Source organism: Ciconia boyciana, chromosome 2 (genome assembly GCF_034638445.1).
Source record: "Ciconia boyciana chromosome 2, ASM3463844v1, whole genome shotgun sequence".
NCBI classification, from domain to species: Eukaryota; Metazoa; Chordata; class Aves; order Ciconiiformes; family Ciconiidae; genus Ciconia; species Ciconia boyciana.
The window spans coordinates 44027137-44099225 of NC_132935.1; the positions used below are offsets into that span (position 1 = coordinate 44027137).

Below are 72089 nucleotides of genomic sequence, written 5' to 3' on the forward strand. Positions count from 1 at the left end.
TAGGTCCCCACATAAAATCGTACACCTCTGTGTATGTGTGTGCGTGTATATAAACATGTACTCTAAATACGTATATACAATTAAATACGTACAGCCATGCATACACACGACTAATAACGCATACCACAGCCCTATTCAGCCGCGCAGCTGCCCGAGCGCGCGCTCTAACGGCCGCCGGGGGGGAGGGGGCGCCCGCGAGCCCCGCCCACCGCGCGGCTCGCGGCTCTCGGCGTGGGGGCGGGGCGCGCTGGGGGTGAGTTGTCCCTCGGCGGCCGCCGTCGCGGTCAGGTGAGCGGCGTCACATGACTGCGGTCGCTGTGGGGCCGCTGCGGAGGGCGGCGGTGGGGCTTTCGGGTGCGCGGGCTCCCCGGGCCTGCTGAGGGGCGGCCGCAGCCCTAGCCCTCGCCCTCTCCCTCCACGGCCCTCACCCGCCGGCGTGCCCCTGGGGTGAGTGAGAGCTGCCCCGGGCCCTGCCCTCCACGGGGGTGGGGGGGGGGTGGGGGCGTGCTGCCGCACGGCCTCTCGCGGGGGCTCTGGTGGGGCCGGGGACGGTGCGAAGGGCTCTGCCTGGCACCGCGGCTTCCCCGACGGTTTGGGCTTCCCCGGGCCCCTCAGGAGGCGGCCGTGTCTGGGAGCCTGTGCAGGAAGTGGCAGGACAGGGGCCAAGTGTCTTTCCTCCCCTCTGTCCAGGCGCCTCTCGGCTTCTTCGGCTTATCTGTATAGCTTGCATGCTCCTGAAACCGCTGTTACCGACCCTGCCCTTCTCTGCGGCTCGGGAAGTATTTGAATGGCTCTGGCTGGGTCACGTAAGAGCTAGGAGACCTACAGTGGTCGTTGAAGGACATAGTAAATGGTGTCGTCTTTATGGGTTTCTGCTCACAGAAGCAGTTTCCAAGGGAGGACAGTTCTGCTCCATTTGTTCAGGGTAGTTCCTTTTTTTGCCTTTTTTAGAATCGTATTTGCATTCAGTCATACAAACGAAGTATATTTGTTGGGGATGGGGCAGAATGTGCCAGTTTGCTCTTGCATGCTTCTGTAAAAGGGGCCAAAAAAGTCCAGAAACAGGCTGTGTGGAGAGGCTTGATGCAGTTTAGGTTGCAAGGAATTCCTGCTCTAGCTGGCTCTCAAGCCTCTGCAAACACATGTCTTGTTTTGGCATCAAAGTCAGGTGGAGATTAAACCATAAAGGAAGGACAAAGGAGAAGTGGTGAAGGTCACTGTCTATGGCAATGTAGTGTGTCCTGATGAAGAGCTTCTGTTCGTATTTATTTTTCAGTTTGCTTTCTTGACAGTGATTATTTGAATTTTCTTGTTAGTCCATGTAACATGGCTTTTAATTTATATAACTTGTTTCTTTTCTGAAGTTGTAGTTCATGTGTTTTTAATGTCTAAATACTCTTGGACAAATACCTGAACAAAACCAATCATAATATATGGGGAGGGGAGGGAAGTGTGCACTGAATTCTAAACCTTATCATCAGTCCTGATTTGGAAGGAAGACAGCTTCTGTTATCTATATGGCTACTTGGGCATTGCATAAAAGTAGTCTTTATTCAAATAACTTAAATTGATTGATTGAAAATTTACAAGACTGGGAGTTATTTAGTAATGGTAGATATCTTTGATTTTAGCAAACTTGTGATTAGTTACACTTTAGTGTGTTGGTGTGGCTTATTTTTGTTTGTTTCAGGGAAGTCACATTTTAGATGCTGTATAAAACTTTGATTCCTCAGAAAGTACTGACTGCGGTTTTAGGGAATGGGACACCTGAAAACAAATTTTCCTTTTTTTCCTTTAACATACTGGGCAGGTACTCTGCTCTTTAATATTTTAATAAGAGGTCTCAAATCTGACTTGCCTTTCTAGGTACATTTTAATTATCAGTTAAGATGGATATCCGAGGTGCTGTAGATGCTGCTGTCCCAACGAACATCATTGCTGCCAAAGCTGCTGAAGTTCGGGCAAACAAAGTAAACTGGCAGTCATATCTCCAGTAAGTAAAAACTTTCCACATTTTTTTTCTTCTCTTTCCTTCCCCTTTAAGTATTAGACTTTTTGGGATTTTGGGTTACATTAGAACATGAGGTTACAGTGAGGAACATTCTGTCTTAGTCCTATGAAAATAGTTGGGAAAAGTCTACATTAAATGGAAATGGTTGGGGAAAATTTTATTACAAGGAAGGGAACTCTGCTTCTGTGAACTGAATGCTGCAATAACAAATAATATAAGTTTGCACAAATGTGTGGTAAAACTGTATTTTTTTTCTCCTTATAATTCAAACACCATTCTCAATTTTATCCTTATTGGATGAGTACTGATGTCAGAAAAGTTTACAGTAAGAGTTGTCTTATATGTGGGTATGCTGTCTCTATTGCTGAAGTGCCTTATGTGTGAATACAAGTTGTACTAGGAAAACTGGACTGGTAGTCCAGAAAAATAAGCTGAACCTCAACTAAAGGAAGACTAGTGCTGGAGAGCAATTGAAACAAGTAAATCAGGGAGTAAGCTGGAACAAATACTTCAGTGTGGAGAGAGCTGTGCTGCCATTTCAGATAAGCTCAGAGTTTACTTTGGAAGGTATATAATGGCACTGGGAGCAGCAAGAGAAATATTGTCCAGAGAGCATATAGGGACAAGCTGAGGAAAATAGATTTGTGGATGAGGTAGGGAACGGGAAGAAGGAACAGACTTTTACTAGTCCTTTGTACTCTGAAGTGAAATACGAGATTCTTGCATCCCTGCATTCCTCGTGACAGGTACCTGTGAAGAATATTGGCAAAGTGTAAATTGCTATTGTCACTTAGGGGGTCCATGTATAATAGCAAATTACTTCAGTGTTTGTTGCTTTGTAACTGAAGTAGCAGAAATCTTGATGATTCTAGAGGTACAAGCCATGCTGATGAGGCTTTGTGATTATCAATATTACACCACTTTGCAAAAGATAGGTTTTTTTTTTTTCAGATATCTGTGATATGTAAATATATGCTATATTGTTGTGGTTTAGCCCCAGCTGGCAACTAAGCACCACACAGCCGCTCGCTCACTCCCCCCCGGTGGGATGGGGGAGAGAATCGGAAGAGCAAAAGTAAGAAAACTCGAGGGTTGAGATAAAAACAGTTTAATAGGTAAAGCAAAAGCCACGCACACGCAAGTGAAGCAAGGAATTCATTCACTCCTTCCCATGGGCAGGCAGGTGTTCAGCCATCTCCAGGAAAGCAGGGCTCCATCACGCGTAGTGGTTACTTGGGAAGACAAACACCATCACTCCAAATGTCCCCCCCTTCCTCCTTCTTCCCCAGCTTTATATACTGAGCATGACATCATGTGGTATGGAATAGCCCTTTGGTCAGTTTGGATCAACTATCCTGGCTGTGTCCCCTCCCAGCTTCTTCTGCACCTGGCAGAGCACGGGAAGCTGAAAAGTCCTTGACTAGTGCAGCAACAACTAAAACATCCCTGTATTATCAACACTGTTTTCAGCACAAATCCAAAACATAGCCCCATACCAGCCAGTATAAAGAAAATTAACTCTATCTCAGCTGAAACCAGGACATATATATTAAAATAAGGTCATAAAACTGTACACATGCAAGCTGAGAAATGCTAACATGGTAGAATCTTATTAATTACTACCTGCTTTGCCCTCTGCTGTGTAGCTCAGTCTTGCCTATTCCATTCATTCAGTTGGGTTATTTTTTTTCTCTTTGTGATTGTATATCTGCATGGTAAACTGGATTAAGGAACTGATCTGCTGAGGAAACTTCCTTTTTCTAGGCTATTTTTTCAGATGTATCAGTTCCTTGTTCAGTTTGCCGTGTGACATTACAGTGGCTTTGCAGGCAAAAGAGCGAGGTTGGTGTGGTAACTTGACAGTGGCAGCTACCAAGTATTTGTCAAACAACCTAAATGGCTTTTGCTGTTACTGTGTGCCCTGTTACCCATCTGATAGGAAGTGTGTCCTGGGAAAGCCTGGGCAGCTGTTTCTGTGCTGTCCTAGTGGCAAGTGAACAGCTAGTTCGCAGTTATTCAGGATGAAAGTGAGAGTACGCCGTCAATCTAAGTGAATATGGGGTAGTCTTTTTCACTGTCTCTCTAGTGGTTCAGACTATAAGGCTGGTGAGATTCATCTGTTGCTTTTGTTAGTATAGGGGATGGTTCTGTTTAGCAAGGAGTTGTATTTTGCATACATGGGTAGTATTAATTGCTTGACTGTGCTTTGTGGTCTGCCATTTATAATTTGCCTTCATTCTTGGGGTTCTCTCTCTCTGGTGCTGAATAAGGATGGGCGAGTTTTGTTTACTTATCTGTCAGCAAACTTCTGTGGAACTTCTTTTGACCAGGAGGCAGGGTTGATGGTTCTTTCTCAGATTCTAGATGTAGAATTTGATTTTGTTTTGTTCTGGAATCCATGAAAGAAGAATGTACTAGTTATTTCCTCTCTTTGATGGGTTAGCCAGGTTTTGGGGGCTAGTGCAGTGCATCTGGTGAGTGTTTGTGATCCTGTTGTGAGACTGCTCAATGCTTGGTGCCCTCTGTATGTCAATGACAGTGTGTCCTGTTTATTATCGCTCTGAAATAAATGTAATCTTTGTGTCTTATATTTACTGATAACAGCCTGGCTGTCTGGCTAAGGTAGTTTCAAGGATGAATTTAAGTACTGCCAGAGGGATTGTGGAGCATCGTGAAGATAACTGTAGTTCCTTGGCTGAGGATTTTGCTTATCATTAGTTGTTGGAAAATATCAGCAGAACTTTTGGTGCTTCTAAAAAGGAAATAAAATTATACCTGGTTTTGGACATGTCACTTTTGCAACAGGCAGGTTTGGATGTGATGGTGCTTTTGAGGCTGGTGCTTTAAGGGATTTATTGAAAAGTCAGTTAGTGCCGCTATATTGACTCATTTCTGGAACGAAGCATGTTATTAATGAGTGGAAACTCCTTGCTTCTGATGCACCTGTTAGAGGCAGGTCAGAGTGGTTTGTTCTGGTCTGTAGAGTAGAAGGAAGATGGGGTCCTGATGATTTTGAAGGACACTTCTCTTGCTTTCTTTTGAGCTCCTCTTCTGGCAGTGTGTGCATTTAGTGTGGTAAGCTTCCATATAAATATATGGAGGCATACTTCAAGTCTTCAGACTTTTTTACATTAGAGGAAAGATTTTTGTTTTCCTGAAGTTAACACATCAACTCAGGCATGACATAATTTGTGTTCCTTAAACTATAGATAGTATTTATGTAGTTGGATTCAAAGAACTGCACAAGAAATTCTGATGGAGGTGTGTTTGGTGGTTTGTGTTTTTTTTTTTTTTTTTTTAAATCTGGCTGTGACAGTTGTATGTGTATAAAGACGCTTTAAAGATTGTATCAATCACAACAGCATTGGAGTCTGGGTCACACAGGAAGGTTTCTGAAGTTCTTTTCTGCTCTCTGTTCTTCAGTGCAAAAGTAAAATGGCTCACTAATAGTTGGTCAGACTCTAGTAGCCTGACTTCTCTTGTAGAGCCAGTTCAAGCTAAAGATTAACTGGCATATTATTTATTCCATCTCTGAAGATTATAACTGTAAACTATATGTCAAACTATGCTAACAGACAACTGCTGACTTTTGATGTTTTCTGTGTATACTATTGGCACAAAAGTGAGATATTTAGATATGACAACTGTACATATTATGGTCTGCCACTGTGTTCATTGCTCACTTCAAAATTAGGCTGTGGAAAAAGAGATATATATATTTTTTTTAAATGCTAAAATTTACACTTTCCTTGTGTTGAATTCCAGCTAGGGTCTGTGTCCGAGGGAGAAGAAAGTAGCAAAACTTGGAACAGTGGAAGGTGATGTGTAGGTCTACCTATGTTCTGGAAAGTAAATGCAGTTGAGGCCATTAGTTCCATACAAACTTTCCTGCCTTTGGATCTTGAGACCTGTAGCAGTTTAGAAGTGTTGATGCCCTCTGCTAGTTGAAAGTACAGTGCATTGCTGTTGCGTACTGCGTGGTTGCTTTCAGTGTTTGCCTCAGGGTGTCAGAATGCCTTTGGAGGGTGCGTTAGCTTGCTTGAAGCAAGTTTGGTTTTGCTTTCTAAGGGTAGTAAATGAGTTCTGTGGAAAAGTGAACTTGTTTCAGAGTTTAACTTGCATCTTACTGCACTGTGTACAGCATTTGACAATACTTCATATTTAATCAGGCGAGATACCTGATGGCTAATTTGTACTTGGCATCCCATGTGTCTTCAAGTACTTTACATATATGTTTGTGAATTCTCATGTTAAAATACCTATTTTAGTTTCCTGGGGGTGGGGGAACCTTCTAAAGTGGGTTAAATATCTTGGACTTTAAAAGAAAATCTTGTCTTAAAAGAAAGAAGTTTCATAACTTGTAGTGTGTGTGATTTTTTGTTGTTTTTGTTCTTAATTTTTTTTTGTTAAATTTGGTCCAATCTTGTAGAGTACATCCAGCTTGTTTTACTGTTTTAATTTTGTAACGTTAAAACTGTTAAGCAGTTGGATCAGATTAATGTCCTTCAGGTACGTGCAAAGTACTGTAGATAACTGGATAAAAGAAATTATGCCTTGACATGATGGCTTCATATAAGCTTCATATTTGCTTCAGATGTAGTCAAAAGTTTTTGGTGTTTTTTTTTAAAATGCAACAAGACCCCCCCCCCCCCAAATTATTAAAAAAACCAAACCAAAACAAAAAAAAAAACCAAAACAAACAAAAAACCCCCTAACCTCCAGAATGACTTTTGTTAAATCATTCAAACAAAAAAAGGAACAAGAGCTGCTGGAGGAAACGTATAATATAGAAGAACAAATCACAAGTTTCTGAATCATCTTGAGAGACCAAGAGGTTTTAAAAATGGTGGCCTTACAAATTCATGCTTTCTAAATCTTACACAGCTTCAGTTTACTATCCTGTAGCTAAGGCTCTCAAAGGCAGGCCTTAGTATCTCAGGCACAGAGACTTAAAACGTGGTTACAGGAATCCTGGTCTAAACCTGATATACCCAGACAGCTGAAGCTCAGTCAGAGTGACTTTGATCTGTTGACAAAAGGCTGTGTAGACACATCCTGGAAAATAAGAAATTAAATGGCTGTTAGGAAGAGGGGTAGAAGGAAGCTTTGGCTACTTGCACTGTTTGCCTAAAGGTCCTGGGAAATTTCTGTCTCTCTTAAGAGGGGATGAGGAAAATGTGGTAATATCATCATGGTAGCTGGTACCAGCTGTCTGAGGCTGCTCTGCATTTTTCATGGTTGGTTTGTTTTTGGTGTCCTGCCGTGTCCGCCCCCCCCACCCCCCCGGGTTGCTAAGGTTTACTAAATAATCAATTATTTCAATTTTAAAATGAAATGAATGGAAATGAATGCATTTGAAATTACTAAAACTATTAGTCAGATGTATGAGATCCCTGATAATATATTAACAACTTGTTTACAAAGCTGTCAAATCCCTTGAACTGTTTTGTGTGGTTTGGAAGGTGTCTTTTTGAATGGCACTTATAAAGCAATAAAGAGTAAACCCTAACTTCTTTTACTCTCAAGGCAACATCAATCCCCACACCTTTTTTTTTTTCTTTTTTTCCCTGTGGTCTAATGTAGGATGAAAGCAAAAGCTTGAAAGCTTTTTTTTCCTTGACGTTTGTCAGACCTCTTCTAATAGCCTGGCTGTAAAGAAGCATCTCTCTTCCTGGGCTGAGGCTTTTTCAAGCATTAAAGCTAAAAATTAAGGATTTGCCTTATGTAGTCTTTGAAGTGGTTCCTAATGGCAATACTGTTATAAGCAAGCAGCTCATCTGGTTACTCTATATCAATATCATCCAGGAGTCTCTGGATGCTGTCTTGGCCAGCATTGATTGAAACATGAGAGGCTTCTAGTTATGGGTTGTTAAGTCCAGTATTTGTGGCGGATGAATTGTCCTTATCTTTCAACAATTACTCAAATCCATCCTTAATAGTCAAGAAAGAACACAAGTTGATCTAAAAGGCATGTGGTAGCAGCATGGTCATCATTGGCTAATTACTTTTTCATCTATAATTAGTTAAGCTTTAGTAGCAACTAGTTGAGGACTACCACTGGCTTTATGAATCTTCCATCTAGTAAGTCTTAACTGCCTTTCCTCAGTGCATATGAGGGTATTTCTTACAAAGCAGCTAGAATACAGAAATGGTGTGCGTGGTACTAGACTACTTACGTTCTTTGCTGGAAAAGCAAATGGGTAAAAAGATGACTCTGCGATGACGCCATCCTCAAGACATAACCATTTAAGTAAGAGGAAAGACAAGAACACATTTGTAAGTCTTATTTCTATTTCTGTATTTCAAGAATCCAGGTGAGACAATTATAAAAAAAAGTGAACATTCCCTGTAAGTTTGCAAGGATTTTAATTGAAACTCTAGTCATGGAACATCTGGAAACTGACCTGGAACATGGAAAAGATGGATTAAAAGAATCCATGCTACATAGCTTTGCAAAGTGGAAGAGGCATTTGACTCAGTGGAAATGTAAGAGGAGATGAGTCTTGGAAATAATTGAAACAGAGCAATGTCTAATACTTTCATCCCCTGTGACTTTTATGTTGATGATGATGTGCACAATTTTCTTCTTTCCTGAAACACTCCTGGTATTAACGAGTAAAGGTAGTCACCTATTAAAGTCTTGGATATTTTCAGGACTACTTGATTTAAAACTAGTTTTCTTACCTGAAGAGTACCTGACTGTACTATTTTGACAAGTTTTGTTATTTCTTGTGATGGTAAGTTTTGTATTATAACAAAAACCCAATAATATCCTGCCAGCTTTTCAGCTGAGTCAATAGCTTTCTGATAGAGCACTGATGATGGCACAAATCCCTTGAATATTAAGTTAAAGAGAAGATCAAGTAGAGATCTGTTAGCTTATAGGTGCCCACAGCAATTTACTATATCAAGCCCCCTTGGATGTTTGGATGAGCTTGCACACATATCAGTTTTTAAACTACCAGGAAAAGCTGAACTCTAATGAAAGCTAAAAATACATTAGGAACCAAGTTCTCTGTACTCCTTAAAATTCTCTTCAGTGCTTATGGCAAACTTAGAATAACAATTAATTTTATTTTTCAGCACTTATTTCAGCTTGGATTAGACTATTATTCATGTTATGTATTATAATTTTGGCATAATGTACTAGCTGTACGTATTTAAATTCTTACAATTATTTCCACTGACCATTGCATTCAGCCTCTGGAAATTTAAGAATTATTTAGAGAATGTTGTTGAGCAGAGCCGATGCATAGGGAAGGCTTTAGAGAGATTATTCTGTCATTAGTTTTAAATTCTTTGTACATGAGACCTTTTGCAGAAAGGAGCTCTTTACGTTCTACAGTGGGATATAGCACTACTGTTGAGATATCAAATTGAAGAAAATAAGGTTGGTTTGGTGGGTTGACCTTGGCTGGCTGCCAGGTGCCCACCAGGCAGCTCTATTACTCTTCCCCTGTCCTTTTGATGGAGGAGGAAATACAACAAGAAGTTCTTGGGTCGAGATAAGGACAGGGAAATCACTCACCAATTACCATTACAGGTAAAACAGACTCTACTTGGGGAAATTAAATTAATTTATTGGCAATTAAACAGAGTAGGATAATGAGAAGTAAGAACAAATCTAAACACACTTTCCCCCCACCCCTCCCTTCTTCCCAGGCTCAACTTCACTCCCGACTTCTCTACCTCCTCACCCTGAGTGGCGCAGGGGGACAGGGAATGGGGGTTGTGGTCAGTTCATAACACTTAGTTTCTGCTACTCCTTCCTTCCCATGCTCTTCCCCTGCTCCAGCATGAGGTCCTGCCCACCGGTTACAGTCCTTCACGAGCTGCACCAGCGTGGGTCCTTTCCCACGGGGTACAGTCCTTCGGAACAGACTGCTCCAGTATAGGTCCCCCCATGGGGTCACAGGTCCTGCAAGAAAAACTGCTCCAGCATGGGCTCCTCTCCATGGGGTCATAGCTTCTGCCAGGAGCCTGCTCTAGTGTGGGCGTTCCATGGGCTGCAGCTTCCTTTAGGGCATGCCTACCTGCTCCGGCATGGGATCCTCCATGGGTTACAGGGTGGATATCTGCTTAACCGTTAACTGCCTCTGTGGGCTGCAGGGGGACAGCCTGCCTCACCATGGTCTTCACCACGGGCTGCAGGGGAGTCTCTGCTCTGGCACCTGGAGCACCTCCTCCCCCTCCTTCTTCACTGACCTTGGTGTCTGCAGAGTGTTTCTCTCGCATATTCTCACTCCTCTCTCCTGGCTGCTGTTGCCCACCAGTTTTTACCCCTTCTTAAATATGTTATCATAGAGGTGCTACCACTGTCATTGAGTGGCTCAGCTTTGGCCAGCGGCAGGCCCATCCTGGAGCCGGCTGGCGCTGACTCTGTCTGACATGGGGGCTGTTTCTGCCGTCTTTCTCATAGAAGCTGCCCCTGCAGCCCCCCTGCTATCCCAGTCTTGCCATGTAAACTGTTCGTGTTGCTTATGGTTTTGTATTTTGCTTTTCAGAGGGCAGATGATTTCAGGTGAAGACTGTGAATTTATTCAAAGATTTGAACAGAAAAGAAATCCAGAAGAAAAACAGGAGTTGTTGCAAACAGAAGGCAATCAAGTAACTTTCCTTTCTTTTAATAATCTTACTTTCGGGGAGGAGGATGGAAGGAAATTTTCATACCAACTCTTATTTTATTGTTGGCTGTATACAGTTAAGATGTTATGGAAGAAGTGTAAAACTTGCTATGATGATTCTTTTTTTTTTCTAGATATAGGTTGGACTTTCTTTTAAAAACCTATTAATTATTAAATGTCATCTGACTTTGACTCTGTTGTGGGACAAGCTAGCTCTAGTCTTTCCTCATTCCAATTTACTTAATCATGCACATTTGTACTTGAGTCACTTTTTTTTGACCTTTTTTCCTTATAGTTTATTGATGAGAGCTACTGCCACTGAGACGTCTGCTTAGCTAGCTGAACAATTATGTAGTTCCAGCAGTAGAGCCCACAGACTACTAAGGTGGATTCAGTTGTTTAAACACAGGTGTCATTTTAGGCACTGTAAGATATGGGACATCTGCATTGGACAGAGCTGATGTAAGATTGATAGGTGACCCATGCCATTTGGCTTACGGAGTCTAGGCAAGATGCCCAAAGACACTTTAATGGTATTTCAAGCAGTAAAATCTCAGCCTTGAAGCCTGAGGTTCTAGCAGACAATGTCAGACATCAAGAGGATTGGGTGAGGCAGGGGGGAAGAGTAGGAGATGCAGTCAAGACGCAAAACTTTCCAGCTCTTTTTTCTACTTCAATTTTAGCCTGTTCTGTTCCCCCCCCACCCCCCCCAAATTGTATTGTGTGACTGCTATGTAATGGACCATAATTTGCATAGTGGCAAAAGCATGTGTGGTGAACATTATATGCTGCTGTATAATTGCAGTGTAGCAGTTCAGAGTTCCATTTTCCCTTCAGTTTTAGTTGAATGTGGTGAAGGGGAAGGAGGAAATGTAAAAAGTAGTGTTGTGACTGTTCCAGCCTATTATATCTGTTCCTAGAACTGTAGAGTTGAGTTGTTCAGGAGGCAGAAAACAGCTCAAATATGAACAAAGATTTGTCTACAAGGTATAGGAAGTGAACAGGTAAGAGTGACCTGTCTTCTCTCCCTCCATTCAAGTTGCTGAAACTTTCTTATACTGTGTCTAAGTTTGTTGCTGTTTTGTCAATTTACTTGATTCTTCTCCTCGCTGCCATGAAAAAAGATGCTCATGAAGACTTTTCTAATCAGTCTTTCAACAAAGCACCTTGCTGAATTTCACTAGCGAGTACTTGTTATTTAATTTGAAAGCCATAAAACTATTTGTAAAAGGTAATGGTCAATGTGACAGAAAATTTTCTTTGTAATATAATGTCAAATATATTAGTCTCTTATTGCAATTGAGTAAGATGTTGGGGTGCTCAATGCTCGTGTAAGGCTTACCTGTGAATTAATGAGGTCCTGTTTTATATTATCAAAAGGAATGAAGATAATTGCTAATATTAATTTTAATGTCTCTTATTTTTCTAGTGTGCTAAAACATTTATAAACTTGATGACTCATATCTCCAAGGAACAGACGGTTCAGTACATTCTGACTATGGTTGATGATATGCTGCAAGTAGGTCAATAGCCTGTCTTATTTTTAAGTCTTTAAATGCGTGCTTCAGTATTTCCTTAGCCTTATTCAGGTCTCTTCAGGTGTTTGTCATACTGTATTAAAAATATTCTTTTAAATTTTCAGATCTTGTCTTCAGAAGTTAAATGTTAGGACTAAAGTTGTATGGGTAACTTAGTCTTGTATATATATGTTCATATTCTGGAAATAAAACATACGTGTATGCTTGTCTGTTGGCTTTCAACCGTGTTTGATGCAAAACTTGGATGTTAAGGGATGATTTGTGGCCTCATCCCTTTCCTGTTGTGTAGATAGGATATGACTTGTAACTTGAAGTTGTTCAACTTCATGTTGTTCAACCATGGTTTAATTATAAAACAGGAATTTTTGATTCAATGAAGTATGTAGCTCTTTGTAGCTATGGGGTACAGTGACTTATAAGAGTAGGCTATTAAATTTGGTGTCAGGACTGCTGTGCTGACCTGGACAAGTCAAGAGGAGACTTTACTGAATCAGATAATCCTGCTTTTCAATTTCTTTGCTCTCTAGTAGACTAAGAGAAAGTGGTTGGAGTGATGATATAACAAGATGGGTTGAGTTGTGCAAGGTTTTCTTCTGGTATTCATGTAGAATATCTGGCTGTTTGACCGTTTCTCTTCTGCTGTTTTATGTTACATTTAATGCAAGGTTACCGTGAAATGTATCTAGTGATAACTTAATGGTTTAGGGCATTGTCCTAGGAGGCGAACCATGTGATTTCTAATTCCAGCTCTGAGGATTCAGGATCATCAACAGGCAAGTTGAAAAGTGTGAACGTCTCCACAATACATATAACATGGGAATTATGGTGTTCTTTCAGGTGCCTCTCTGCACATTAGAGCCCTGAGTGAGTGCCCTGACTGCTAGAATAATAGCTGGTGGTGGCGGCGGCAGTTTACTCATGCCCATCTGCAGCTTTGTTACTCTGATCTTCTTCCTCTTTTCTTTAGATTTACTTTTTCTAAAGTGCGACACAAATACCAAGAAACAGAGAAGACAAAAGGGAGCCTCAGTGTTGTTCCTTGATTAGAACACTGGGTTGGGAGTACCTTGTTTTGGTTTATGCATTTGATGACAAACTTTGTCTTAGTGTGTGAGAACTCTGTTTATTATGGCTACTTTTGTGAGGAATGGGTCTTGTTTTCTGTGTGGGACATGTTGGTGGCTACAGAAGTAATCATTTCATTTGCTCTTCTTTGGAACCTTTTGTGAGTGTTAGTAGGTCTTGTTTTGCTTATGTGCTTTGACATTAGTACATAGCCTATAGCTACAATATGCAATAGCAGATATCTCCTGTGCTGTGGAATTAATACCACACAGGTAAAGGCTTTCACTGTCTCACTCTCGAACATTAGTTCTAGGTGGTCACAGAAAGTAGTTTTGAGTAATCTCTTATTTGCCGTATTGGTTCTATCATATGTGTCTAGGTGAACACGTTTTCTTGACTTTTTATGGTCATGCACTGACATTTCTGTATTCAGGACCTTACCCTGCCACAGAAGTGGCATATGTGGAATTCTTAATGTTAAACATAATGACTTGAAATTGTCCAGCCTTTGTAGTGATACAGGAGAATAGAGATGTTGGTGCACAGTATATATTTGCTTTTGTTTGAAATTTGATGCCTTTTTCACTTTAGAAATTCTGCTTCAGTGTCTGAAAGGCTGCACTGGCTTTTGCCGTGCTCTGTACGACTTCATTATTCAGGGATGTCTTGCTGCGCGCAAAGAGGGCTTGTATGCAGGTGTCTGCGTGGCATCATCCCAGGGCTTCCTAACCCTCCATGCCTCTGCTAGGCAAGGCTGAAACAGGACTTCTGTTTTCTTTTGATCATGTTCAGATGGTAGAACATGCTGTCAGTGATGCCTTATGGACCCTTGGTTGCACATTTTCAAGGTGTAAGATTCTTGTCAGAAAGCAGCATATTGACCATTGACTCTGTGACTGTGAGTTTAGTGCAAGGTCTCTGCAGACTGCATGGACAGAAGAATCCACAATAGTGGATATGAAGTCTCCTGTCTTTGCCAGAGTAGTCTTAATTCAGTACATGCAAAGATTTTAAGCGAGAAATTGTTCAAGGACATGGGCTGTTGTGGTGCTACTGACTCTTCCAGTAAAATTGTTTTGAGCAAGGATGTTCACTGCAGTTTCATGAGACAAACAAATAGTATTTGAAGGCTACCTTTGATAGCTGAAACTTCTAGAAACTATTGTAGGTAACAGTATCCAGCTTTTGTCTGTGTTGGTAATGTCTGTCTGTGGTTCTTCTATTATCTTTCTGTGCTTTTCTTGTGAGGTTGTAAAAATCATATCAGCTGTGTTTTGAGCACACCAAAAGCCTACCTGGGTGTCTAGGATTGTTCCAGCAGTTCTTTCTTAGAACGATAATCAAACTTGTAAGTAGATTTCTTTTGGAGGCTGTCAGAAGTGAAATTAATGTGGTAATTGCCTTATAAGAATATCACTATTCTGCTTATTTCTGAAGGTGGAGAGCGTTAGCATATTGGAATCCCTAAGGAAACATTTCTTATTCTATTCATATGTTAAATACTTGGAACAATTTCTCTGGATTAGTGACCCCGCACAGTCTGTTACTTGTGAAATCTTTAAGAACCGGCACTGTAGTTGGTGCAGGTAGCAGCACCACCCAAGTGCGCTTTGTTATGCTTCTTCAGAAATGACAGATGCTAAATTATTCAACGGTTGATGTGAGAGCTTCAGGATTTCCATTTTATCGGTGTAGTCAGTAGCTGCCTAGGAAGGTGCAGCACTACATATTTCAGGGCCATAGGCAGTTCTCCACTCCTTCCCTCCTGTCTTTACCCCACACCTTAACAGCAAACCAGACTAGTCTTCTGATTGACAGCATGTTGAAGTTATTTCAGCTTTTCTGCTTCCAGACCTGTCTGTGTCCTTCTTAGTTATGTTGTAAACTGAACTCATTGATCTAGTTATTTCTGATCTTTTTAGCTAGACTCTGTGTAGCACAAGTGTAGATGCTAACAGCAATTTATTTGATCGAACTGCCATTTTTCATCAAACTAGCCCTCACAGAGCAGAGGCTCTCCACCAAGGCACTGTGCTCCTGGGATCTTACTTTTTTTTAATTTCATAGTTAGAACAACAAATTTTCAGAGGGTTTTTGAGTGCTTTTTGACACATGCCATATAGAACATTAATCACCGTAAGGGTTAAGACTGTCAGATAACTAGTGACACCTGACCTTCCCCAGGCAGTGATCAGGACAGCAATTTGCAGCCCGTGTGGTGCAGTAACTTTGATACTTTCAGTGAAGGGTTGGTTGCAACTCTGATGCTTAGTAAGAAGCCAGCGTTTGGATTGTGGTTACATTCAGGTCATCTTGTGCTTAATGGATTGTATTCCAACAAGCAGGCTTGCCTAGCTGATTCTTGGTCTATAGAGTTAATAATAGGGTGCTGAATTGATGGAGGAAAGCACTTCAGGTAGGGGAGTTTGAAAATTAAATTCCTTGCATAGTGGAGACCGCAATACTGTTCTCATGCGAGTTTCGCAATTACAGCATTTCAAACAGTTTTGCCTTCCTTGACAGGATTTGTATACTTCATTGTAGTAGCTTGACTTCAATGGGGAGACATCTCTTTAGAATGAAAGCTTACTGTCCATCAGACTAGAAATTATATGGAAATGCTGGGGAAAAGCAAGAATACAGGTATTTGATTTTCTGGAAGACTGTCTGTATTCTAGACCATTAGGAAATAGCAGAGCTCCTCTTTCTCATTCAGGTTGGCATGGCCTCTTCTCTGGTCTGCTTTAAGGAGAACCATAATAGCTCCTTTTCATGGTGGTTATTAGGTGAAATGCTTGAAGAAACTGTGCATGGTACCCAGGTTCAGGTACTTGTGGTCTCTTGTGGTTCAGCCTAGAAGCCCTGGAGAACAGAATTCTGGTGACTTTGTCCTCTCCTGAGGTTTCCTGAGGTAACAGCTGAACCAGTTGCAGCCTCATCTGGGAGAGAAGAGCGTGCTTCCCATTGAGAGGAATGGAGAGGCAGGACTAGCTTATATCCTGAAGTTTCACTTGTAGCGCACACAGCCAAGTTGAACAACAGGCTTTTGTGTGGAAGTAGCAATACATGGAAAACTTTGTATGGACTTTATTCAAGCATAAATGATTGGACGAAGAGTAGTATTCCTCTGGAAAATGACAGTATTTAGCTAGTCTCTCATTTCTCTCATTCTGCTTGCTTGATCAAAAGGATACATCCATTTTTACTCAAGTAGGTGTTGGAGTACTGAGATATAACTAGGGTTTCAAAGTTTGTTTCCCCCCACCCCAAATCTCTAACCTTAATGTTGGAGGGCTGAAACGAGCTGTATCCACAAGTAACTGTCAAACTGAAAAATTTCTATGGGGTGTTACAAGCCAGGACACACTCTGATAATATATGCCAACATAATGAGGAACAAATAACTGCTTTATGTTGAATGCTTTTACAAGTCTCTCATCTTTTTCCCTTTCCCAATTTTTACAGGAAAATCATCAGCGTGTTTGTATCTTCTTTGATTATGCAAAACGTGGTAAAAACACTGCATGGTCCTATTTTCTGCCAATGTTGAATCGACAAGATCTTTTCACTGTGCATATGGTAAGTTTTAAATGAACCTGTCTCTGAAGATGGTAGAGAAAAATGCTGGTTTTATTTTTCTTTAGGACATTTTGGAGTTTGAAGCTAAACTTGCCTGGACTGGAAAGTTTTCCTCTTGCAGTCTAGATGAGTCATTCTTAATACAAGCTTCACTTGACCACATAAAACCAAGGATTTTAGAATTAATTAAGCACAGTAAGACATAACTAGAAAAACAGCTTTTGTCACAGCTGCCAGTCAATGCTCCTCATGATGTACAAACATTAGAATTTAAGTTCTCATCCTGTGAAAGGGAAATATCCTTACCTCGATGAACCTTATTCTCTCATATGCTCAAATTACTACAATGCTGCTTGAAATCTGCTTAAAATGGTTTGTAAGCATACTGGGGAAGAAATAATGTCTGCTGTTGTGGTGTGTTGACCCTGGCTGCCAGGAAAGCTCACACCCAGTTGCTTGCACAGTCCCCCACAATGGGACTGGGGAGAGAATCGGGAGGGCAGAAGTGAGAAAACTCATGGGTCAAGATTAAGACAGTTTAAGAAGTGGAGGGGAAAAAAGGGAGGGGGGTGGAACCCAAAACAAATCCAACAAAAAAGTGATGCAAAACCAATCACATAACACCAGCAGACTGATGCCCAGCCAGTATATCTCTTTGGTCAGCTGTCCTGGCTGTGTCCCCTCCCAGCCTCTTGGCTCCCCCCGCCAGCCTACTCACTGGAAGTGTAGAGTGAGAAACAGAGAAGTCCTTGATGTTGTGCAAGCACTGCTCAGCAACAGCTAAAACATTGGTATGTTATCAACACTGTTTTGGTCAGCAGTCTAAACCACAGCATCATATGGGCTGCTATGAAGAAAATTAAGTCCATCCTAGCCAAGCCCAGTTCAGCCATGTGTGTTGTATGGTATGTACTGTGCTTTGAGCCACTGGGTGCTGCTGGTGTGTATAGAGTAACTTTTCTGGAATTCTTAATATTCTTCTGTCATCTGTGGTGAGAACTGGCCATTTCATCTCAGTAGTTTTTTTTCTCTGTATGTGTGTGTGGAAATACTGTTGTAATGCTGTAAATCTCCTAATGGAGACCATAGTTTCCACTAATAAAACTTGTATTATGGCTTGAAGAGGGAGAAAACTACATGGGTATGAATTGTTCTTCACTGCATATGTTTATCCTGGCATGGTATGGTAGAATCAAATCGGTGGCTTAAACTACAAAACCACATACGTGGCCTGCCTTATGCTGTGATGGCAGTAGTGGTGCAAGGAATTCCAGGCAAGTCATGCTGTTTGCCCTTAGGTGTAGCCAGTGCAACTGTGTCTGGGGCTGCTGTGACTTGAACAGTGAGCTGGCCTATTTTCAAGAAAAATGTCAGGCTTGATTATTTTTTTTTTAATCTGACTGATTTCACTGCATGGCTGTGGAATCAGGTTACTTGGTGCAGCTGAAAGAGGAGGCTGTTGGGGTTTTTTGGTTGGTGGGTTGTTCTGGGTTTTTTTTGGTGGGTTTGTTTTTTGTTTGGTTGTGGTTTTTGGGGGCAGTATTGCTGCTGAAGATCCATCTTGCCAAACTGCAGTCTGAGCAAACTCGGACAATATTGACTTTTCAAGTGTGCAGGTAAAGTGTAATTTTTAGACCCTTGCAGTGCAAACTAGTAAGTCTCCCTAGAATGGTGGCTTTCAATTGTATAGTATGGAAATTTCTATGCCCAGTATTTCTCTGCTCACAAATGTGTTATTCAGATGTTGTTTTCTTTAGGTACTGGAAAAATATACAAGTAACTTTACAAGTCACAGAGAACCTCATGTAATATGAATCCACTGTAAAACACTAAGTTTGCTCCCTTATTGTGCCTTTTAGAACTCTTTATCCATATTTTTTTTTTTAGAGTACATGAATGTTTTCAAAACAAAGTTTTAGGTTTGTGTTGTTTTCCCTTTTTTTTCCCTCCTTACTATGCACACTGGAAGACTTTTGCTGCCACATTATTGTATCTGCATAGACAGATAAAAATACTTGTTCTCTGTGTTCAGGCTCAAATTCTGCTAGGCATGAATGGTGTCTTATTCTGGGGTCAGGTAGCAGTTTTAACTCAGGAGCACGGTAAGCTAGTGATCTAATATCTCATGTTTTAAAGCTGAAGGGATTTTTCTAGGGTTATTTGGCTGCATTCAGAAGTGGATTTGACGCATTTCAGTGTAGAGATCATTGTTCCAGACTCTCACTCATAACCCCTCTAGAAATCAGTGGTGGTGGCACTGCACATCTGAATGCAGTATAGTGGAAAGGTGCCTGGAATAGTCTCCTCGCTGCATCACAGAGCTGTATGCAGGCAAACCAACCCCTGCCTCAGCAGTTTCTTGGTTAGACTGCCTCTTTATAGATAAGCTGGCTCAAATGTTTCTGCAAATAAGCTGTAGGCTGCGATGTAGAGTTACTTGAAACATAATTTGGAAAGGCTGACATAGAAATATACTCTTGTTATATGTATTCTTGGGCCATAGACATCATGAAAATTCTTAAACTGACTACATTTTTACTCCTCAACTTCATTCTTAAATTATACTTTCCCTTTTGGTTTTCTGCTCTTCTTTTTTCTGGGGTTGAAACTTCTTCCTTCTTGAAGATGGCCTGCTTCAGTTTAAGTAAGAAAACTTCAATACTTCATAATAATTTGTGTTGGCATATGCCATAATTGCTTAACGTAAGCCTGCTCATATATGTGTTAGACCTTTAAGTCTTACTGTTGATGGATATCTGACCGCAATAGTGTCCTACAGCAGTAGCCCACTGATAGCTCCCCCCTTTATGAGTTCTTTGTTGGTGCCTTGTGAACTTCATCAGAGACAGGTATCTGATAACACTGTGAAAATATACTAGTTACTAGGAAGTAGAAGCAGCAGAAAGCTGAAGAAACAAAATTACTAGGCATGAAGGGTCCCCTACATAGAAAACAGGTAGACTTCTGTAAGTGGCCACCTTTTACTTAAACTTGGTTTCCAGAACTTATCCGACTTTTCACTGAATCCTGACATTCCTGCATTTGAAAAATCTGCTTATTGCATTCTCTTTCAGGCAGCAAGAATTATTGCCAAACTGGCTGCGTGGGGGAGGGAACTTATGGAAGGCAGTGACTTAAATTACTATTTCAACTGGATTAAAACTCAGCTCAGTTCACAGGTAAAAAGCTACTTCTCTTCAAACGTTACAGTGACTTTGAAAACTTTTTTTTTTCAAGAATGTGAATATATAGATGTGGAAACAGGAGTTATTTTTTATTTTCTTTTTTTAAAAATGAAATTTTACTTTGTTACTTTAAAATCTAAATATCCTTTATTCAAACACATACTTTTTAATTGAATACTTTATATTTTCTACTCCAGTCTTTGAAATTTAAATTAAAAAAAAAATAAGGCTTTTTGCCTTTTCTGTTGGTAAATTTTTATTTTTACCTGAGAAAACATATGATGAGGGGTTTTTGTCTCCCTGTATTGTTTTGTTTCTCAGAGCTTTTTGCTAGGAAGAAAAATCACGTGGCAGCAGGAAGTGAATATCAAACTTTTTTCCAGTTTACTATAGTACAAAGCTTTTATTTTTAGTCCTGTCACTTGAAACTAAATAAATCCTGACTTATTTAGGCAGTATTTGTATGCCATTAGCTCAGTATGAACTGTTTACTGCTGACTTCTCCTTCAGAGATTAATTCTTCTCCTTTGTATTCATTTTTGGAGATTTTCCCTCCAATCCTTATCAAAACCCAGTGATTTTTCATTCTGTTGTAGCAGAAGTGGATTCTGGAGAGAAGAGAAACATTCAGTAGGTTTAGTAAGGTTATATTTTTTCATAGTTTTCCAGACTGGGCTTATTAAAAATGAGTTTTATTTTTACTCTGGAATAAGAATCTTAAAGCTGGAATTTCCTTCTGAAAGGTTCAAGAGAATGGTTTTCAAACTCTAAGATAAAGACGGATAAAAGTCTTGATTAAGTCCATGCTTAAATTTAAAAAAAAAAAAAGAGAAGAAAAATTTAAATCTTCATATACCAGGATCAGCTCCAAGCATGTTCTTGTAGACATGATGGTGTGCGTGGGAAACAATTACAATATATTATCATAATATATTGAGCAGAAAAAGTACCTAATAGACTCTTAATCTTTTCTTTTTATGACTAAAGTGATGAGAGAGTTGAAAGAAACTTGATAACAACTGTTCTGTAAGGGCGAAGGACAGCTCTGATTTTAAACTTTTTTTTTTTGCTAGAAACTGCGCAGTACAGGGGGTTCTGTGGAAACAGGAGCAGTCTCCACAAGTGATGTGAGTATATCTTTGAAATATGTCAATTTGCTATTTTGGGCAGGTGATATCCACTCCTCAGATTAAGGTGCAGAGCTGTTCTGGTGTCAGTAATAGAAAGTTCTTGGTATCAGAACTGTACAGCAACAGAGTGCCAGGTGGTGGCGCCAAGAAACAAAAGTATTTTTAAAACACGAGTTTCACAGAAAATGCTGGTAGTGGAAGTATGTATTTTACAAGTTGGTTTGCATTGTTAAAACTGTAGATGTATCTAGCATCCTCTTTGTTAAAACTTGAAAAAAATTATATGCAATTAATTTAATATTTGAACAATACTGTCTGTTTAGCCCTGAACTGTCTGACTTGTAACCTGAGACTAAGAAGCTTTTGGGTCTTGTAATGTGCAGAACTTTGTTAGCTTCAATATCTGATGTGCCTTTTCTAACATTGTCCCTCAAACCTCTGTAGCATGAAATTACAAGAATGCTTTCAAAGCTGTAAGCTTTTCATATGTGAATAGCCTGAATTCAGGGGAAGATGAATTGTCCTTTTCTCATCGGTATTTATTCCGAATTTCATGTAGCTATAATGGCTCTTGAGCTTGGAGATGAACTGCAGCAGTACAGCAAATGCAAGTGATCATCATAACTGGATTTTCTATTTTGTTGTGGCATAACAAGGCGGTTTATCATAGCTTTTGAATGTGGAGTAGGATTTGGTTTCGTCTTTTGTTCCTTTTGCAACCTGAAAAGTGTTCACAGTTTCAGAAGACTTAAATATGAACTGGGAATTTGTTTCCCTTCTAAATGTAGTCATCGCTTTAAAGCGTTAGCTTCCTGTAGAGAAAAGCCTCTTAAACCCTGGTCAGGTGGTAATTTAAAATAGAAAAGATGAAAGACTGTTATGCACAACCATGGATAGGGAGTAAAATTATGGCCTGAGCATAGAAGTTGAAGTATTTCAGTATTTCTTGTGCAGTTCCATGTGCCATACTGTTAGGTTTTGTTAGGCTGACAGCCCTCTGTCATAGAGCCTTAAAACAGTTAATAGTTCTACAGTGTGCAACACCACTTGTTACAGAGCTGTGAGCTCTTTTAACTTGCTTAGAAATCTGTATTCATTGTACTGTAGCACTGCATGGATGTACCATACTACTGCAAGGTCGCCAAGCAGCAGAACTGACAGTGCAAATACATTCTAGGATAATTAAGTTGGCTAAGTACTGTCTTGACTTCGTTAGTGTTCTGATTTCAGATCTAGCTTGTGCAGGATTTCCAAGCAGGTTCTGACTAGTTCATTTCAGAGTAAATTAGAGATGCAGTTGTAACATTTTACACAGGAAATGAGGGCTGGGATCTATTATGAAATTTCAATTACAATAGTGTTGGAAGAGAATACTTTTATGACAGACTCGTTTAAAAAGAAAACTCTAAGTTCAGTAGTACACAGGTTGGTGATGCAGATAAATTAATACATTATTTGGGGTGGGAGGGCTGTCTGTATGTTTATAGTGGTTTTATTTGCATGGTGTGTGTGAGTGAATACCTGCCGAGGAAAATGAATGTTCTGTATGGTGATTTGGGCCTAGATGTTCAGAAACAGTTTTTTACAGAAAGGTCTTAATCTCTGATGAGAGACACAGAATGAATTAATCTTTATTTTAAATTCTGTTTATTGTCTCTTCTCTCTTCTCTTCATTTGGGATTGCCTAACTTTACTCCATTAAATGTTTGAAAGGTTTGACCTTGTGTTATGTTGAGTGATCTACCACAAGACTTTCGAGACACTTAGTAAAGAAAAAGGCATATAGGAAAAAACCCCAACATTTTATTAGCAGTGTATCTGACTACTAGTGAAGATGATGCCAGAAGTTGAGCAAGAAGAGAGGAAAAAAATGCCACTCTTGTTGTACCTTGGGTTCTCTCTGTTGCTGTAGTGCGAGGGACAATGGGATGACCAAAACCAGTTTTTGAACTGCAGCCCATCTTATGTGTTACTGTACAGCAAATACATGCTTTTAGAGATGAAAAGCTGTTTAATGATTCTGTCTTTGTGACTGTTCATATAGGAGTCTGAATGAAAATAGAATTCAGTGGTGCATCTCTCACTGTTTTCCTGATGGGAAAGTTTTAGTTTTATTATTCTTGTCTTAGCACAGTATACTGTGCTAAGCTTTTAATGAAAAGAAGGAAAAATTAAAATGCAAAGCTAAACTTTGAGGATTATTTTGCATACTTGTTTTTCTAATAGTATTTTTTTGTATAAATATACATCTCATTATGATAAGCATGGTACTCACTGTGTGGCACATGCGTAGGTAAATATACAATTGTAATGACACCACTGCTGTTTTGAGTTGGAGAATGGGAGTGGGAAGAACCTGAGCTCAAGATTCCTTTTTCTACAATGACCTCTAGCAAACTTCCTCAAGCTTGTAACCAGTTTGCTGATTTATTTCCCAAAGTTTGCTCAATTAAATAACAATTGACTCTGTGGATGAAAGGGCTGTGGCAATGTAATCAAACAGAAGACAGCCTTCATTCATAGGTACTGAAAGAAAGCATGTTCAAATGGGCTATAAAAATCTGTTATGGTAATGTAAAATGGTATCACTTGCATAACACTTCTTTCCTATTCAAAACTCTTCTCCATTTATATTTTGCTTCCCACTTTTTCTTGTGAGATTTTTTTTTTAATAGGGGGATGTAAAGCATTATAAGAGTGAGCCTGTTTAAGTCGGAAGTCTCACTGAAGAAATGTGTGTTGAAGTATGCCAGTAAAGCCTGGTTTGGAAAACTGAACTTCAGCACTTATTACCTAACTCTTCTTGTAAGAAGTGATGTGCTCTTCTTTTCACCCAGAGTTCCCAGTATGTACAATGTGTTGCTGGATGTCTGCAGCTGATGCTCAGGGTCAATGAATATCGCTTTGCGTGGGTAGAAGCAGATGGAGTAAATTGGTGAGCGTTTATTTCAATTTATATAGATATACTTGCACTTACAGTAGCATGTTCCCCAGTGACCTCTTTCAGAACAGAAGTCTCTTGCAAAAGACAGCTGCTCTGTTTGAGTACAAAACCTGTTTGTTTTCAAACATTAATACAGTCAAATAGACAAATGTAACTTGCAGATATAGGTACCAATGTTGAGGCTTTAATGCTACTTTACTCTTCATGAAGAACTACTTAAATAAATATCTGAAGGGGAATAGAGCCATTTGTCTTCAGCTGAAGATGCTCTGTTTTTTATTTAATAGAAGGACTAATGAAATGAGTTTCTGCTAATCTTCCTTGCCTTTCAGTTTGGAGTTGTTCAGTCTGAAAATATTAGTGAAAGGAGAAACATGTTCTAGAGCTAAGCTAAATTTTTTTTTTCCACATACGGCTTCAAGTAGGTCATTCTTTCATCCAGATTCTCTTCATAAATAGCTCTGCATGAGGCTAGGATGTTGTCACTCATCTTATTTAAAAAATGCTTGTCTAGAAATAATTTTTCTGCCATACGTGCCTCTATTGGGGATGGTGACTATACGATTTGCACTTTGAGGAAAAAAAATACTGTTATACTCTTAAATGGAGAAAAGTCAAAGTTGCCAGTGAAGTGAAAGTTCAAAAGATGTTCATGTGTGTCAAGATGACACTACTGAAACAAACTTTTTCACCAAGGAAGCTTCTTAATGAACTGTAATGCTTTAACAATAAGCCTGTGTTTCAACAAGTTTGAATTTGTCTTAATTTTGATAGCAATGATCTTGAAAGTAGATTTTTTTTTTTAATTGGGTTAGCTTTTTTTGGAGTGGACCTGTAAATTGCTTATTAAATTTTTAAAGCTTCTGCATGATTTCTTCTTGGAGATCTTGCGATATTATTTCTTCTCTAGCAGTGCTTTGTATATCTGTGATGTGTTATATCTATAAGCTGCTTTCTGAGAACTCACTTGTTAAATAATGAGTACTTCAGCTCATTTCAGACACTCCTGTGGAGAGATACAATTACGGAAACAAGTTCAATTTGTGTAGATTTTGTTCTCTCTGTTTACTCCTTCTCTTAACTCTGAAGGAGTAGCTATGTGTTTCTCTGTTTGTCCTACAATGACAAATAATGCTCTAAACATGCCAGTCAAAGAAGAGTCTCAGTGAACCTGAAGATGGATACAGTACCACATCAGTTCACACGGGAAAAGCTGCTTTATGGCTGTAAGGCTAAGAAGGAAATGACTATATCTTTAAAAGATGGCTTTCTGAACAAGCTGCTCGTACAATGATAAATACTGGTACAGGATACTGTGAAGTGTGTGTTGTATACTCATCCTCAGCAGCTCTTTCCAATAAGTTCCTGTTAACCATTTCTTTTAATGTTTCAGGGTAGAGCAATGCAATCTGTGCAGTCATTATTTAAAAATTAAATGTATACTATGTTAATTTTTCAGTATCATGGGGGTTTTGAGCAACAAATGCGGCTTCCAGCTCCAGTATCAGATGATTTTCTGTGTGTGGCTGCTGGCATTTAGCCCTCAAATGTGTGAATATCTCCGTCGGTATAATATTGTTCCAGTGCTGTCGGATATTCTTCAGGAATCTGTCAAAGAGAAAGTAACTAGAATAATTCTTGCAGCATTTCGGGTAAGTATCTGTTGACTGCATCGCACTATGCTTCTCTCTCAAATGAGTAGGTCTCAAATGTTGCTGATGCACAGCTGTTTCTGCTAGACTGTATCAGTAAACTGGATTGAAAGCTTAATTCTCCCTTTTTTTTTTTTGGTGAACTGAGTTTTGCTACAGGTAATAGACATGCCATTACAAGTAATAGATGTCTGCTATTCAATGTCGTAAAATAAGGTTGACTAAAAAAACCTATGTTGACACAGGCACTAGCGATTTCCCTTCTTTAGTTCAAGATTCTTTTTTCTACTGGTACTAGTATAAAACACTGTAGTTACTAATACCTGATAAATTTTGCCTTACGAAGCTTTAATTAAAAAATATTATTTTAAACATGCATATGTTTGTCCAACTGGCTGACTTAGAAATTATTGTTATCTACTATACAAAAATCTTTTCTTGGTGGCTCTGTCAAGATGAGTGAGAATATCCATGTAAGAGTGATTAGTTGACTTATTGTGTCCACATTACCTGAAAATCACTGGTCCTATTTAAGCTAATTTGGAATAACTGAGCACCGAGGCTTGATATTTTCATTGTGAGAGTACCAGTTTGTGTTCATGGATGCTAATTGTGCATGTGCACATAGTTTTACGTGCATGCTTGTCAAGTGTCTGGTATGTAATACAGGAATGCTGTAACAGCTTGTAATCCTGTTCTAAAACAGGACTTGTACCTGAGTAGGAGATGTAGATCTTGGAAGCGATTTGTTTTCCTGGGTGTTGATTGTGTTCCAGTAGTAGCTGTTTCAAACAAATTAGGATGGGGAGAGGGGAATTGTTGCTTACTGACTTGCTGATCAGCAATAATGAGCTGTGTGAAGATCCTTACCCTGTGACTTAGATGGTCTCTCTAGCCAAAAGCATCTGCCACTTTGAAAAATTTCTGGGTAAGGTAGATCATAAGAATATGCTATTTATCCTGTTGAAGGAGGTCAGTGGCGTGAGGTATTCAGTAGGGGCTAGTCTTGCTATGTAGACCTCTGTAGATGTTCTAGTATTCCTTAGGGTCTTAATGTTAGGATTAAGCAGGGATGTATAGCAAGACAGCTTGGAAAAAAAAGGAAAAAAGTTGAGGGCCTCAGCAGTTTATATTCAGCTTCTTCCAATTCTGAGTTCATAAAAACTAGGAGAAATAATTGCTAGTTCTTAGAGTTAGTGTGTTTTGCAAAAATGAAGCCAAGTTATTTTAATAAATAAAGGCTAAGAAAGAATAAGATGGTTCTGTTACAGGCTTCGGGGAAATTAACTTAGCTGTTTTCTTTCTCCAACATTAAAGACTAGTGTTGGCATGAAAATTAGGTTATAAGCTGGTGCCAGGAGATAATAGATTAGACATCAGAGCTGTGAGTTCTGAAGCAAAATTAAAATAGGTAGCAGAGGCAAAATAGCCCTTTTTCTGTGTGAGAGGCCACAGTATCAGTTTACAGGGAAAAAAAAAGGTGAATTGCATAAGGGACTAGGCTTGATGATTCCCCAAATCATCCCTACTGCCTGTGCGTTACTGAATGTATGCCATGAGTCTTGACAACTTGCGTACGTCGTCTTTGCGACTCGATTTCTCCTAATTTGACCTGCTTCACCTCTTTGGCAAGTTAATTGCCTGACTTATGTAATTGTAATTTTTTTTCTATAAAGCAACAGGTATTGGGTACTTCTGTCTACATTGAATCAATTACTTTCTCTCTTTACCTATTAAAATGTTTTTTCCTCATTTTTCATTCTTCTATTGTCTTTTATGTCTGTTTCCTACCTGTAACTCATTTTGTACCTTAAGATTTTTTTTATCACTGAGTAGTTTACTGATCCATTCTATTTTGTCATGTGTTCTTGTTTGTACTTTCTTAACATATCCTTTCAATTCCACTGTACAAAGTTTGAATATCTCACTATGGTATGAGATAGGTAATAATATTTGGAGTAGCTTCCATATCTGCCTATAATTCTCTTAACTAGCAGTTCTTTGGAACTTTTATCTACCTGCTCCTTGAACTTATTGAATTTTGTCTTTTAAGATTCATTATTTATTCTCTTGCTCTCGTTAGCACTTTTAACTCTAATTTAGCATTACTTTCTGTAAATTACCTTTTACTTCTCAGTTCTCTTACTGAAATAGAAACTTTTTTGCACATCAAAGCTAATTGTATGTGGCCATTAAAAGCAGCAATGTGACTTATTTTCAGTATGCAAGCTTTAACATTTGTTTGCAGTGTTCTGCCTTGCTAACTAAATATGATGTCTGATATCTTAAAAACATTAAGTGTAATGGTTCTGTGACCTGAGTGTGATGCAGTCAAATTCTTTCTGTATGGTTTCATTGCTTATTTCTGGTAGATGTTAAGGTTTATTTATATGAACACATTCTGTTTGTTAAGGACTTTGTCTTTTATATGGAACTCATGTTTTCAGCTTTATCAAAGTGCAGGTGGCTAGCTCTGATTGAACAACATAATTTGAAGCTGATTAAATTGAGTAGAAATGTAATGAATAAATGACATTGGAACTTGACTATTACCTTCTGTGCTTGTAATTCCAGTCTTACCAACAAGCTTCTGTTTGAATAAAAATGTCTAGCTAGAATATTCTCAAATTCAAAAGAAGCTGATCTAATCCAGGTGGTAACTCTTGAGTTGGAAAGATGACTTCAGGTTGTTTTTTTGGGTTGTTTTTTTTTTAAGGCTTTCCTGCTTTATGCTACTGCTGCACAGAAAGCTAAAAATTATAATCCCAGATAAAAGTAGTTGTTTATGGCAGAGACTCTGGGATTTGGGATATAAGCCTGCCCTTTTTCTTTGAATAGTTTTTGTAGTCAGCTTGATTTGATGTGGAAAATGATCAAAGCAGGTGAATTAATACTTTCTAGTATTGAAGGTAGCATACCATCTAGGAGGAAGAAGGTCTAAGTGACCTAAACTTGAATGCAGTGGTGGTTGTGCTTTTCAGCACATACGGTTGCATTACTTCTACCTTGCAAGACAGAGCTTTTTTTTTAAGTTCCTCTTCATCTGCTGTAGTGACAGATATGAATACTCCTCCTGTGTAGTAAGGTCAGTCCTAGGCAATTTATGCTACTAAATGTAGGTGTGAAGCAGCCACTGTGTGGTAGACTCATACTTTACTACTTTGGAGAGATTATTTTGGGAAGTGTTCAATTCTGTCACTTAATAAATTAAAAAATGCCAATAAGAATTTCTTAAAAATACCACTTTGAAAAAAAGTAGTCTGTTCTTAAAACAAACAAAATAAATAAATTTTTTACTTCCCCAGAATTTGTTAGAGAAATCTACTGAGAGAGAAACTCGCCAAGAATATGCTCTTGCCATGATTCAGTGTAAAGTTTTAAAGCAGCTAGAGAATTTGGATCAGCAGAAATATGATGATGAAGACATAAGTGAAGATATCAAATTTCTACTGGACAAGCTTGGTGAGAGTGTGCAGGACCTTAGGTATGCTTTGCAGTATGAACTTTAAAAAAAATGAAATTATATGAATGTTGGTAAAACTCTTTTCTTTTTTAAGGCTAAATAATATACAGAATTATGATACGTAAATGCTAGCTGATAAGGTCAAGCGTACAGAGATCTTGATTGTATGTAAAAGTTTGCTATTCTAAGTGAGAGTTTACAGGCTGAATGGAAAATAAATCTTTGCTTTTGGATATGTGATCTTTGTAATTGATAAATTGTTAAAGGACTTCAGAGGGATCTTATAGGAGTTCCAGTCTAAGCTGAAGACTACCTGATTATACATTTTGCTGTCCAGATTAACTCATTTTTTTCCTAGTGTTTATCTAGTTCTTTCTCTCGTGCATAAATTGAACGGCATATTGTAGTTCATGTTAGTTCATGTCAAAGGTTTAATTGGATGAAAGGCAAGGATTGGGATCCTTGGTTGGGGAAGTTAAAACCTGGAAAACAGGCAAAACTGCCACTTCAATTCCCGAATGCTGTGGTTGTGTGGCTTGGGTTTTTCCTTTTTTTTTTTTTCTTTTTTCTTTCAGGAATTGTGTTTTGGGGTGGATGGAGGGGTATGTTTGAGAGCAAATTTTTCTCTTGTCTTTCATGCCTGCCTTTATTTTTAAACTGTTGAACTCTGAAACAGGGAACAGTTCTCATGCTCTGCAGAGAGCTGACTTCCGAATGTGTCATAGCAAGTTGTGCTCCAGCTTTGTCTTGCCAGGGACAGGCTTGGGCAAGCAGTTCAAACTCTGTTCATAGAAGCTTAGCCAATATTTCATTTAGGTCTATTGTGTTGCAGCTCCTTCGATGAGTACAGTTCTGAGCTCAAGTCAGGAAGACTGGAGTGGAGTCCTGTACACAAGTCTGAGAAGTTTTGGCGGGAGAATGCTGTAAGACTAAATGAGAAGAATTACGAACTACTCAAGTAAGTTTTGAAGTCTTGAATCACATAATTCTTTAATTTTTCTGTGTTTTAACTGAACCTGTATCTAATACAGGTTTTACACTTCAACCATTACCTTCTAATGTCTAAAATGAAAGCAAGTCAGAACATCTTGCTTAACTTGCATGCAAATTTGTGTTATTGACTTTTCATACTTTCATTTGAAAAACAGCTATACTAATTGATGTAATTAAAAATGTTTTTACCATACCTTAGGCTTAGTTCTGTGTTGTGTGTTCTTCATCTGAGTAATGAACTGTCTTGAATACTTGGGAGCTGAAAGTTGTGGTAGTGTTCCATGGAAAATCTGACTTGCTGCATTACGTTGCAGTCTATTTTGTCTTGGGACTGTTTGGTGTACGTAGAGTGTTAGATGAAGCGAAGCTGAAGCTCATCTTTTCTTTTGGAGTCAAGGACTTATTTGCTGGCTTCTGAAAGTATGTACTCAAAAGATGTCTAGGTTTTAAATAGTTTGTAGGAGCTCTTAGTTGTTTAACTGCATTGTCATGAACTGATAATACATGGTGTTCTTCCTGTTCAGTATTTGCTAATAAGTGGCATACCTAACAGAAATCAGGAGGTCAAGTGGAGCGTGTGAGATGTTAAGAAGGCATGGCAAGAGCAAGCTGATCCTGAGCTTTATATGCATTTCAGTCTGCCCTGAAACCTTACCAAAACAAGTCTGATAAATTCTTCCCTGAGGGCATATTACTAAATATGTAGGATTATAGACTTAAATTTTAGATGCTGCCAACTGCAACATGAAGTTGATGTTGAGGCTTAGTATTTCCTGTAGCAATTGCAATGTTTTGCTGTATTAATCTCTCCTGGTTCTGGGACTGTTAGGTAAATTTATTGTGCTTGTGCTGCCGCAAAGACAGTGATCTACAATAGTTCCTTCAAAAAAAAAACAAACCCCCAACACAAAATAACAAACCCAAATCGCCCGCCCCAACCAAACCCCCACAAAAAACCACCCCCCCCACCCCCCCCCGCAATGTGGTGGGGAGATTGTTGCACCTCAGAACTTCTCTTATGTGTTGTAGGCATTTGACAGACAATCCTTTCTTTGCTTTAAGCCACATAATTTTATTTCCCTTATCTGCCAGCTTACTTGTTTCCTAACCCTAATGTACTTAAGCTTACTGTTAAACTTACTTTTTTTTTTCCTGCCTTCTGCCATTATTGACTTCTTAAGCAAGTGATGCTGGACTTGTATTTTGTTCAACAATATTGTATGAATCTTCAGTGTCTTCTGATTAGTATTATGGTTCAAGTTTCTGCTGCTACTTCTTGTCCAAATTAGGAGTTCTTTTAAAATGAAAAGTGCTTCATCTGTCCCTTTCTGGCCTCTAGGGAGGCAGTGGCTGTGGTAATATTTTACCAGGATGTTCTTTTTTTTCCGGTTGAATTTTTAACCTACCTACCTATTTCAACTTGTTACTAACTTTCTGTGATTAGAACACATTTGTCATCACACTAAGCATAGATGAATATAATTTTCCAGTGATCTGTGTGTTTAACTTTTAAGACTTATTAGTGCCTAACCTTCATATCTGTGTCATTTTTTCCCCCCCTCCTCATTACTGGCTAGAGAACAGTGTTACTGGTAGCTGTTTTCCACTAAAACTGATTAAACTACTTAATTCAAAAAGGCAGACAATATTAAGAGTTGAAAAACTATTTTCTAATTCTTACAGCTCTGTATTTCTGTTCATGCTAACAAAATAACTAATATATTAAACTGGAGTCAATTACAAGGTATAGCTTTCATCATCTCGGTCTCTGAGTTAGGACAGAACTACTTTTTAGACCACAACAGTTGACTGACTGAGTGATGGTTTTGAGATAAAGTTGATGGTCTTGAACTGAGAGAAGTTCACAGTTGCACAGAATGAAGAACTCTGTGTACTGCTTTGTTCTCAACTGCTAGGATGCCTTTTAATTTTTAAATTACTCTGTATAAGTGTTCTGCATAAAATTCTGCCCTTTTCGTCCTTCTGTCCTGCATTGAGCAAGGCTACTGTTGTAAGGTGAGGGCAGGAATAGAGGTGGGGAAAGTCTGATAGATAGCAGGCTTGTCATACCCCCCTTGCTGTGTCATAAGTAATGTGGCCTTACTGCTTTCTCAATCCATGGTACAGGATCCTGAGTGCAGGAGCTGGGAACAGCATGCAAACATGACTGGGCTCTATTCTATAACAGAAGCAGCAGCATCTGTTGGCCTTGTGTAGGCTTTGTGTTTGTGTCCCACGCCTGTCCCAGTCTATAAATATTTATGTTTGGTTAGTACAGCTTATCTTGAACTCAAAACTGTTGGTCTTGAAGCCAATATATAAAAAAGGAGATATTTTGTAAACTTTGATTATAGGTATTTGTAGATGCAGCTCACTAAACTCACTCTAGTAAATCCTTTTAATAATTCTGTTAATTAGAGCAGGATCTCCATTGTTTTGAGTGCAACTTCAGGTTTGGAAAAAGTTCTATTCTAGCTTTGCTGTTTGGGTGACTTGTAAAACATTTTTATGGTTACAGGCTTTGTTATTTTAAGTTATCAGTGATTTAAAAAAACAATAGTGAAGAAAACCCAAAACACACAAAAAAACCCAGCCCACAACCTGGGACTTGATCGTTTCAAATCCTTTCCTAGAATCCTGACAAAACTTCTGGAGGTTTCTGATGACCCACAAGTGCTGGCTGTAGCTGCTCATGATGTGGGAGAATATGTACGACACTATCCCCGTGGGAAACGGTAAGAAAAATGCCAATGTGTTGTTACTTAAGAGACTAGCTAGAGTATATCCTTTGCCTGTGGTGCTTTTGTTTGTTTATATTAAAATATGCTACATAGGGATTGCAGGTTATGCTTAAGTTTAAATCACTGGGAAGGTGAGGAAACACAAACTAGATCAGGTGAGAAAATACAAACTAGATCTCTGACTTAATATATTTCAGTGTCTCTTAACAGTGAAGGGAACCTATGTCTAAAGAAGTCTTGAATAAGTTGTTTAGACTAAAGCAGAAGACGAGCTACCAAGAATTTAATCAACATAGCATTTTTACCCTCTATTATGACTATTGGACTATAATTATTGGACTTACAGTAGGGATGGGCTATTTCAACAATGATTAAATCTGTTTTGTGATGATTAAATCTAAATCTTAACACTACTGAGACAAGATTTGTCTCTCAAACAATTGCTATTGTAATTTCAGTTATGTTAGCACAGATCCAGTTATCACTCTTCTGTTTTAGCATGTTTTCTTTTAGCTATACAAATACACATTTTGATGAAAGTGTTAATGTTTATTGTAAACCTGAATTCCTGTCAAAATATACAGACAGACATTGCTGTATCTTCTTGCTTTGTTTTGTTTTGAAAACCTGTGAGCAAAGGCGTTTGCTGAATAATTGCATCTGTAAGGTAAAGAGCCCACTGAAGCAGAAAGAGGCCGTTGGTTTTTGCAGGAATCATGCTCATCAGTCACCCAAAGGGACATGGGACTTCATTTTTGTAGCAAAGAAGTGGTCTGTTTCTGGTTTCTGCATAGAGTTTAATGGAGAAGATGAGAATGGTCTTCTAGGCTTGTTGAGAATTTCATTAACACTTCTTGTGCAAACTGCTATCTTGACAGTAGTAGAATCACGAACAACGGACTGAAACTTCATGCCATATATATGCTAGAAAGATTTGTTCACTCTAGAAAGACTCACAGCCCTTGTAGTCTTGTAAGCAACTTGAACTGAAGATATTTTTAGGTTATTGGAACAAATTAACTGTTTTCTAGGTCTGCTAAGAAAGGTCAGAGGTATTCAGTGTGTACCACTTGTACTGAACAGTGCTGTGTATTTGCTAATTAGCTCCTGTGTCTTCCAAAAGACATTTATGACAACTGGTATTTGGAGGGGAGGCAAGATATCCTCCAGTAAGGTGGAAACTTGTACTGCTGCCTGCAGGTGGCAAAGCTGAAGGACTAATACTGGTTGTTCCTGCTTTGAGCTGCCCTTTGTCTGAAACCGTTTTATTAGGCATCTGCCATAATTTTTAAACAGGTTGCACACATCTACCCAAATGTGGCATAATGCTTGGGCTAGTAGGGCCATGCAGTTGCTGGACCAAAGCTATGAAGTCAGATGAGTGGATCAACAGGACTTGTATATCTCTGTCTGTAGTTGGGAAAATGTACTGCTGGTGGGACCACAGCTCTGCTCAGCTCCCAGGCTGGTAAACCTATTCAGAAGTACGTCAACCTTTAAGAGGAGTGGTCATCAGCAAATAAGTAGTGTCCTAGATACTCTTCTAGCCCACATTCTTACATCAAATTCTAATACTTTAGCTGCTTTCTGCTTACGGACTTGGCTTATTTAGCTTTCTGTTCTGATGGACAAGCTAAAATTCCTCAATCTCTTTCTTTTAAAGAATTTCCTTTGTAATCCAATGTATTCTTACTAAGTACGACTTCAGCAATTTTAGGACTAAAAGCTTAAAATACCTAAGGACTATGTTTCAGTTCCCACATAATAGTCCATTTCTTACCATGATGTTTTTTGATATATAGTCATTTACAGTTCCCACGCCTGGTTGGCATTTCACACTCTCATTGTATGACTCACTTTGAGAATGGATGCTATTCGTTGGTTTAGAAGAATAAGAGAATTCAAATGTCTTAAATACTTTTTGTTTCCTTTAAGTGTTTATCCTCAGCTCTTAACTGGATTGTCCTTCAGCCTTCAAAGTTCACAGAGGCGAATTAGAACCTAAAACTTCTTGAGTTTACTTGCTGCGCACAGCAGAGAACAAGAGTTACAGTTCTGGCTAACCTTTCCCTTTGTCTGACAAAAGAAAATGTTTGTTAAACTAAATACTACATTTTTGCTTGGCTGTTCCTTAATGTTGTCAGCTTAAATAATTTAAAATTGCACATTGTGGACCAAGTTGTCAAGGCAGTAGCACCGTGGCCTTCTAATGGGGCTCACCAACATGCCTTTTCTGACAATGTAACAGCAGAAATAAAGTACGGCATTGGTGTTTCCTGTCACTGAAAGTAAACGCAGGCTAAACATCAGCCTCCAGTACAACTTCCATGTGGCCCAAGGGTTACTGCTATCTAAGATCAACACTTTGAATCACCTGAATGCCATGAACATGGGTTTTACGTTTTGCATGTACAAGAGATTGACACCTAGAGCCATTCCCTTCTTTAGCTCGTGATTCAGAAACAGCTTAATTGTATTCCCTTTTTCACCTTGGTCTGCTTTTAGATATGTAGTGCAGATTTTATATTAATATTTTGTGCTATAACAGTCTAAACCGTTCTCATTTGTCTTCATCTTCAGTTTCCTCCTTCTCCCTTTAAATGGGTCATGTTAAAATCTGGCTCTTCAGCATCCAGAAACTTGTTTGAATTGCCACTGTTTTGGCTTAGTGCATAGTTGTTATGGGGAACAGTCCCCGCAGAAGATGCGCGTGTACCATAACTGGCCCACTGGGCTCTATTACTGCTGTAAAGCAAGCAGAAGTTGAGGAGAGGGAAAACAGAACTAAAAGTAGTGTTTTGAGCAGGTTTGGAACTTGAAGGAACGGGATTCACTGTGAATCTTCCTCACAGTTGCTTACCTTTTGGTCTAGAACACATGGCTGGGAAGGGATTTGTACCAGTAGGCAGTGTTATGCTAGAACGGTAACGCTGTTCTTTGACTCTTCATATTCTCAGCCATAATTTGTGATGCACTGTCATCTGAAATACTCTATTTCCGTTTGTGATTATAGGATTTTAACTTCTCATTTTGTTTCTTGTGTGCTCCTAGCATAAGGAAGCTTTTGAGTTTAATGCCTTTTTTACCTTTTTTCAGTTCCTGAAAATTCAGTGTCAGTCCTGTAATGAGGAAAAAATTCCTGTTTGTGTTTCATAATCTTGTCTTTGTGTGCAGTGGTTTTATATTTAACTCATGATTAAAAATGTGAGGCAGCCTAAGGCAGGCATAAAGGTTTTTTTGAATCTGTACATTACTAACAACTTCAATTCTTGGTGAGGATTTTCCAGCTTGAAACAATTGCACTTTTCTGAATGCATTCCTGTTGTATGAAACATCCTTATACTGTTGGGAAATAATATTCCTTGTGGTCTCCAGGATGGTTTTGACAGAGTTATAAAATGAAATGGAAAATTCTCTTTTTCATTGCCACACTATGTCTTTATACTGTTCTGCAGTTTACAAAAACGTGTTGTGTTGTGCAGCAGGAATGCATTAATTTGGCCATGGAAAGAACAGTAATAAACGTGGACAGCTAATGCAAGCTTAGAATGGCAGGATAGCATCAGGTTAGAAGTAATGAAAACAATAGCCTCTTCACAGGGTATAATGTTTAACTGTTCAATGACCTGTAAGAGAACGGATGTAAAAAAACCATACACAAGTCAGTGAGTAATCTGTTTATATATTCCTTGCAAATTCTTTCCAGACTTTCTTTGTTATGACAGACCAAAATGCTGCATGTAGAGAGTCATCTGGATGGTGATACTTTTTCAGGTTTTAAGTGTGTTGCTTTCCAGTTTTTTTGAAGAAATCATATATTCATGACGTGATACAAGGTTTCATCAGTGTTTCGTGTGGGATTTGGTATAGCTATTAAAAAGCTATGGCTGACTACTGTGGCGAAGTTCATAGTGAAAGATGCAGCTCAAACGTACCATTTTTCTGGAAACGGTAACTTAGCAGCCAGTTCTGCATCTTGTGCAAGAATAGCTGTGGTTCTAGTACAGTTTGAATGGCAAAAAGCACTATGAGGAGTACCAAGTGGCTGGTTTAATAGGTGTTGGTGTGATTACAAGCATTTTTTTCTGGATTAGGCAGTGCTGGACTGGATTTGGGCTTCATTTTTTGCAAGAATAGAGTGACCTGGTTATCATCAATTTATGGAGGGGAGGGCACTACCTGCTCCTAAATAATAATCGATAGTGCTGTACCCTGCCAACCCTCTCGAGCCAATATTGAGTTCTTTAGCAAGCTGGGTAAAGTAAATAACCCTCTCTGAAAAGGGTTCCTTCCTTGATTGTTTATTTCAAAATTTATGGAAGTAGGTAGTGGGTAGCAAACAGAGGAGTCCAGTACAAACACTTTCTGATGTTGTGAATTCTTAAAAAAATAAAAAAAATCAGTAGGTAGTATGACAGATCTGCATTTGTAACATGTCAAATAAGAGGTATATGTTAGGAAATAAATACTTTTAATAAAATAAATATTATGGGACTTATCCTCTTAATGCCTTGAACAGGAAGTGGTTGGATAGGATAGCTATGCAGAAGCTGAAGTAATGTCAAAAAAACTTCTCCCCTCCTCTCTTTCAGAGTGATTGAACAACTTGGTGGTAAACAGCTGGTAATGAACCACATGCATCATGAAGACCAACAAGTTCGTTATAATGCACTACTGGCTGTGCAGAAGCTGATGGTTCACAACTGGTATGTGAAGATTATTTAACATACTACTAACAGTAAGAAATATTGGGCTGTGGAGAGAGGATTCAAGACAGTACATTTCTTTAAGGGGGGAATAACACTTTAATGTGGTAAGACTGCAGTTCTTAAATGATAGAGCAATATGATGCCGATGTGTAAGATCTTAGCTAGTTTTTCTGTACATTTTTGTTGCAGTTGAATTGAGTAGCTTGACCTTGCATGATTGAATGTCACGAGTAATTCACTCAAACAATATATTTTAACTTATTTGAACTGCTTAATATTTAATATGAGCTGTAATTTAGGCTTGCAAAACTACCGTCTTCAAAACGGTAAGGATGTGTTGTAGGTATTTTAGCAACCTTACTTAATCTCAGCTGAAGGAATCAGTAGCTCGATGTAGTTGTAAGAGTTGATGCTTCAAGTACTTAATTGGCAGTTGCTTTGCAAAGTGCATGCCTGACTATTCTTTTGCATTGCTGTTCTTTGCTCTAGTCCTTTCCCCCACTCTACCCTGTTATTCTTCTGTTGCCATTTTAAGGGGTGCAAGTACAATTTTTCTTGAGCTCCTGGAGCAGCAGAAGCTTATGGGCTGGTTGGTTAGATGAAGTTGAAGATCACTCACTGGTATCTCTTTCATCAATTGCTGAGAATAGCATTTGAAGTGAGGTTTTTCTTTCATTGTTTGTTGACTAGTTCTCTCACTAGTTCTCTAGTGAGCTGTAAAAATTTTTTTTACAGCTCACTTTATTACAGTGAGCTGTAATAAAGCTCCAAAAACCCTGAAGTCCTGGCGTGTTCTGCCACTGAACTTGCTGGTGGGTGATGCTGCCTTTCTAACAGAGTACAGGACCTTTTATAGTGAAGTATTGAAGGGCTGAAGTTCTGAAAAACTTCAGTGTTCACATAACAACTTTGTATAACTTGCCTAACTAATTAGGTATGCTAAGCATAAAGCATGGAGAGTTAAAAATACTAATTAGGAATTCTTAATCTGATTATTAATAATGATTTCACCAAAGCTCATATTTCCAATTTGGCATTGCCTTAGAGAAAGATAAAATGCAACTACATCTGAGTACACTGGAACATAGATGTTGAGATACAAACAACTAATTTAATTTTGAATTAACCTTTTATTTCTGAAAAGCTTGGTGCTTGGAAGTACCTATAACTTCCGTTTTTTCACTTCTTACACAATGTGATCTTTTTAAAAGGCTGAGTAGTGATGATGCTAACAGCGTGAAAGTGGTAGGGGAACAAGGTTCATCAAGCACGTTCTGACAGGTTAAGTCACCTACTTGCTGTAGAAGACAGCCTAGCAAGGCTGACAAAGCTCCTATCCCCTCTCCCTGCAGTGTATCTTCTGTAAAACAAAACTAGTTTCTCCCCTTTTCTGAAGAGTATGGGTTTTAACTCTCGTGTATGTTACTCATTTTATCCTGCTTCCTCCCTCTCATACTGTGGGAACCTTCTATAGCAGAGAAACACACCTTTAAATAGCCTTCTATGACAAATCCAGAGTTAACATTCTCCACCTGTAAGGAGTACTTTGGTAAATAACATTGAATTTCTGAGTGTGTGGAGATGGAGAATAACTGTGTGGTCATGTGCAACCTAATTTTGGAGCAGTATTGTGTATTGCACTCCACCCTGCTTCTCAGTTTGGTGATACACTTCTTTTCTCACTATGCTGTTCTGATGTATTTGAAGCATTCTGAGTATTATAAACCAGCTATAGCTAAATAGAGATTACAATGTGGAAGGCTTAGCTAGTGAATTTACCTTCTACAGGGGGGACAGGTCTTATTTCACATGTGTTCTGATGTCTTGAAAATCTGGTAATGAAAATATAAAACTCTGGTCTTTCTCCAGCACAAACCTCACTGGTAGTAAAAGTTTTCCTGGATGCCTAACCTGGCTTTTTCTCATTTTCAGCTTAAGCATACTAATTTTAAAAATATCACATGCGGTCTTCTAGATTTGTCTTTTTTTAATGGCATGAACACTTCTGTGCCTGCTTTTCACAATTTGTGAACCTTTAGACTTAAGACTGAGAGAGAGATTGCAATTACATCTAGTTTCAGATCTTCAGAGGTGTCAATAAGAAGGATCTGTTTAAGTTAGTGCTATTTTCAGATTCATATTGTCATCTCTATAGGGAATATGTTCTTGTTTTAATTCGTATTGGAACAAGCCTCTGGGACACATTGTCCTTGGTTCATATTTGCCAAAGTAGTGTTCCACCTGGAATGGACATCAGATAGCTTGAGCTAAGGAAATGACACATCGTTTGTATGTGGGAAGCTAGATCTGTCTTTGTATAGATCTGGCTTTTGATGTGTGTCAGGAGCTCCTCTGTTTCATAGCTTGTGTGGGGAGAAGAGAGAGCAGAGTCCCCTGACTGCTGCACAGTGCGGTTCAAGTGCCTGCTTATTTAGATTTGCTTTGCCATAAGATGGATTACTCAACAACTTCAAGGTTTTGCTTACCTTGCTCTTTAGAGCTGGGGAAACAATAATTGTTTTCCCCCTTGCTTCCATGTGTGTTGGAATTCCAGTTATTTTTCTCAAAGCAATTATTTTTTTCCTTGAATTTAATTGGCATGGAACAACTCTGCATTACTGTCTGTGACACATGCATGACAGAGGTAGTCAGGCTCTCCCTAGATCTGGAGGCTAACTGAGAGAAGGATGAGGAAAATAAGGGCTTCCTCACCCCCATTGAGGCTTGGTGCAAGTGCTGTGCCTGAAGCAGCAGAGTAAGGAAAACTTCTGGTACCTGAACTGAGGGAGTGTCATGGGGCAGCTGAAGTGGCATTCTGCTTAAAACACAGCTGTATCATTAGACTGCTAATAACTCAACTTGGAGACAATTAATTCCAACGTAATTTGAATAGTTCATTACAGGCTGCTCAACTGGCTTTTCCTTAGGGGTTTTTAAGTTAGGGATAAATGGGGGAAATTAGACTGTCAGGCATTCTGTTTAATGGTGAAACTAGGTTGGCAAAAGCAGTAACTACTGTCAGCTTTTCAGATGAGGTAAGTTCAGGTGAAATATTCCAGTTACATTTGCATGTTAAATGATCATGCACTTGATGAAGCAGGGAGCGAAGGTATCTTTTTAGCATCACTAAATGTCTTTAAATGGTAATTTATCCTGTGTTTTAATCTCACTTGAACTAACTGTATTAGTTGTGGCACCCTGTGCTGATGGTAAAAACCTGCTATTGGCAGATGGGGGAGTTCAGCATGGCAATGATAGTGCAGATTTTTTTGTGTGTCCTGTTTAATTTGTGCTTTATGTATGAGAAACATTACCTCCTTATTCCTTGTCTTTGCTCGTGTTCAGAGGCAATACACAACTTGACCATTTTAGTATTAGGAACTGGTTTTGGGAACCTAATGCTGGTTGGAGCAATGCTTTTAACGATGCAGACTTTAAAAGAATCAAATCATTAAGTTCTAAACTGACAGCACTTTAAAGAAACCCAATATGTTAATCTCTACTGATGAAGCATGTGCCTTTCATGTGCTTCACGGCACAACCCTTTACTGAACTTCAGGGATGGGACGTTGTGACTCAAAGCACCTACAGTTAGAAGCCCAAGTTCCTTCTGTGAACAATGGAGAGAAGCAGGTTGTTTTTCAGGGCAGTGCAGAGCAGCTTCAGTGCCTGAAGTTGAGCAGTGAGAATAATCTTCTGTCTTTAAGATTTGTGAACCTGTAGTGTCCTGGCTTCATTCTAAAGGGGTTAATTCCAACCTTCTATTACTTCACTAAAATAAAAGCTAGATGAAGAGCTAGGTGGATGTTCTGCATTTAATGTGTAATTTATGACTGTACTGGTCATCTAGAACATAGTGCATTAGTTTCCACCACTTGCTTGTCTTCTAGCCGGGTTAGGCCCAGGGAAGTTTGCTCATGACTCATGTAGTAAGTGCAGCATATTACTCTTTTCTTGCTCTGTCAGTAGCAGTGCTGTTGGGAGTTGGGGACCAGAGGTCAGAAATAAGAGAAAATTGTTACAACATCCAGTCTAGCTGAGATGTGCGGAGATGGATCACGTGTGCTCTTTGTTCATGCAAATGTAAATTAAAATGCAGTGGTTTAACCTCTGTAGATCAAAAGTTCTTTGGTATTCACACAAGTGCTACTGAAACCATGGTGGATCTGACTGCAAACTCATTTTTACTCTGTCTGAGCCAGGGTAATGGCAGAACTCGTAGCATCTTTTGGCATTTGTTTCCATTGACTAAATTACTGGGCTATGTTGCCCCACCTTTCTGCTTAGTAGCTTTAGTAGTGAGCTGCTGTTAGTGAGGGATTGCTTCTGTTACCTCTGGGTTCAGGTATGATGCCTCTTCTCCCCAGGGTCCTTTCACCTGTGCAGGCTCTGAGCTATAAACCTCCTTTAAACAGGCAGACTTTTAGAATAAACTGCTACTCAATGGATTGATACCAGCACGGAGAGTATGAATGTTGGAGGATGCTAAACGATGGGAGTTAGGATGCATCATTGATGCACGATCAAGGATGGTATTGGAAGTAAAATTAATAAATGGCATACTGAATGAAGCAGCAAATTCAGATAAGCTTTGAATATGCAACAGATTCATATATGATTTTCAGAGTGCACATCCCAGACAAAATTACTTGCTTTCCATCTTTTAAAATGACTAGTTATGCAGAGAGACATTAAAAAATCTAAAACTGCCTAGGATTTGCAGTACGCTATGTTTAGAAGCTATTGTTCTATAAAGTTAGCATGGAATATTCAGCATTTGTCCACTATTCTTCTTTGGTATAAACTTCTCCAAAGCCCATGTATCTCCTAAGATAGCCTCTGTACCTTGCTTGCTTTTGGTAATGAGAAGTGCAAGGTGTAATGATAGTTAACTGGCAGCCTAGCCTTTGTCATCAGTACAATTCCTTTTTAGTAGTTAACAGAAGTGAACTAACTGAAAAGTTTGAGAAGATAGATTGTGTCCCTGATAAAAATTAATATTAATTTTTAAGAGGACAGTTCCTAGCTAGAATGAGACAAGTTAGGCAAAATTCCAATTAGTTATAGGCACACATGATATCTAGTATGAGTGCTCCATCTGTTTATTTGAACATAAATGTGTTCTTGTAAAGCTTCATTCCATGCAGGTAGGGACTGTGGTTTGTATCGTGCACATGCTCTCTGGGATTTCACACTGTGATAGTGTTTTCTGTTGTCAGATCTGCACTGTTTGTAAAACACACTTTAATATTTCTAGAGATTCTGTTAACATGGAACAAATATTTTGCAAATACTGAACATCCTGCTCAGTTTGCATTTTCTTTTTTCAAATAAATTGTTCATTTTCATGTGCTATGTTGAAAAAGCACCTCACCAAAGAAGTAACTTTTTGATAGTTTCACTTCTGATTAGTGTTACTTTAAAGATTTGATTTCCTGATAGGAAGATTCAGTTAAACGTGATCTATGTCAGTCATATGAAATATTCTGTGCAAACTTAAAGCTCTTAAGTGTAGAAAGCATTTTGCTTACTGTTCACTGTGACAACTAAATTTTCTGGTTAAATATAAAACCACTTCCAAACCAAGTTGCATGGTTTAGTCAGGTTGGTTCTTTTTAATTCACAGAATGGCTCTGTGTAAGTGTTAGCTCATAGTGCATCTTACAAGTCATTTTTCACTTATACGTTGTCTTCCTAATAGAAGGGCATATATTGAATTGAATTTCATAAGTTTTTATTTGAACATCTAATAAAATGTTTGAGTAATAGCCTTGTAATAGGAGCTCATTCATCTGCTGTTTCTTTATAGCTTGTATGTAAAGTTGTAAACTGGAAGTCTAGAATTACTCTTCCAAAAAACAGACAAATCCTCTCTGAAGGGAAACTGCTGAGTGAAAAGGAGGCTTTTGCAGTGTCTCAGTCTGAAGACACACCTTAATTTTGCATTTCGTGTCATAAGGAGGGCTATAAACCATGCTATGAATAATGTTTTCAGTAATCAGGAGATAATCTGTAGATTGTCTATTAATATTATTGCATTCAGCTCCATTTGAAAAAAAACCAAACCAACTTTCACATGATGTTTATAATCCCTCTGCTCAACCATTCAGGCTGTTTACTGTTAGTGTGGACATCAGAATGTTGAATGTCTCTTTACTGTGAATAATTAAGGTGAAAAAATGTCCTAGGTGCTGTTCATCTTAACAGTTTGCTTTTGTTCTACTTGTTTGCATTAAGTGAAATCTGTTACACTAAATATTGAGGATTGCAGAGATTTTTGCAATATCTCCTCTCTCTTGAGATCCAAGGCCACATGTATAGGTCAAGGAGATACATGGTGAAAATCACCATGGTTCCACTGAAAATAAGATAACTTGTAAAAAGTTCAGCTTGTGGTGGAGGCCCAAATTGTTTGGTCAAAGTGGCTTTGACTCTGTTGCGTACATTTGTTTCTTCTTTTTGTTGTTTGTTTGTGCTGGCTTACCTTCAGCACTACTTATGGTCTGCACTGGTATAATAGACAAATATTTTATAATCTTTAACACCTTTTTTTTTTCCTTGAAATACTTTGTATTGTATTAATCCACTGAGTCAAGGAAAAACATTGTATTCAGCAAACAAGTAACTGCAGTTCTCTTCTGTCTTCCTGTGTGGTAGCATTCCAGCTTGGACAGTCTTCCCAGCCCAGCTCTCTAGGAAGATGTCTCTTTGTTTTTTAGTTTACTACTTTCATAGCTGTAGTATTTCTATTTATTTCTGTGAAGAGCAGTGCATGCAATGTATAAAACATATAATATATATTTTTTTAAAATCTAGTATATATTTTATATATAAAATAATATATAAAAATATGCAGTGCTATAATTTCTGATCCAGTGGTATGACATGTTAATACTATATTTCAGGAACCAAATATGAACATAGCTCCAGGTTTGATTTGAGCCTGGTTTATTAATTTTCTTTACTGACTTCTGTGGCTGTGGCTCTGTGGCAAGGCAAATGCATCTGTGGTGGCCCCTCTCCAGCTCCACCTGCCTTTCTCACGGCCACCACTAGTGTTAATGTGACAATGCAGTAACCAGGTTCAAGGGAGCTTATTAGCAGAAAACAATTCACTTGAGAGTTAAATGAACAAAAAAATACTGTCTCACCAGAATGCCTGGATGAGTGCCGTGTGAGAAAGGCAGGCGTACATGGCTGGAATGGATTCAGGGGTGGCCATGCCAGCTTCGTCCCCCACTGGATTAGACGGGGACTTGAGAGATGGTTGCAGCCTTGTCCTAGTGTTGCCACTTCATGTCTACTGCTCAGAAGGTTCCAGGGCTTGTCACATCTGTGGAGTTGCTTTTGCAGCAGTGTAACACTTACAAGACCAATGCTTTCAAGGGACAGTTTAGCCTGCTTAGAGCTGGGAATACATCAGTTGTGTAACTCGCATACCTATTTGTGAAGCCACAATAAATGACTGAAACCGGTCTGTCTGTCTCAACAAATCCAGGTTATTAGACCCAAAGTAGAAATGCAATGTAAAAATGGCAAATCTGTTCAGACTATTCCATCTGCTGCCTGTCCTTTGAACTTGTTTGTTTAACTATTTGTTGTATCTTTGATTTGTCTGCAACAGTGTATGTTGGCAATGTCTTTTGAGTTGCTTGAGTCGTGTGGTAGACCCTTTATTGTAGCTTTATTACACTTCTGTACTCTTTCATGGGGGAAGAATTTCTTTAGAACTATCTTTTCATTTTCACTTTCAAAAGCATGGGACTCTAGGTTTATGTTTAGATAGAGGAAAAATAAAATCAATATTTTTATATTGTTCTTTGTCAAAGGAAAGCATTCTGCCTCTTAAGAACCTCAGTCTGCCAAAACAAGCTAGAAATTACAGATGTTCAAGACTGTCAAATATTTTTTGCATAACATAGTTCTTTAATAAATTGGATTTAAGCAAGATTTAAGATAAATGTTGCTAGAAAAGAGAGAGTAGGAAAATTTCACCCTTCCTTTCTTCTATGCATCATCTACTTTTCTTCCCTTGCCTGCCAAAAAGAATTTTCAGTTTTCCTTAAAGGACAGGTAAATCTAACTGCACTGGAATTTGGAGTATAACACCAAAATCAGTAGTTCTTAAACTGTAAGGCTTGTTCTTTTTAGCACATGACCTCTAGAAATCTGTTGTATGTACCTTAAAACTTTCCCGTCTGTCATAGATTGTTGACAATGGTCCTTTGCTCAATTTGAAAATCAGTATAAAACTTTCAGGTAGGGTCTCGTGCGAGTTTGCAATTATCTCCTTATTCCGTACTCACTGAATTTGATGGCTTATGTGTTGGATGAGTTCCTTGTGCCTTTTCCTAAATGACCTTTAAGCATTTGTTGCAATTACCATAACACTTAAGTATATCTCAGCTTGAGGGTGTCAGTGTCTCTCATGCCCACAAACCCAATTAAATTAAACTGAATGAAGCAACAAATTGGAATAAGGATTTGAGATGCAACAAATTCATGTATTCACCTCTAAGTTTCCTTTTCTTCTTGGAAGAAGTACTTTGGATACCTCAGAAAACATGTGTTTAAAGATTAGGCCTGTAAAAGAGGAAACTGTTAAGGTGTAAGGAATCTCAGTTATTCTAATATGAATTAAAAGGTTAATTGGCAAATGGAAATTACTTACGCCTCACCATCAGACTTCTGAATAACCAAGGAAGTAAGAGAATGGGGCATTTTGAGTTTTGTTGATCTGAGCTTTAGTTGAGAAATGGAGGACTTCAGAGAGTAACTACAAAGTGATGTACTACGCTTGTATGTTTTGATTCTTTTCTGCAGTGCAGAGGTAATATTTTGTGCTCTTGTAAATTCATACTGAATCAATTGTTTCACATTTGAATGCCGTTGACTGTAAATGCAAGCTTGTCTGGACCAGCTTCATCTGCTTTGTAATAAGGATAGTTTTATGTAGAAGGAAGTCAGAAGGGGGCTAAAACTGACCTTTATAAACGCCTTTCTGTTCCAGTGGGAGGAAAATGGTCAAAGTGGAACTTTTTGTTCCAAACAGCTAAACTTGCAAGTTTGAACTTCCAAGGTACTTTACATCTTGATTATTAATGCTGGAGGACAAATTGCCTGCTTGTTCTGTGTTACATGGTTTCTAGTGCTGATTCCAAGTTAGTGCTACTAGGAACTATTGCAAGGCACATTAAAAATATCCATGGAGTTCACCTCTACAGTCCCAGCATGGGCAGTATACCAAAATGACATGCTTAATTGTAAGTCTGTCTGTGTGGGAGAGGACAGACTTTTCCAGATGCTTATTGACTTGAGGGAGCACCATTAAGCATGTGGTAACTCTTCTTCCCTTTCTGGAAAGTAGTTAAGGAATAAAGCATTATATGTAAACATGCTTCATATTACTGGACTGCTGTTACATAGAATTTAATTTCCCTTCATGCCCTGAAATGATTTAAATGAAAAATGAGCCTTATATAATGGCAGGACAGCTGGTGTATTTGTATTGAGAAAATGTTTACTAATTCTGACTGGCCTCTGAAGTATTATATGCAATAATACAATGTCTAGTCAAGGTAAAAGGCAGCTTTCTAGTGGAAAGAATTGGTCACTGAAATTGTTGTTGGCCAGGACAGTATTTTACTCTTTCTCCCCCCTGCCCCTTTGTACTTGAATTTTGTACATCTTGTAGAAGATCTTGTAGCATATTGAGTGACACCCTGCAGATCTGCTTGGCCTGATTAGAAGGGAAAAATGATATTATTGTAAGATTGTGTATTGAAAGAGAATGGGTATTTAGGCCCCAAAGCTTAGCTGTGTCAAATGTTAGCAGGATATGTTTTGTCTTAGTCTATAATACAAGCTGATCAGACATGCATGAATCTGTGGCCACACTCGTATGTTATATACTTTTGCTTCCGAGTTTAACCATCTTAGAAACTTGATGTGCTTGCAAAACACCAACCACAATGCCTTTGTTATAGTAAAGGTGATCTTTTTCTGTGGTTATGAAGGAAGGACTAACAAAGTAAGTTTAAAATAGGGAGAAGCGGTCCAATTCATGGGTTTATAGCTTGTAATTTTAAAAATCAAGTCTAATACCTCATTACTTTCCACTGCAGCCTGCATCTCTAATCTGTCAGATGCTGCTTTGAATATTTTGTGAAGTGATTTGTTATCTTAGTGACAAGATCTATCCTTCTTCTTTCATCCTACATGCTCTTATAGTGCAATGTGTTGAATGCTTGCATTCTTGTAGTTAACTTGAATTTCATGGGGTAAACAGTAATTCTAAAATCCCATTTTTTCCTCTTAAGATTTAACTAAGTAACAGTGCAGGATAAAAAAATCTTAGACACTTGGTTTGTAATAGCATAGTGTTGGACACCTGTGTCCAATTTGTGTGTGAAGATTGAAGCTTACAGTGCTGCTTAACCTCCTGATGTGATGAAATACCAATATGTAAAAAATATACTTGAATCTTCTTGTCCCTTTAGTATCTATTTTAACAGAGGGAGAACAGAGGTCTACTTTAGCTATTTGGGGTAGCTTGAGTTTTAGTGGAAGATGGGAAGGAGAAATGACCAGAGGCCTGGCAGAATAACCTGTCAGTTTGCTCTCCTAAGGCTGCGCATGAAAGCTTCATGTTGAGAAGCTGTCTAAATACCTCCTAATGGTCTCTTACCAATCCCTCTCATCATCCAGCATAGACCACGGAAGAACTTGTCCTAGGTTAACCAATGACACTCATTTGGAAACGATAACCAAATAGAAAATTAACTGGTACTTGTAACAGCAAGCGGGACAAGGTTTTTGCATTTCAGCAGCCCTTGGTGGTGGCTAAAGCAGTGATGGGGCAGGAACAGTATGGAGTTTTCACCTGGGTTTGCAGCATGGCAATGTAGAGCAGTAACTGCAGATACTCATTTGGTATGGGGAATGGGATAAGAGTTTTTCCTTGTCCCTGGACTTAAACCTCGCACCTGCAAATGAATGACTGAAATAAGTTTTTGTAGGGAAAATACTGTACTATCTACTGTATGTCCTTAGAGGTTGAATATGTCTGTTAAGGCACTGAATACCTACAAAATACGCCACTGCTATGCTTTCTCAGAGATTTTTGCTGAATACAGTACGCTATTGTTGGATTTTAGTAAGCCTTGAGCATGCATCTGAACCAGTGTAAGCTATACAATAGTTGTACTGTTACAGATTGTTAGCTGGATTGATTTTCCTGCTTCTAAGTAATTGTGTAGGAATTTCACATTCAAAATGGTTCATGTGTGCTTTAAGAATAAATAACTTCGCAGGCTTGTGATGCTGTGAGCAGAGCCATGTATGCAGCAAGTGTCAGTTGCTTTCAAGGCCGGATGTCAGAGAAGAAATACTAGAATCAATACATGCATATAGGCATGAAACAAAGGGAAAAAACCACTGAGGGAGCAGAAGGAGGTTTGGTGAGTTTGGAAGCCCTTCCACAGTTGCTGGCTGTGTTTTTGGATGGCTGTCAAATTTTGTTTATTTTGGTGGTACAATTTTGAGCCCTGTAAAACCTCAAGAGAGCAGCTCACTTCATTTTTTGCTATCAGGAGTGTCTACTTTGAGGGTGGTAACCTACCTATTATGATTGAGAGTCATATCTATTGAGTGCAGCTCAAGCATTAAAATACTGTGATCCTGCAGCAACACCTGATAAAGCTGTGAAGGAAGGTGCTAAATTATAATGTACAGCTCAGCATACAAATTCTACGTTATTTTATTTGCTACTGGAGTTTGAAGTTAACGTTATAAGAGTTTTGCTTTTCTAGATACTTAACTTTAAAACTGAGAAAAATGCTGTTGGGTGGTACAGTTGTGATGCTAAAACTTCATTGTGTGATAGGAATTTTAATGCATAGAGAATAGCTGTTCAACAGGACACTAAACTGAAAACTAGTTTTTGAAATGTGCAATAAGAACTGATCTTTTTTCTTCTTTAAAATAAAGCAAAAGTGCATACTCTAAATGCTTTTTTAAAAAGGCTTAATTCTGAACATCATTTCTCTGAGCTGCTTCTAATGTTTAACCTGTGTAGGTTGAAATACCTGTGTAGTGAGAAACTGTGGTGCTAAGTGTACAATCAGCAATGGAAAAAGAACGCCTATGTTTCACAGGTCCTGACACCTCTCTTTCAGCTGATACAGTGGTACAATTATTGAAGTTTATTTTCTGTAACAAGCAACAACCCAGATATTACTAAAGATCTCTTTCAGCTTCTTTGTGGTTCTGTGAAGTGTTGAGCTGCTTTCACAGGAGACAGTGAACAGGGGAACATTCAGAAGAATTGTGCAGTATTTTTCCATAGAATTTAGATATTGTTGCTCAAGGCAAATGCTAAGAATTCAGGGGGTATTTGTTCCAGTGTTGAGAGGACAGGGATAAAATAAATGAATTAGTGCACTTCAAAATACAGGTGAGGAAAAAACTTTAAAGAAAGTGTTGGTATACAGTGGGCCTGGCTTGAATATCTTTTCTTTCTTCCAACTTGAACATACAGTTCTTCAGTCAGCGTCTATTTTGCTAGCCTGTGGGTTAAATTGCCATTATGTCCATTCGTATTACTTGTGCTCATGCAGCTGGGTTATGGGAAGAGATCCTTTTAAATACTTTGCCACAGCTTCTAATATGTATATTCAGCAAGCAAAGTCTGTGGGCTTCGTGCATATTCTGTGACAGTTGCCAGGACTTCTGAATATTACCACTGGGCTTTTTCTTTTTCCAGACAGTTTTGTTGACCTTATTTTCAGGGTGATAGGTGATGGATACCTAAAGCTTAGGTACTCTTATAGTAGCTCCAGTTGACTGACAACAGACATTATTTGAAGGAATAATTCTAAACTTAAAACTTTTTCCTCTTTCTCTACTTCATACTTCCCACTACTATCCTGCTCCCCACTCTCCAGAATGTTTCTCAATCTAACTTTTTCTTGTGTTTCAGGGAATACCTTGGAAAGCAGTTGCAGTCAGAACAACCTCAAACGGCCACTGCACGGAGCTAAACAATTCCATCAATTCATCCTTATAACTACAGTATGTTTGTCTTTAATATTAAGGAACCACTGAAATAACATGTTCTTTGCCTGCTACTAGTGCATAAACTTTCCAGCTTTCCTCTAGTGTTGATGGCTTAGTAAAAATTTGTTTGTTCAACTAGTTCTGATGATTATGCCTATTAGCTTTTTGTTATATTCTGAATGTATATGAGGAAATGTGGCTAATATATTGCATTTGTTTTATGTATTTATTCTCATAATAAAGAATGTCATTAAAGGATATTCATTCCATGTTATTAATTAGCCTAGAAAAATTGTTCTCTTCTTTTAGCAGGTTATCAGTGTTGTCACTTTCCAAGAATAGCAAGTAGTCCCTATATATCTCCAGACAAATTAATAAAGCTACTTGGTGTTCCATAGGAAACACAATAGCCTGAGAAAAGTTGATTATCAGTACTAAAATGTATATCAAGTCTCCAAACAGTGTTAAAATTGTATATAAAAGCAAATGTATGGGGGTTTTTTGGGGTGAGGTACTTTTCTCTTGTTAGAAACTACATTAAAAAATCTGGACATGAGAAGAGGAAAAGAAAATGAACACTCCTCTAGTGAAAACTGACACACTTAAGATTATTAGTCAAGCTGTATAACATCAGTGTTAAGGCTGTAGATCAGAGATCAAGTTGGTTTTTTTTAATAACAAATGTGCAGTAACTGATGAACTTGGAATTTGGTGGAGTGTTTTTGTTATTGAAAATACTTGTAAATGTTAGGGTTCTGGTGTCATTCTAAAATCTATTGTATTTCCTTTATATTAAGCCAAATAATTTGGCTATCACTCCTGTCTGTGTTTTGTAAAAAAATATGTAAGCATCAATAAATCAAAGACGATATTGGATTGGCATGTGAAAACAGTCTTGTTGCATATACAGGAGGTTGGCTCTAGGCACTTGCAACACTAAGCAGTTAATATTCTTGTGATTCATTTTTAGAATGAAAAAAAAATAATGAGAGAACATGACTTAATCTCGTTGGTAGTAGTCTCTGAGGAAGCTTAGGGTACTTTGTGATCAAGTGAAAAAAAACAAATTGGGAAAACTTTTCTTACCCAGTCTGGATTTTCATCATATATAACTAAAATTGGACCACTGTTGCAAAGGAGAGAAAAGACAGTTAGGGGATGACAGTTTGATGATTTATTGGCCTGCTTAATTAAAATTGGATTGTGTAGTTTAATGACTATTGCTTACTTCTGCATATAGGAGGCATAGGCTTTGATATTTGTCATGGTTTAACGTGGCAGGCTGCTAAACACCACACAGCTGTTTGCTCACTTCCCCCCCCTCTCTCCCCCCGCAGTGGGAGGGGAGAGAGAATTGGGGGTGGGGAGGGGAAGTAAAATTTGTGGACTGAGATAAAGACAGTTTAATAAGACAGAAAAGGAAGACAAAATAATAATGATAAAAGAATATACAAAACAAGTGATGCACAATGCAATTGCTCACCACCCACCAAATCATGCCCACCCAGTTCCTGAGCAGTGGTCGCCACCCCCAGCTAACTCCCCCCAGTTTCTATACTGAGCATGATGACATATGGTATGGAATAGCCCTTTGGCCAGTTGGGGTCAGCTGTCCTGGCTGTGCTTCCTCCCAGCTTCTTGTGTACCTGGCAGAGCATGGGAAGCTGAAAAGTCCTTCACTAGTATAAGCACCGCTTAGCAACAACTAAAACATCAGTGTTATCAACATTATTCTCATACTAAATCCAAAACACATCACTGCACCAGCTACTAGGAAGAAAATTAACTCTATCCCAGCTGAAACCAGGACAATTAGTCTGGGTGATTTTTTTACTGTAATACTGTTGATATGGCATATAGCCACCATAGAAGTGATGACATACAGTATTATATAGCAATTAACATCATACCATTTAGTTCATTGGCTATTCTCACCCAAAATCAAATCCCCTTGAGGTACACATTGAACTTCCCCATTCTTTCACATCACCCACCAAGTGCACCCAGGCCCTTGAGCAAAAGCAATCCCATGGATGGGCTTGCCTTTGCCTGAGGCAGGAGTAACCCAGGCTGTCTTCCCCAGCATATTTTTTATGTGCACTACAGGGACCTCATCCCCCTCCACAATACATAAAAGTTCTGATTGGGCAGGGCCCACTCCATTGGCAGATCCCCTAGTGTTGACTAACCAGGTGGCCTTTGCTAAATGTGTATCCCAATGTTTGAATGTCCCACCACCCATTGCTCTCAGTGTAGTCTTTAACAGTCCATTGTATTGTTCATTTTTCCCGGAGGCTGGTGCATGATAGGGAATGTGATGTACCCACTCCGTGCCATGCTCTTTGGCCCAGGTGTCTATGAGGTTGTTTTGGAAATGAGTCCCTTTGTCTGACTCAGTTCTTTCTGGGGTGCCATGTCACCACAGGACTTGCTTTTCAAGGCCCAGCATGGTGTCCTGGGCAGTGGCATGGGACATGGGATATGTTTCCAGCTATCCAGTGGCTGCTTCCATCATGGTGAGCATATGGTACTTGCCTTGGTGGGTTTGAGGGAGTGTGATATAATTGATCTGCCAGGCCTCCCCATATTTATATTTCAGCCATCGTCCTCCATACCACAGAGGCTTTAACTGCTTGGCTTGCTTGATTGCAGTGCATGTTCCACATTCTTGGATAACTTGTGCAATAGTGTCCATGGGCAAGTCCACCCTTTGATCATGAGCCCATCTATATGTTGCATCTCTTCCTTGGTGGCCTGAGGTGTCATGGGCCCACTGAGCTATAAATAATTCACCCTTATGTTGCCAGTCCAGATCCACCTGAGCTGCTTCAATCTTAGCAGCCTGATCCACCTGCTGGTTGTTTTGATGTTCCTCAGTGGCCTGACTCTTGGGTACGTGAGCATCTATGTGATGTGGTTTTACAACCGGTTGATCCCATCCATTGCGATCTGATGATGTCCATCTTGCCATTTTATTCCTAAAAACTGCATCTCCTGTGCAGGTGCCTTGACGTTACTTTGTTTGATGGCCAAACCAGCTTTCAGGAGGATTTGGACTATTTTCTTCCCTTTCTCAAAAATTTCTTCAGCTGTATTGCCCCACACAATAATGCCATCAATGTATTGCAGATGTTCTGGAGCCTCATCCTGTTCCAGTGCTGTCTGGATCAGTTTGTGGCAAATGGTGGGGCTGTGTTTCCACCCCTGGGGCAGTTGATTCCAGGTGTACTGAACGCCCCTCCAAGTGAAAGCAAACTGTGGCCTGCACTCTGCTGCCAAAGGGATTGAGAAAAACACAATAGTGATATCAGTTGTGGCATACCATTTGGCTACTTTTGACTCCAGTTTGTGTTGAAGTTCCAGCATGTCCAGCATGGCAGCACTCAGCAGTGGCATGACTTCATTCAGGCCATGATAGTCTACTGTTAGTCTCCACTCTCCATTAGACTTTTGCACTGGCCATATAGGACTGTTAAAAGGTGAACAAGTCTTGCTGATCACTCCTTGGCTCTCCAGTCGACGAATCAGTTTATGGATGGGAATCAGGGAGTCTTGGTTGGTGCGATATTGCCATTGGTGCACTGTTGTAGTAGCAATTGGCACCTGTTGTTCTTCGACCCTCAGCAACCCCACAACAGAAGGGTCCTCTGAGAGACCAAGTGAGGTAGACAGCTGTTTAATTTAATTTCCTCCATCTCCAAGGCAGCTCTACCAAAGGCCCACCGGTACCCTTTTGGGTCCTTGAAATACCCTCTCCTGAGGTAGTCTATGCCAAGGATGTACGGGGCCTCTGGGCCAGTCACAAGGGGGTGCTTTTGCCAGTCATTCCCAGTTAGGCTCAGTTTGGCCTCCAGTACAGTCAGCTGTTGGGATCCCCCTGTCACTCCAGAAATAGAGATGGATTCTGCCTCTATATAGCTTGATGGCTGTGCACCAATGTCCCCTAGAGCCTTATACTCCTGTGGGTCTGATGTGCCAGGCCATCGAATCCACACAGTCCAGTAAAGCTGGTTGTCCCTTTCCTCCACCTGGCTGGAGGCAGGGCCCCTCTAGTCCTGGTCATAGTATTCATTACCCACTTCTTGTAAATGCGAACCGAATGCCTCTTTATTAAGATTGGAAGTAAAATCAGCCCTTCTACTCTGTCTGGGGAACTGTCCACTGGAAACTGGAGCAGCAATTTTCCTGAAGAACCCCCTTTGGTGATTGTTTTTCCTTGCAACTCGCATACCCGTACCTCTAGGGTCAAGGTAGATTTTCCATCCCACTTCCTCATGTCCTCTCCGTGGTCACGCAGGTAAAACAATAGGGTGCCCCATGCTGTGTGCTCTCTGTATCCTCTCTCTTGAGCAGAGGAACGCTGACTCCTAATAGCTGAGATACTGGTCTGTACAGGTGGGGAGTAGGACCTGTCTTCTTCAGTTGCTGGAACTCCTGGGACAGTTTTTTGGATGTTTTTTCCACAGCCAACGCAGGCCTGTAGGGAGGAAGAGAGACTTTCTTCGTATTGCCGGACTTGGCCAGCCAATTCTTCCACCGTTTGTCCCTCTCCATCTTTCCAGGTCATTACTGCCAATGAGTTGGCATATGACAATGGTGCGCTCCATACAAACTTCCACCACATGGGTCATGTGCACTTGACTTCATCTGGATCTGTGGATAACTGCTCGTTATCCAGGTCACCATAGATCACCTCCAGCATGGCTAATTCCCTCAGGTACTGGATACCTCTCTCCGTGGCGGTCCATTTCCCGGGGCGATATATAACATCTTCCTTGAAGAGATACCTTTCCTTCATGCCTGACAGGAGTGGCCTCCAGAGACTGAGGGCTTGTGCCCCTTTTCCAATTGCTTTGTCAATGCCCCCTTCCCTAGAAAGGGATCCCAGCTGCTTGGCTTTCCTACCCTCTAATTCCAGGCTACTGGCCCCGCTATCCCAGCATCGGAGCAGCCAGGTGACAATGTGCTCGCCTGGACGATGGCTGAAATATTTTCGCATATTTCGCAGCTCACTCAGGGGTAGGAATTGGGTGGTTACCATCTCATTTATGGGTTCTGCCTTTTCCTCCTCCTGTTCTCATGATGGCCCTGGTTCATCTTCATCCCTTAATAAACAAGCTGATTTTCTTGTGTCTTTCTTTTTGTGTATAGGGGTGACTGATATGGGCACGGGTTGGTTCTCCGGTTCAGCTGCAGTGCCTGCCGCCGGGGTTGGAGTAACCGCAGTGCCTGTTGTGGGGACAGATCTCTGGGTGGTATTCTTAAACAGTTGTTTAACCCTAAACAAGACTTAAACCACATTCAGGAGACACAGCAATAGGAACATGCTGGTTTGAACATCCCAAGGATATTCAGAATTCTCAAGAGCTGTTGTAACTAGCCTGAAGGAGAAGGCGAAGATGGAGGAAGGTGTCTCCCCCATAGGCTGGCTCTCCGAGGAGAAAAAGTGAAAAGTGTAATTATTAATAGCTTCCGATACATGGCTCCTGAAATACGGAGGTGATGGCAATGCTGAGTACAAATACCAGATTGGTGTCATGACCAATAATTTTATCATACCATAAGCCAGTGTTACACAGTACAGCAAAGCAATACCCTTAATCCACCTCCCAGATGTGATAAACATCACATAAATACTGATAAACAGTATATATGGCAAGCAAGGTGTTACATAACACAACTCTGAGAACAAATACAAGAACTCTGAGAGCAAATAAAGCAACATTGTGACCAGCAACTACTAAACTAATATAATGAACGCTTATAACAAATTTGTTTTAACACGCTCTGGTCAGACTAGTCATTATCTCAACCCTTTGTGCCCCACGTTGGGCACCAAAAAAGACTGTTGTGGTTTAACCCTGCAGGCAGCTAAACACGACACAGCTGCTCGCTCACTCCCCCCCTCAGTGGGATGGGGGAGAGAATTGGGGAAAAAAAAAGTAAAATTCATGAGTTGAGATAAAGACAGTTTAATAGGAGAGAAAAGGAAGGGAAAATAATGATGATGATGATGATGATGATGATGATAATAATAATAGTAATAACGAAGAATATACAATATAAGTGATGCACAATGCAATTGCTCACCAGCCGTCGACTGATGCCCAGCCAGTTCCTGAGCAGTGGCCCCTCAGCCAGCTTTCCCCCAGTTTCTATACTGAGCATGACATCATATGATATGGAATAGCCCTTTGGCCAGTTTGGGTCAGCTGTCCTGGCTGTGCCCCCTCCCAGCTTCTCACTGGCAGGGCATGAGAAGCTGAGAAGTCCTTGACCAGTGTAAACATTACTTAGCAACAACTAAAACATCAGTGTGTTATCAACATTATTCTCATACTAAATCCAAAACACAGCACATACCAGCTACTAGGAAGAAAACTAACTCTATCCCAGCTGAAACCAGGACAATATTGAAGTTGGTATCATGAGGATAAATGCTGAAGCCTGAAAAGAATTAAACTGACTTTAGTTGGAGTGAGGGTTATCTGAATGGATCTTATCTCAGCGCTGCGTGTTCCCACAGTGATGAGGGATACTGTTGGTGTGGGCAGCTGTTGGGAGAACAAGGGTGCACCTACACTGCCATTTTTATCTTAGGTCAGTTGAATGCTCTTGAAATAAATCTCTGAGTCTTCCCTGCTTTTCACACTTCAATTTGCATCACATGATGGTGTCAGTGCATGAATGGGTTCTTCTCTGATAAAGCTAAACTGCAGGATGTTTGTAAACACACACATCCTGTGTGTCTTGGCTACTTGGCAAGTGTTCAGTCCACTGGACCAGGTAAGATTTTGTTTGAAGTATGGCCCTTTGCAATGCATGCAGAGTGAAAGGTGGATTCTTAGTGCCAAATGTCTTGCTCTGCAAGTCAGATTCTCATGTCACACTTCTTGCTGGTGTAAGCATAGCCTAAGACTTATCTTGAAGATGCTGTAAAAGGTTGGTCCTATGGTTACAGCTGTAATGCTGGGCACAAGAACCATGCATGACAGGGCATCAATGGGGAAGGAATATACCCCCATCTTCAAAACCAGAAGTTTGTGTTGTTTCCTTGTCTGAAGGGAACACTGAACCACTGCTTGGTAAGGGGATTTGGGTCTGAGTTCTATGAGTAAAGACAATGTATGCTACCGATGGCAATCCCTCCTATTTTTGGGGAGCTGGGAATAACCGAGCTATTCATATCATGAAACAAAATTGCTTACAGGGGTTGTCCTGCAACATCTAAATATTGTGTTAATGTATTATACAAATAAATTATCCTCTCTGTTGCTTTGCTAGTATTACTCTGTGCATAGTTTAATTCTTCAGTATGTGGTCTGTTTCCAAGCTACATGATAACTGGCATTCTCCTCCATTTAGTTAGAAATCTGTTGGAGACCGAAGAAGGTATTTAAAGAAGTGATTGTGAAGTTTCACTTATATCAGTGTGCAGTATTGATACTGTGGTGCCTGTGAAACCTGAAAGCCATGAAGACTTCCAGCCCCTGTTGGTAACATTCAGGTGGCTCAAGGGTTGTGATCTCAGGGGGTTCATGCCAACAATTGTACAGTAAGAAGCCTGGAAACTGGGAGGTGTGTTATGGAGGACCTTTCTGTGCAGCCAGTAATTTGGACTGTGAAGTTGCCAGAGCTGAGATTTCTGCAGGAGTTGGAGCGCTCACTGTGTCCTAGAGGTCCTGGGGAATCTTGGCATAGCAGGGAACTGCAGACTGGTTTCCAGCTGTAGGTTCTCCATTGCCCATCCCGTGGCAGGCCTATACCTGCAGGTGCTTGGAAGGCCTTGGATCCATGGTCCCAAGAGAGAAGAAAATGAGGCAGAGCTGTCCTGGAGCTTTTAACCTTTGAAATGAGGAAACTCGACCGAAAGCTTTCGTTGAATTTCAACTAATTCATAAAACTTTCTACTGCATCTGTTTTTTGTCTGACAAGTTATAATTAGCTGTAGCTTTTGCTACTGAGCACTGTTTTTACTATTCATCTCTTTGCATTAGCTTACTTAACTTTCTCAGCTTCATTCTCCCCAAATCTGGCATGGGGCAGGTAGGCAGATGCCATGGTGGCAGATTGGACGCCTCAGGGCCATGTGACGACAGCGTGGGCAGAGCTCGGTGTTAGGAAGCGTAGTGTCTGCCAGCAGCTTCCTTCCTTCCCTCTGGTGACATGAAGATTTAGAGATGACTGGAAATTAGCTGCCATGGACCAGATGACTAAGTTGCTTCTAAAGTGAGGAGATACAGTTACCCTCCTCCAAATTAGGGTAATCAATCTTCTCTTTATGAAATTTTTCTCCATTTTCCTAATTTTTGTTTTCACTCTTATGTTGCATCCAAGAATAAATGGAGTTTAATTTTCCCACAATGAAAGTAACTGAGTCTTTGAAATCGTTATAAGCTGACTTTAAAGTTTTGCATTTGAGGTTTCTTTTGCTTTTAATGATACATCTGCTTAAATGATTTTCTTTAAACTTTGGTTTGAAGACTCCGTCTGAAATCTAAACGGGAAATAAATTTGAGTAAGTTTGCAAGGTGCAGCAATGTGAAAAGAATTTAAACCTGTCACAATTCAATGCAGGAGAGGTGGAGGGGAAACATGATGAAGAACAGTACTGACATCTGGAACTAAGACAGGAAAATGCTTTAATCGTATGCTTAGTGCATGTTTATTACTCCCACAAGCCATTTGAGTTCTTAAGGCCTGCATCTGGATGAAAATGAGGCCAGGTCTTGGTCTTGGCCAGTGTGAGCTACTCTGCTAGAAACAAACCAGAGCTGGGCAGGAGTTGGCCTGCCTGGGCCCTGGATGTACCATGCTGCATCGACCTCTCTTCAGTATCTCATTGGAATTGCAAGAATGTCTTTGTGCACCTGCATGAACAAATGAAGATTGTCAACAATTTCTAGTACTCAGACCTGCTGGGTCAATATTTTTTTTTGTGAATATGACATGCTAGTTTTAGCCCAGTAAGTGACAAGGGGTCAGAAGGAATCCTGTTGACTCATCTCTATCCAAAAGCTTTTGCTTTTCCCTTTGGCAGCTCCTGCAGAGCAGTTTGAGTTGTCTTTTTAGAGCCATGTGCTGCATCAGAGTTGAGAACAGAACTAGTGCTCTCACGATGATCAGGTATGTTATTAACTTGATTATATTCACTTTCTCTTAGATTCCAAAATGATTATTCAAAAAATCTGAACTGCTGTTGAAATTTTCAAATGGCCAAGGGTATCATCATTCAAATACCACAGAAAGCAGCAGCCTTGCTTGCAAATGTCAGGTGTAGCATTTAGGGAGTTACCTGGGAACTCTTCTTACCTTGGGGTATGCTTATTTCATCAGTACATCCAGTTCTGAGATGCATCAGACATTGCTGAACACAAATGATGTGCTAAAAACTGTTAATATCCTTTATTTAAGAAAATTTTTCATGACCTGCCCCTTGGCCTTACTGCTGCTTGTAAGCTAAGTTACTGTACAGTAAGGAGCATAATAAAAGCTGACAAATGGCTGACTGTTATGCAGAGCGTCTTGTTTCTGTTACTTGATTGTATCCAAGAACATTTCTGTGCTATGGGAACATAATTTTTCTTGGGGGGGAAAACTTAAAAAGGAAAAAATCCCTCTTCATATAAAAGTGGGCAGTGGGACAATAATTATTTTTTTTTAACCTGATAATCTCACAGATTTTCCCAGAAGTGCACAATTTGTCCCTCTGCGTGAAAACTAAATCTGCAGAAGGGAACAATTAAGTTTTTCGTGAGTCATCTTTGGTGCTGTTATGTGCATATTCATTATATAATTTTTTCAAGGCTCTTCAGTTGGTTTGCCTTGTCTGGATTCTGTGTAGAGACAAAACTGTCAAGCTGAAAATTTAAATAACTTTTTCAGTGTCGTCATAAACTATTTTAAAAAGACTGCACACATCCAGCTCTGCCAAAAAATGGGCAAAGAAATTGGGTAGCTGGTTGTGGTGATGACAGTTAAAACCTATTGATTTGGAAATCACAGAACTGCTACAGTATCAGATTATTTTGTAGCAAGAAAACATGATAAATTGCAGACTTAAAGGTCATAGTTCTCTAGATAACTTCCATGAAAAGGAACTGTGCAAAACAGCCTATTCTGTCAGGTTCAGGTGGCTAAAATACAGCTTCAGATTGTGACTCTGCCACTGTGGGGATCACGGCTAATAGTTTGGCTGTGGATGCATGCAAACGTGGGGCAAGATACTTTGGCTATCAGTTAAAAAGATGAAATAATTTTGACATAAAATACTGAGTAGAAAAATAACCTTTAGAAATGTTCTTTATTTTGCTTTCAAGATTTTTCAGTGTTGCGACATTTTCTTTTTTTGGCCAGGAGATCACAGGGTATTTTAATCTCAAAGCATTTACAAAGAATCACTTTGTATTTGACTTCCCCAGCTAGCGCATTTGAACTGAGCTGGTCCTTCCCTATCTGAATGTATGGGCATGACACCACTGGTGAGATACTGAAATCCATCTCGGATGTCTTCAATTGGTGAAGTCCTCATAGGAGAAATTCTTAGTGCGAAGTGCACAAATTGTACCTTCTGTTGTATTTCTGAATGTCACTCCTCTCTTAGTATTCCAGTTCTTAGTGCCATCTAATTCTTTCAGTATTATATTCTTATCCCTTTTAGAATCAGTAGTACTTCCCAATTTAAATACATCATGGTACTATGTCAAGCAGATGATGGATCAAACCTACAATAAGGGAAATGTTTTAGTAAAAATTAGTTATCTTTCTCTGATAAGAAAGGGCTATTTATGCCTCTTCTGTCCTGTTGCATTTTACCTGGTTTCCTTATACATTCCAGTTCAAATTCTGTCAAACGCTATTTCTAAAGGAAGAGTCAAGGTTTTTATCCTGTTGCTCTTAATCCAGCAGGTCTAAGTCCAGATCACTTCCGCCCCCCCCCCCCTCTTTTCTTTTGCATTTAGACATTTAATTTCCTACATTTTATTATCCCTGATTTAATATGCATTGTGCTGATTTTTTTTTCTAAGAAATCCAGAATGGGATGAAACCTTCCCCTAAAGAGAATGCGTTAAGCTCCCTAGATTTTGTTTCTATGGAAGCTTCTGTTTCCTTACCTTGATTTTATTAGTTCACCTGAATAGCCTTTAGCCTGGGGCTAAGCTGAGCCTATTCTTCATGGTTTTGACTGTCCTGCAGGGACTAGGCACTGTAACTTTTTTACAACAGACTGTTTGTCCTGTCACGCCTCTTTGCCCTTTCTGGAGATGAAAGGGATTCTGTTGAAGATTGCTGGAATCTTCCTTTTTTTGTCTTTGTTTCCTAATCCAGTATACTAATTGATAATTTTGATGAGAATCTTGTGATACAACTCAGTGTGGAGGATAAGTAGTGGGTTATTCCACTGAATCTTTTTCATCCTGAAGGATCTCATCCTCTGAGATCTTCTTCATCCTGTTCTCCATCCTGTGTCCCTGCTCTCAACAGACAGTCTGAATTTCCTGTTAGCTGCTTCATTGCATGAGAAAAAAGTCCTCAGTCATCTACAGTTGCAGCTCTTGCACTGGGATGAACCTCTGGTATTCTCTGGCTTTCCTTTCTTTTACATAATCTTTGTTTGGCATGTTTTTTTCCCCCATCCCGTCTTTTCTTTCTGCCTCTTTCTTCCTTGTTCTGAAGTGTTGCAAGGCTGTTTTTTCTCCTTCACCTGATGCTTGTTTGGTCACATAATTAAAGACCATTTTTCTCAGCTGTTTTTATTTAACCTGTAGATACTGAATTAACTGTTCTCCATTTCCCCAGAATTGCGTATGAACTCCATTTCCAGATCCAACTTCAGTCTCCAGCTACTCAATGCTTTATGCAGGGTGTCCTGGTTTTGGCTGGGATAAAGTTGATTTTCTTCCTAGTAGCTGCTATAGTGCTGTGTTTTGGATTTTAGCATGAGAATAATGTTGATAACACACTGATGTTTTAGTTGTTGCTAAGTAATGTTTGCACCAGTCAAGGACTTTTCAGCTTCCCATGCTCTGCCGGGTGCATGAGAAGCTGGGAGGGGCACAGCCAGGACAGCTGACCCCAACTGGCCCAAGGGCTATTCCATACCATATGGTGTCGTGCTCAGTACAGAAACTGGGGGGAGTTGGCCGGGGGGCAGCGATCGCTGCTCTGGGACCGTCTGGGCGTTGGTCGGCGGATGCTGAGCAGTTGTATCACTGTTTTTTTTTCCTGGGTTTTGTTCCTCTCTCACTCGTATTATTATTTTGTTCCAATTATTAAACTGTTCTTATCTCAGCCCACGAGTTTTCTTACTTTTGCTCTTCTGATTCTCTCCCCCATCCCACCATGGGGGAGGGTGAGTGAGCGGCTGGGTGGTGCTTAATGGCTGACTGGGGCTAAACCACAACACAGGGAAAAACTCTTTTAAGTGCTTGTTTGAAAGTATTAAGCAGAACTTCTCTCTATAGTCATCTTTATTGGGCCTTTTTCAGTGCTGCTTCATTTGCCATCACTATCCATTGTCTCCTTTTTTTTTTTTTTTGACAAGTAAGGACCATTCATTCCTTGTTTTGTAAAGTCACTTGCAAATTTTTATGTTGTTTATGCAAATGTAGGTTTCTAAGTTTGTATTTTGAAGAGATGGAGGTGTTTTTTTCTACAGCAATGGGGATGCAAACATATCTGTAAGGCTACAGCTTCATGTTAGCATAGTTTAAATTTTCATTGTAGGCAGATATGGCAAATCACAATTTGGGTTAAAAAGCCAATTCATACTATGGAGCAATCCTAGATCACCAGACACAATAAATATAAGACTTGAAATCAATGGATTTTTAATATATTCCTCTCCACCTCCTGCCCCAAGATGGCTTGAGAAACAGATGTTGGAAAATGATTCTGAAGAGCATATTCTTGAAGAACTTTTTCATGTAGTGCTTGTAATAGAAGTATTTTGTATTCACGCTGATGAGTGAATCTTCTCACAAGATCCAGGCTCTGCAGTATTAGCAGCATGATATTTGAAAATTAATTTGAGTGCCTTGGACTCCATAGCCTGACAGAATTAGGTAATGTATTCTCAATTTAAAATAAAATTCTGAAATAAAGTATTAAAAAAATTTACAAAGGTAACTTTTCTCCTTATCAGTTCCCTTTTTACCATAAATCAGTAACAGTGAAGTGTAAACCACTTTGGGAGAAACACTCTGAAATGAACTCCATTGCAGCTCTTGTAGGTGATGCTAATGACTTATGCAAAAGCCAGTTAAATCTTAGTCTTTGTCAAAATAGACTGTTCTGCACCATCTACTCCTCCCTCTGCTCAGTGTTTTAAGCTGTATTTCATTTGAAACGCCTGTGGTGCAACATCTCTAGCTGTTTGCTTCTCCTTTGTGCCCAATCTGGATTCCACAGAAGTAATTGAACTGGGGATGTTTGTCAGGTGAATGGATTCCAAAAGAGATCAGTAAATGGAGGATGATTTCTCAAGCTGCGCTTAAGCTGTCAACAGCTTGTATGGCCTTGCAAGAATTGATATTGAGAATTGATACTGATAAAGAATTGATATTGATGGGGATTTTCCCCCTCTCTGTAGAGAGACAGCTACCATCTTGCTTACCTTAGAAGAAACCAACAACGAAACTCCTTGAGAATATACGCTGAGGCTTCAGTGTAGTGCACATGTAGCAGTTATTCCACTGTTCTCCTGAATGCAGCTAACCCTGCTTCTGTGCTGTGTCTTGATACAAATGCTGACTCCTAGGGCAGTGAAGGATTTCTTACTGTTCCCACAGTAAGAAATTTACTCCTCTTTTCTGGGAGGCCATCAAAGCAGCAGAAGGGGTTGCATGACTTGTGCTGAGTGTATTTCATTGCTGCCAGCTTGTTTTCTCCTGTAAGCAGACCTACAGCTTCATTTTTCTCTCTTCCAGCATGACCGCAGGAAAACCTGCTCCCCCCGAGGCATAAACACCAGGCAAGCCAGGAGAGGTAATATTTCCTCCTGGTGCAGTTATGGCTAAAGAGCTTTATGCAGCTTTTCCAGGGGTGAGAATTGTTTGTACTTCCTTTAAAAGCTACTTTAAAAAATCTCAATTATATTTTTTCTATTATGTGAAGCTGTTAAAAATTGCAGATAAAACTTGTCATTTTATGAAGTGGTAGGCAAGCTATTTCCTACCTGAAGTGCCTGGGGAGTGAGTGAAATAGAACCAGACCTGATCAAATGACGCTTCTGAGACTTACTCAAGGGACTGATAATAGCCTTGTGGCTTTCTACCATTAGGCTGATGTGTGCGCCATGCCTGAGAGGACATCATTCACCTATATGGGGGCAGGAGAAGCTGACTGGGTTGTGTAGATAAAGATACCTGGCAGCAAAGAATCTGTGCAACTAAAGGGTGCTGCCGTGTTTCCATAGCCCAACTGGAGAGTTGCGGCAGGGAGACATGCAGCTGAAGGGGCCTTGGGAATAACCCGGGTCTATGCGATGCTGAAGTTTGGGCACTGGGAGGTGGTACTGGGGGGAAATGAGCCTCTAACTGCCTCTAACTTCTGCCTGGATTCCCATTTCAGTAAGTCCAGCTTTCCTAAGCCCCAATGTCCTGATTGAATTCCTGGTATCAATCTGCGACTAGTTAAACTGATGCCTTATATACCTGAAGCAGTATGTATTAATAATTTCTGTTTTACTTTCAGAGGGGCTCCCCACTGGTAGCCAAAGGTTAAACCTTTAATGTTTTCATTGACCTTCCTCAGCTTTTAGAAACTCTGCTGCCAGACCAGGTAGCAACTCATCTGTCCATTTAAAGTATCTTTTGGCTATAGTATTTTGAATACAGTAATTGACATGAAAAGCCTTTACAATGGGAAACATAAAGCTTCCCTAAATGTTTGCGAATTTGCTTATAGTAAACATTACTTTGGCAAAAATGCATGCCCTTCTCTTAGCATTTTTGAAATTGCAGAACAAAAATGAGTGTCTGGTAAATACTAAGGAGGTGACCAAAGTAGAAGACAGATGGTGCTTTTCTCAGCACAACTTTGCAGTAAAGGAGTTGAACATAAAGGTTGCAATATTATCAGGAGCTCCTGTCTAGCATAAATGACTTAGTGACACTGCTTAATTAAAACAGTGCTTGGGAATGCTATTTAATCACCACTGTTGCAGCACCGGATTTGTAATAAGCCAAAGAGGCTAAACAAAAGCAACCTGTGCTCTGATGCAATTTGTTATGAAAATAGTTGGTTATATGCCACGTGGACAGAGCAGGCTCCACGGCCAACTTGCTGTGTAGCCTCCCTTCTGAGGTATGGCATCAAGAGATAACTGCTTTGTATTAAACAAGAAGGTTTTCATGAGAAGGGGCCAGCTTTTTTAGCAGACGCCGTGAGCAGTGTGGGGCATTGCTCAGTAACCCCATGCTCCCCAGACCACTACGGCAGTGCGAGTTGGGCGCCAGTCAGGGACCTGCTGTGTTTAGCTGCACTGGTGGATTGCCTGCAGCATGAAAGTTATTCTTTATTTCATCCCTTTTAAGGGCTAATTCAGTGATCTGTTTTCCCTGGACAGGTCTTTGCAGAAGCCCCTCCTGAACTGGAGGATTCAGGCTAGCGCAAGTGTCCATGCACAAGGTGATGTTGCAGCAGGGAATGGAGAAGGTTTGCGCTGGGAGAGGGCTCTGAAGCAAAGCCACTCTCCTGTTTCCCCATGAATTTTTCCTAGAGCTTAACCAGTATCCCTGAAGGGCTGTGCATCCTTCTATTTGTGGAGGCAGAGCACTGTCTCATGATTATAGGAAAGGTTCAGGAAAGATCAGCAAAGGCCTGGCTTGTTGGTTCCGTGTCCCCATTTTCAGAGGCTGCAATAGTAATTGCCTTTGTCTTAGCATCAGTTGTGTTTCTTGCTCCTACTCTTCCTGTTGGGAGATTGGAGCAGAAACCCAGTCCTCTGATGGCTTTAAATGTTCTTGTTTCCAGATTCACTGAAGCTATGGTAAGGATATTATTACTTATTCTTGTGCTGATATTTTCCTATAGCTACTTAACCTTTGGTGGGAGTAACTCTCCCCCAGACACGTCCCAAAGTCATTTAGAGAGAAATCACTTAGAAACACTGTTACCTCTGTCTCTAGTGGGTCCTAATAATATTGCAAAGCCTGTTTTCTTCCTTGAGTCAGAATGGAAAAATTAAGAGCACCACAGGCTTGATGTATTAGAGGTGTTAGAATGTCCTGACAGGAACCTCACATCTGTGTTAGAGGGAACTGGTTTATGAGACATGGGCTGTATATGTGTTATCTGTAATGGAGCTGATGATACCTCCTCACACAAAGAAAAATCTTAAGCGTGAGGACCACAGGCAGAACTAATGAGCTGGTGTATAACTGGAGTCTTAATTACCAAACTGATATGCTTTGTTTCTATTGTCTTTGCTGGGTCAGACTCATGGCTTTCTGGGGAAGGCTGCAGTATTATATCTAAATTAAAAAATGTCTTAATTAAGCTGTTTACGCACACAACTATTTTTTGTTTGCTTTTGTAGGGGAGCAAAACAGCTTTTGTAAACGTGGTACTTCATAACTGTCTTGTGACTGAGTCTGCTGGTTTGACTTGTTTGTCACACAGGATGAACCGCCCTGCGATACGACAATACACTTCTTGTGTGTTTGTTACCTGAATTTGTTTTTTCTCTTGCATCCGAAGAACTATGTGGTCAAGTATGTCAATCTTCACTTCTCCCTTAACCATCATAAGTCACTTAGGTATTATTTACTATTGCATTACTCCATTCCCATGGTAATGTTCTCTTGAAGATAATAGGGAAAGTCACTTCTGTTGTCTCAAAATCTTTTTCCCCAAAGCTGTTTGCCTTCTTTGAATAGTTTCTTTCTGATGTAAGTGCTATGATGTTCTGTTAACATCACACAGGTATTCTTGTTTCATCAGTACCTTCACAGTGGCCTCATGATTTATTTGGTGTGTAGCAAGATGAAGATATGAGGGGAAGTAGCATTAAGTAGACGTTCAATCAGAGATAATTCGGTGCTACCTTACTTATTAATCAGATGGTCCTTGATGGCAGTGTCACTGCCTTTCCCGCGCTGACCCATTTCATGTCAGTATGAAAGCTGTGCAACAGTATTTGGGTTCTACCTGTCCTCCCCCATTTCAGTTGTTTTTCTGTTTGGCCTTTGCTGGCTGGTATCTCAAAACACAGACCAATGTAACCTAATTCTTGACTGCAGCGCATGAGCACCATCTGTGTTCCTGATGAGGATAACTAGTATAATCCTATAAAAGCTTGTAAGGCTTTGGAAGATTATTGAATGTAAGGGTAGAATATTTTTTTTTAATGTGTTCCTAATTTTGCTAGCAGAGAGGATGAAGCTTTTCTGCTTTCTCTAGTTCTGGAGCTAAGAAGAGGTTAACTCCTGCTTTTGCTTGCAAGACTTAGAAGTCTTCTAACATGTTTTCCTGAAATACGGGAGTGTTTTTGCATGCGTGTAGCTACATAACAAGCTCTAATTAAGAGGATTTGCAGTCTTCTTCCTGAGCTGAATTGCTCTGAAATATTTCCAAAGTTTAATGGCCTGATTGTTAATGCAGCATATTTTTTTTTTTTTTTGTATTTTTACAAAACTTGTTTAGGTGACGAGCTGTTAGTGATATGTTTACCTTAACTAAATTGCTTAGGTATTATGGTATTGGTAACTACTCTGAGCATGATACCAACTCTCCTGTATGCTTACCTTAAAAGGATATAATTAATAGCTGTTGAACTAATCATGCAAACGTGAGGCTTTCCAAGAGAATGAACTGGGGGCTGGAGGGTTCCCAGTCTGAAATCGTAGTCAGCATCTTTGGATGGTTCTAGTCTGTATCCAGCTCCAAGTGGACAGGGAAGCTGATGCTGGAAACAGATTGTCTCTTGATGAGTTACTCTCTACCTTACAAAGAAAGTTAAATATTGGGGCAGAGAATGGGACAAAGTAGCCTGAGCACTTCTTATAGACACAGAAGACAGAAGTTATATCTATCTCAGCGAATCAGCTACACAAAATGGAGCTGCTCCAGCAAAGCAGATGGAGAAACTTCCCAACAACACTAGGCTGGTGGTCACAACACCCACCTGGAGAGAGATACCTGGTTTCAAATTGATATTTCAAATTACGCAGATGAGGTATTTGAACGTGAGTATTCACAAGCAGAATGAGTAGTCAAACCATTATTTTGAGGCTTGCAGATTTTTCCATTTAGACTTAAGTTCCTAAATAGCTTACATGCTTTTCAGAGTTAATGGGAACTCTCCATAAATAGAATGGAAATTAAATCCAGCCATGCAAACTTGATTTCATCTTATATGGCAATATAAGTTAATCCACTTAACACTTGGATAGGAGATGGCTCTCTTGCACACAGAAGAGTTGATATAATATTGTCTTGATTTTTAATGTAGTGCTTTATTGTGTCTCTCTAAAACTCACTGTAAAATTTCATCCACTTGGATAGAAGCAGAATTGAGTGGATAGCTACAGAATTTATTAGATTTATTGAGATGAAGTTTGCTCATGAAATGTCTACGAGCAGGTTGTGAATCCATCACATTTATTTGTTCTTTAATTTATTTGACTTAATTTTCTGTTTAGAACTGGGTTTTGTTCCTCTCTGTTATTGTTGGCAGCGGTTATGTGATTAACTGATGCCATCAGTTTGAGCTAGATTGAGCTGTAATTACATAAGTCACAATCTATCACTTATATATCTCGACTGGAGGAAAACAGTCAAGAGAGAAATTACGTGAAATTAGGAGAAAAAGTGTAGGCCACTGGATAGGGAGAAGGATTTGACTCTTGGGGAGCAACATTAAATGAAGAGGATCAGGAAAATTTTCTTGACCTAAGCAGTATCTAAAATGTCAATCCCAGACACAATAGGCTGTTTTTATATCTGTTCTGAGTTCAGATGTGAAATGAAATCTTCTTTCGCAAGTTATTTATAGTACAGTAGTTTCTCCCTGTCCCCATGGGGGCTGTTGCCCTTTTTGCTAGGCATTGTGCACACTAACAGCATCTTGCTTGTTTGCCTGAAATAGGGCCCATCATCCCATATGTGCTGTATTAGCTGCAGAGCCTTGGTGGTTTAAATGTTGAGCACTATTATTTATAATTGTAACTTGAGTATGTGCAGTGGGTTGTTTTCTTGTTCTGGGAAGCAGGTGTAAAAGAAATGTGATCACATTCAAGACAGTCATTTACTACTCAGCCTCTTTCTTCAGGTGTATAAAATACAGCATAGAATGAATTACCAGAAGTTATGGACAGTGACAAATGTTAATTTGTTGAATTAGTTTGGTAGGGGGACAGATCTCAGTATCAGGAGGGAAAAATACCTGTTCTGATAAATTGTAGTTACTGCACACTTTTCCCTGTCAGTAGCTGTCTGGCTCTTTGTGGGAAGAGACGTCAGCTCTGCAGCCGATGTGGTTACAAGATTATAATAATCCATAAACAGAAATCCTTAATATGCTTTCTTGCAAATCTTCAAGCTTTTTCACCTTTTAGGTTACAAAACAGCAGCTTCTCCCTTATTCTGTGGTCTCTGACTGAATGTGATTTGAGTCCTAACAGATGGACTTGGATGCTTGGCTCCTGAGTTTTGCTGTGAATCTTCATGAGCTGAGCAAAGCCAACAGAGGGAATCACAGAATGGTTTGGGTTGGAAGGCACCTCTAAAGGTCATCTAGTCCAATCCCCCTGCCATGGGTGGCAGGGACATCTGTCACTAGATCAGGTTGCTCAAAGCCCCATCCAACCTGACCTTGAACACTTCCAGCAATGGGGCATCCACAACTTCTCTGGGAAATGTCATGCTCAGGTCCCACACTATCCAATGCATCTTCATTAACCACCACCCCTCTTCCCATCCTTTGATATAATACACAGATATCATCCCCTTAGTCTACGGAACTTCCCTATAAAATGTCTGTAAAATGTCCACAAATGTCCACAAAATGTCCATTGACAATAAGGTCTCCCTGGAGCCTTTTGCATTTTTGATTCCAGAATTTCTATGATATTTTACGACCTGAATTGTACAGATAGGGGAATAAGGGTTTTGCCAGTGTTCTGCAGGCTTTGCTGTGCCTGGTTTATCCCATCCTTCTAGGGGTATATCTGCACTTGGCTTTGGAAAGGGAATAAGCTCTGGCTGCCCAAGAAAATGGGTGTCTGCAGCATCTTAAATCCTTATATTCTCTGAAAGAGCTGTTGGAGTAGAGCTCCTGTTTGGCTGCAGAAAGATTAACATCTATGGAAACAGCAGGTGTTTTTTTACTGGCTGAGGAACAAATATTTGAACAAAGGTAGGCAATCAGCATGTAAGAGCTAAGGTCAAAAGGAGAATTGAATCCTCTGCACGTATCTTTAGTGGTGGCTTCATTTGCATCTGTACAATGAGCTGTATAATCTGCTTACTGGGGGACTTGTGTGTTTTGGTTTTTTTTAAGGCTGTAGCCATTTTCTCTCTGAATGTCTCTTCAGTGATATAGAAAATCACTAATAACAAAGGTGAAATGAATGACTCTCCATGGTGTCTGAGCAATATAATTTTTATTTAGTCTCCAATACCCATCCCTGGTTTTCTGTTCTGGAAAGGAAAGTTCTGGTTCTTCAATTTATTCATTTGCCTATTCAAACCTAGATGCTTATCATAAAACATACCACAATTCCCTATAGGTCTTCACAGAATTGTTTTTCCTTATGCTCTATATCATGGGCAGTCCAGTGTTACAGAGAAATATTTATTTCAAGCTATTTGTTATTTGTTGGGTTTCCAGTGCTTTTGAAACAAGTGTATTTATGCATTTTTTCTTTTTTTAGATCACTTGTTATTACAAATGAGTACTCTAAAGCTTAAACTTTGTTCTCTGAAGGCTGACTGAAGTCAGAGAAGAAAGCAGATAAATTATTTGTAGGAACAGCAATCCTTTCTAATGTAAGAGACTATAATTTTCTTGCATAAAATATTATGTTCCTCTTAACCCTTTTTTCTTATGGAATTAGTTAAAGTAAAAATTAGTAAATGATAGTCAGCCTAAAGCATTTAGATCTCAAGTATACTCTGGAAATAATTGCTGGGTGGCAGAGGTTTCCTGAAACACCACCTCTTTGTTACTCATTTTCTCATACAGACAGAAAAGGGATGCCAGCACATGCTTTTTACATCATCAGCTCCCGAGTATTCTGTTTAGTGGAATGAGAGAATAAAAAGTAATTTTTTTTTTCTTAATTTAATCCTGCTGAAGATACAGGAACAATGATGAATAAACCATCTGAGAATTTGGAAGAATAGGTTTATCCAAACAAGTTATTTCTTTTTTTTTTTTTTTTCTCTATTTAAAGG

At 39.5% G+C, this 72089-nt stretch overlaps 1 protein-coding gene across 1 annotated transcript; it reads left to right on the forward strand.

The window, feature by feature from the left end:
- Positions 1-277: 277 nt before the first annotated feature.
- ATP6V1H (ATPase H+ transporting V1 subunit H) lies at positions 278-50948 on the forward strand. The gene is made up of 14 exons (XM_072852487.1): positions 278-447; positions 1867-1993; positions 10516-10618; positions 12065-12154; positions 16704-16817; positions 19892-19996; positions 21076-21129; positions 23970-24067; positions 25536-25728; positions 29034-29212; positions 30024-30149; positions 32818-32919; positions 37518-37631; positions 50614-50948. The coding sequence occupies exons 2-14, from the start codon at positions 1890-1892 to the stop codon at positions 50672-50674; spliced, it is 1443 nt and encodes a 480-aa protein (XP_072708588.1). The 5' UTR covers positions 278-447; positions 1867-1889; the 3' UTR covers positions 50675-50948.
- Positions 50949-72089: the final 21141 nt, after the last annotated feature.

What these genes read in the sequence shown, in the direction of transcription:
- ATP6V1H (XM_072852487.1), top strand. Translation starts at nt 1,890, where the DNA reads ATGGATATCCGAGGTGCTGTAGATGCTGCTGTCCCAACGAACATCATT. An exon ending in AAACTCAGCTCAGTTCACAG is followed by an intron (nt 19,997 to 21,075) that starts GTAAAAAGCTAC and finishes TTTTTTTGCTAG; the next exon opens with AAACTGCGCAGTACAGGGGG. An exon ending in AAGCTGATGGTTCACAACTG is followed by an intron (nt 37,632 to 50,613) that starts GTATGTGAAGAT and finishes CTTGTGTTTCAG; the next exon opens with GGAATACCTTGGAAAGCAGT.